This window comes from Lichenostomus cassidix, chromosome 3 (genome assembly GCF_008360975.1).
Source record: "Lichenostomus cassidix isolate B80296 chromosome 3, HeHo_3.0, whole genome shotgun sequence".
NCBI lineage: Eukaryota > Metazoa > Chordata > Aves > Passeriformes > Meliphagidae > Lichenostomus > Lichenostomus cassidix.
The window spans coordinates 107886738-107951450 of NC_139483.1; the positions used below are offsets into that span (position 1 = coordinate 107886738).

Genomic DNA, 64713 nt, shown 5'->3' on the forward strand with positions numbered 1-64713 from the left:
AGTGCCTGAGCAATTTCACAGCAGAGGCAGCGTATGAAGTTGCCTCGGTTCGTGGTCTGCACTCTGGGGTCTGTCTGTGGGAAGCCTGCAGGGGTGTTGCAACCTGCCAGTGCCAATAAACATCACCACAAGACCAGAGGAGCTCAGGGCCTGCAATATGAAAGGCAAAGAGAGGAAAATTAGAAGCAAAAATATGAAGTTAATAAAAATCCTTTATCCAATCAGACTCTAAAGAGAGCACAGCCATGGGCTGGAAGGAGCAGCCGGGTGCTCTGAGCCCTCACTTTGCTTAATTACCTAATAGCTTGCAGAGCCCCTCCAGCTTTATGAGTTGCACATTTATGTGCAGCTGTCCTGCCTAGCAGGAGCCGTGGTAGCTGCTGGGGGGTGTCTCTGCCTGTGCCCCCTGCCTGCATGCAGGGCAATGGGGCTTCGTGGCCCAGATGCTCCACATCTCAAGGTTTGAAATACCTAAATCCCTTTAGGTAAATAATCTTTCTTATAAACTGTATAATTTGCCTGCTAGGGGGAAGAAATTCCCCCTCCCCGCTGTTTGCACAGCAGGTCCTCTGGGCGGTTTATCTGAGCCCCTATTCCCAGGACAGAGAGCTGATGATTTCATGAAGATCAGAAATTGTGCCTGTGGCTTGCTGGGGGCTGGCACAGGCTCTGCTTTCGTTTTCCTGCTGCAAGAAATCTGCTTCCCAGCTCAGCTCCTGTCTCCTGCTGTGAGCAGCTCCCAGAGCACGAGGTGGGTGGAATGCTTGGATGGGGCTCTGAGCAACCTGGCCTAGCTGAAGAAGTCCCTGCTCACTGCAGAGGGGTTGGACTAGGTGACCTTTAAAAGTTCCTTCAAACCCAAACCATTCTCTGATCATATGCTGGAAAATCTTTCAGCATTGATGGATGCACTTTGCAGGACTGGAGGGCAAGGACAAGATAGGAATACAAATTCCCAGCATGAGGGCAGCATCCTGGACCCTGATAAATAACAGGTTTGGGCACAGTAAATGTTTTTTTTAGTTCCAGGTCAGGCTGATGCAGGTCTAGTGAAGTTTTTCTCCAGGTTGGACTGCTGAGGTGTGTTGTCTTCCCCTGTGTTGTGGGATCCCTGCTGCCTCCTGGGCATTTTGTCCTCAGGCTCCATCCCAGCAACCCAGCTTTGCCAGAGCAATTCCCCTGTGTCCCTACCCAGTGACTGAGCTGCAGGCACAGGTATTTCAATATAGATATTCCTGTGCTGAAGAAGGACTATTTGATACCTGCTGTCTCAGCATGCCCCTGGAAAAAGCAGAGGATGGAGACCTCTCTGATCAACAAGAAATTCTTTGCAAGGTGCCCAGCATTTGAGCTTTGATTAACACCTCACTTAGCAGGGCAAAACGTAAAAGAACCACATGCAGCAGTGCTTGTCCAGAAGTCATTACTTCTGGGCTTTGTTCTCAGCCCTTTTCTGGGGGAGGATATGCACCCAGGTAGCCATGGAAAAGCCTGATGACATTTTCAGAGCTCTTAAACCCAGAGGCCAGAAGTTCTGGTTGACATGCAGGGATGAACACTGACCATCTAAAAGGAGCTGGGACTTACTCTTGCAGCTGAGCACCATTAACCCCACCTGGTCATTAATCCCCAGGAAATTGAATCATATCACAGAACTGGAGGATAAATGGGCTGAGGGGACCTTGTGGGATCATCTTATCTGACCCTCTGCCATGTGAAAACGTCAGAGAGCCTTTGTTCCAACACCTTTTGGTGTTGTAAGCTAAAAATGAGGAATGAGAGGGAAAGGAGGAGAAAATATAAAGTGCTCAACAAAAGCTGCAGTGAAATTCACTCAGTGCTTGCCCTTTTGTTGTTCCCTCTCTGCTGGCAGTCAGGTGCAGGGATAAAACATATGTGAGTCCATGAAAATGCTCCCAGAGCTGAAGCCTCTCTGCTCTGGAGCCAGGCTGGGAGAGCTGGGGGTGTTCACCTGGAGAAGAAAGGCTCTCAGAAGATCTTAGAGCCCCTTCAGTGCCTAAATGGGCTACAAGAGACCCGGAAAGGGAATTTTATCAATGGCATGGAGTGACAGGACAAGGGGGAAATGTTTCAAACTAAATGAGAAAATATTCAGATTAGATATTAGGTAGAAATTTTTCCCTGTGAGGGTATGGATGCCCTGGCAGAGGTTTCCCAGAGAACCTGCAGATGCTCCATCCCTGGAAGTGTTCAAGGCCAGGTTGGGTGGGGCTTGGAGCAACCTGGTCTATGGAAAGTAGTGGAAAGGTATGGAAGTAAATGATCTTTCAGAGATCTTTCAGGTCCCTTCCAACCCAAACCATTAATGATTGATTCTATGACAACTGAAGAGGGAATATTTCTTATGGCACAAATCATCTTAGTGAAAGACTTGTATTGAACATCTGATTTATGCATTAGGAAGGTCCTTCTGCTCTCTTGTTCTACTTGAAAGAAATACAGCAAAAACTCAAATCATTACTGTGCCTTCAGCAGGCGTGTGAAAAAAGTTCACACAGAAGTGTCTTCTTGTGCATTTTGCAGCTCCATTTTCCAAATTTGGGCTCATTGAGAAATCATTTTATCACATGTGGAAAATATAAGTTAAACAAACATCTTTCTCATACTCATTGATATTTCTGAAATAGAAACTCTAAAGCTTCCATTAAATCCAAGTCAATTTTAAAAGGAACATAGGTAAATGAAAATGTTCAAGATTCAGAAGGAAATTTCATATCACCTGAGAATAAAATACAATAAAATAAAAATCTCTTTCTGTAAATATTGAAGAAACAGATAAAAACTCATTTCTCCCAAACTGTTCTGTAGGAAACTTGATGTCATGGGAAGAAAAGACTATCCATGGCTTTTTGTGTTGCAGAAGAGGAAGATGGTAGATACTTGCTTAGTTGAATACATGAAAATATATGAATAATTTCTTCATAGAAAGAATTTTTATGAAGTCCAAATGTATAATCTCAGTCTGCAACTGATAAAGGGTGTGTAAATCTGGATTTTCATACCCAAAGTTCATATTTTGATTCTTATTCCCTTTTTCCAAAATATCTCAAAGCCCCACACTGGGCACTTCTGAAAACCTGCCTGTTGTCTGAGTGACCTCCCCTCAGCAACTGAGCTCCTCTGAAAATATAACTCCAGCTGGGAGAGTTGACCATGTCTGTAAATCTGGAACAAGTTCTCAAAGGGAATCAGATGTCAAGTTTGGAAAACATTAGTAGGGATTTAAATATCAGGATAGAAGCAAATAATTATATATATAACCTGTTCCAGTGGCTCGTCATCCTCTGAGTAAAGAATTTCTTCCTAAAATCGAATCTAACTCTGCCTTCTGTCAGTTTGCAGCCATTCCTGCTTGTCCTGTCCTTCCACCCCTTGTCCCAAGTCCCTCTCCAGCTCTCCTGGAGCCCCTTTAGGCACTAGAAGAGGCTCTAAGGTCTCCCTGGAGCCTTCTCTTCTCCAGGCTGAACAATCCCAGCTCTCCCAGCCTGGCTCCAAAGGAGAGGAGCTCCATCCCTCTGAGCAGCTTAGTGACATGTCCTTCTGGATCTGGGGACCCCAGACCTGGTTGCAGCACTGCAGGTGGGGTTAAGAGGACATGGTTTAGTGGTGGACTTGGCAGTTTTGGGTTAACAGTTGAATTTGATGATCTTAAGGGTCTTTTCCCAGTCTAAATAATTCCATGATTCTATAAATTGACTTTTAATCTTAAGCCATCCCATTATCCTGTTTTTAAGGTTTTATTTCAGGCAATCCAGCAGCAGGTATTATTTTTGCTCCCTGCTCAGAGTAAGCAAAACTTGCAGAGTGAGTTTGGTGTGAGCTTGGTGGTTACACAGCCTGAAACCAGCTTTAATACCAGCTCTGACACTTGTGGCTCCAGCAGAGATGCACGGATGAACAACAAGTGAATATTTGCTCCTCAGCCCCTAAACCCATCCTGCCTGCGCGTGATGCAGTGAGTGCAGGTCTGGCTGCTTTATGAGCTCATCACTTGTGAGGATTTCTGGAGACAGGGGGGATTTGTGAGCCCCAGACACTTCTCAGTGGCTGCAGAGGCTTTGCCCATCTGCTGCACAGTGTTCACTTACGTGGAGTCAGAGGGGTTTGCTGCCAACTCCCAGCAGACACATCAAACCCACGTAAAATGAGGTTAGCATCTGCAGTCCGGATGGAATTCCCTGACGTTACCCCTTAAAAGTTTCAGGTGGAGGATAAAGAAAAATCTTGTAACCCGAAACCTTCTGATGTCCAAATTGTTATGTTACATAGGAAATCTCCTTCTTTCTTACAGCCCCTGGTGGACTTTCACTGATGAGTGAGTGGGCCATCTGTTTAATTTCACGATTGACGTGTGTCGTGCAGTTACAAACACTTTCCTCCCCGCGCTGTCCAGCTGCCCTTATCTCAAGTGTAGCTGATTTTGGTCCAAAAACCACAGCAGGGTGTGTAATTAATAAGGGTAATGTTGTGATATGATAAGTGCTGCAGTCTAGTGTGTGGTTGAGCCCATTGTTAACCCCAGAGCTGTTAATTTCAGGGCAAAGTTTTAAGCTGATTTAGATGGGAGATAAGCAAATTCATCTATATTACAGCAATAACACTACTAAACACTTATCCAGCTGCAGATCTTAAAGCAATTTATAAACATTAATGAATTAAACTCCGTGTTCAACGAGGCTGCAAATGAGCTTATAGTGCTATAGCCCCATTGCTAAAAACAAAATCCAGAAGAGTGGGAGAGAAATCACTGCTTTACCAGCACAAACTGAGAGAAACCACCCCCAGTTTTTATTAGAAGTTGTAAAAAGCCTATTTGGGGTCTGTGCTCTTCTTTGGACACCTGGAACAAAACTCCCTTTCACTTTGATGTCCATTCAATGCTAGGTTTCCCCTTACAACTTAATGGTGAAATATCCCTTTACCAAAATGTTGTTCAAAACACACCACTGATAAATGAAGGAGGAGTGGGTGAGTTTTTCCTGTGGTGTTCTGATCTATACTAGAGAAAAATGTCTTTTATGCCCTATTTATCTGTTTCTGTGTCTTCTCTGTCTCTGCTCAAAAACAGCACAAAAAAAAGGTCTTGGTTTTTTAGCAGCTGGTGTCTGTTCCCAGCTCTGTGTAATCAGTTAAAAGGGTCCTCATGTTTTGCAGAGGCTCCAGCTCAGACCCTGGGGATAAATACTCTTTCATTTTAGTTCAAGTCAGGTAGCACTGCAGTGAGCTGGCCAAACTCATCGAGTGAGCCAAAGATGTTTCAGCTGCCCTACAAAAAAGCCCTCATTAATTAATTAAACAGGACTTGCTTCCATAGGTTTTGCAGGATGCAGCAGTGCCCTGCAGGGATTGTCCTGTGGTGGGATGGGAAGTCCTTGATAAGGCAGCTGGAATGGTTGCTATAGGGTTTCACAGCAGGAATATGAACTCGGCTGGATGTGATCCTGATTGCTTGTGCCAGGCATTTGACTGCTCAGTAGAAAGAGTAAATAGGGACTTCAAAGCCTCATGAACCTGCAAATCAAATATATCCACAGCTGGAGAGAGCACAGGGGAGGATGGGAGAAGATGGGCAAGATCAACCAGAGCACAGGTCTGATGAGGAGCAGCTGAGGGAGCTGGGGAGGCTCAGCCTGGAGAAAAGGAGGCTCAGGGAGAACCCTCTTGCTCTCCACAGCTCCCTGACAGGAGGGTGCACCCAGGTGAGGGTCACGCTGCTTCCCCAGGGAACCAGGGACATGATGAAATGGCCTCAAGCTGTGCCAGAGGAGGTTTAGATTGGACATTAGGAAAAGTTTCTTCACTGAAATGTTGTTTAGGCATTGGAACAGGTCACCCAGGAAAGTGGTGGAATCATCATCCCTGGAGGTGTGGATGTGGCACCAGGGGCATGGTTTAATAGTGGGCTTGGCAGTGCTGGGTTGACAGTTGGACTTGATGATCTTAAAGGTTTTTGCAACCCTAATGATCCTATAATTCTGTGATTCTTAGAGAAGAGCTGTGGGCATCCTCCCCTTGACACATGGATAAAGGGTTGGAGGAACATCCAGCCAGATTTCCAATGAGCTCCACAAGCAGCACCAGTGGCATTCACCCTTTAGGTATTCCTAATGAGTGGCCATGTTTTCTGAAGCCTTGGTGACCTGAGGTGGACATCTCTGGCCACCAGTGTCACAGAATGGTGGTTCTCATGCACTCTGCCCACACTTACAAATCAGAGCAGGGTTATGGTCTCCATTTTGACTCAATTATCTTAGAGGTCTTTTCCAACTTTCATGATTCTATGCTCCTGACAAGCTCTGAGGACAGCTCCTGCTGCATAGGGCATCCCTCTGTCATCTGAGATTCCTGTGGGCATCATCTGTGATCTGCAGTTTCGCAGTGAGATTGACAGTTTTGTGTCAGAAAAAAGTGTGAGGTGCTTCCAGCTGCAGGTTTTTAATTGCTGGTGTCACCAAGAGGACTGTCTTCTGGGTCTTTGTAAAGCCTGCTGAGAGATGGGGACCCACAGGGAAGAGGAAAGCTGTGTTTATCTGGCTGGCATTCCCTGATGTATGAGCTGGGATCATCGTAAGCGCTTTGCTCACAGACAGAAAATAATCACTAACAGGAACTTTTCCCCTTCAGCTCATCTGAAAAAAAAAAAAAAGAAAAAGAAAAAAAGAAAAAGAAAAAGTGTGCCAAGAAAACTCCTATCCAGGGCCTCCTAGACACTTTCCCAGTGCCAAAGGATGATCTTTGAACATCTGTTACAGCTCTGCACATGAAAGGCTCACAGGCACATTCGTTTGCATGTCCAGCCATCCTATCTCCAAGGGGATGTGCTCATCGCTGCCGGAGCTATCTGCAGGATGTGATTGCTCATGCTGCACCCAGGTACTTGGCAGGGGAGGCAGCTGACAATGTTCTTGGCGTCACACCTGCCCCGTGTGATCAGCCACGGGTGGGATTTCCTCATCACTGTCTCCCTCTGCCCGGGATGAGAGGGGCTGTGAGCTCACAGCTGGAGCTGGCCAAACCCAGCAGCTCAGGAGGGAGGATTTTGTCTCTCCTTTCAAGGCAGAGCTGTGAAAAGACTTGCACTCAGTGGGTGTTTCCTCTACTGATAGATTGAAGGTGCTCAATGAGCTTGAAGGATGGTCTTTGCTTCAGATTCTGACATTTTTTAGGTAAAATGTCCTTCATCCCTGGGAGGGGGTGGAGGTGACTTGCAGGAAGCAACACACCACCCTGGCCCTACCAAATACAGCTGGAGCTTTCCTGGTGGATTCAGAGCAGCCTCAAAATCACCAGGGCACTGTCAGGAGCTGGATCCTGCTGTTCTCAGCTCCTGTGGGTTTGCTTTGACTACGAAACCCACCTTCACCAGAGCAGCATCCTCACCTCCCTGACTGCCAGCAGGATACCAGTTGAGATTGCTGTGAGTTTTACAACCATGCTTTTATACCAAATTGGCTAGGAATCACCCCAGAAGGGTGAGTTGTCTAGAATGCTCCTTGTTATTTGGCCAGTCAGAACTGCTCACAATGCTCCCCAGGGCAGCTCTGCCAGGTGAATCAGGCAGGCTCCTGACTCTTTTGTCATTTGTTTCTGCTTCTGTCTCTTATCTCTTCTACATGTTTATTTCAAAGAAAGTGTTTGGGCTATTCTTAGGATCAGATTCAGTTCAGACCCCTTTATCTTAGAGTCACAGAATCATTAAGGTCAGAAAAGTCCTCTAAGACTATCAAGTCCAACAATTACCCCAGTACTGCCCAGTTCCCCACTAAACCATGGCCCAAGTGCCATATCCACACGTGTTTTGAACAATTCCAGGGATGGTGATTTCACCACTTCTCAGGGCAGCCTGTGTGAGTGCCTCACCACTCTTTCAGTAAAGAAATTTTTCATAATATCCAATCTAAACCTCCCCTGGCACAGCTTGAGGTAATTTCCTCTTTTCCTATCACTTGTTACCTGCAAGAAGAGAATGATCTAGCAATGTGTCCATCTTACACTTGAATTTGAGAATTTTTACATGGTGTAAGCAAGGCAGAGAACAACACCTAGTTTCACAGAGGGCATGAGGCAAATGCCACACCAGTGACAGCTTTTGGTCACCAGTGGAAGGGACTGGGGTTACATCTCACTGCTGGGAGATAAACCAACATTTTTTCCTTGGCCAAATGCTGATCTGTGTGGCTGTGGGACTGCCTCCTTCAGAACAAGGAGACACAGAAATGGGGCAAAACTCCACCCTAAATCTTACCAGAGCATCAATCCCTCTCTCTCTTTTTCTCAGTCTCACCCCATTTAATTCAACTCTTACTTTCCAATTTGCAACAGTGTGTTATTTTTGTCTCTGCAGACACAAATCCAAATCCTGATCTCATTAATGCTAGTGGCAAAACTTCCAATAACTTCAACTGCACCAGGACTTGGCTCACTGTGAAGAAAATGTTGTTCTGAAGGCAATATGTACTGCCACAAGGCTTCAGACATCCATAAATCCATCAGGCCAATGAGTATTTCCATCTGCCATCCAGCATTTGGAGTCGTGTGTGTTAACAATATGAGCTAGAGAGTGAAAGTTACCAGCAAATGCATTTCTTCAACCATTTCTCCCTCCCTTATTGATGAGGTTTTTGCATTTACTGGCAGAAGGATAAAGAACAGCTTCCAGAGCACAGTAGTTTCTCTGTAGGTTGGCTCTTGGATGTCAGTGTGATGGACACCTTGAAAATGTTGTAGTAAGACCTAAAAAGGTTGGTTTGGTTCTAGGAAAGCTGAGCTTATTTCCCACCTCTGCCACCAACCTCCTGTGTGTCCCAGGGCAAACCATTTGCTCTCACTGTGCCTCAGTCCCTACACTACAACATTTCTAATTGTTAACCTTTGACTATGCAAAATTACAGGCAAGGCTGTAATACACATTATAATAACATTATAATAATAATACACATAATAATAATAATAATAGTAATAATAATGAAAATATGGTAAATACACTGCATCAAATCTCAGCCACCCACATCTGGCCAGCTGCATTCTGGTAGGACTCTCACAGTTGAGCAGAACACACAGGAACCCTTTAGCTGGGGAAAAAAACAAACCTTTCCCTTTCCTGGTGAGTAATTTTAAGGACTAGACTGGTAGCAAAGCCAGAGTGCAACCTGGAGGCAATTTTGCTGGCATTCTGAAATGGGTTTTATTTAAGTCCATAAATGCTTTTGAAAAGTCTGTTTTAACAGAGGCCAGAGTGCCCTGGGGTGATTCTCTTTAAAGAGCTTTGTTTAGTTAATAGTGATTTGTAAATGCTGTCTGTCGGAAGCATTGCTGCCACTATCTTGGAAAAGTCACTGCTGGGAAACACAGGTATTTTGTGTTTGTTGAGGTACTTTGAGTGTTCTCCTTTCCAAAAATGCCCTGAGCCTGTGTGGCCACAGTGAAACAAAGCTCTGCTCAATGGCCAAGGTCTCAGGCTTGATTCCACATCCATTTCTTTGGTGGCATATAGGATGTCACCACGGGGAGCAGATGGCATTGCCCTGGGATTTGGGGAGGTGAACATCTTGGGGAACTCACCAGGTCATTTCTGAGCAAGGACAATCCCTGGAAGATCCTGATACAACTGCAGCTGGATGTGCTATTGTGGGAATAAAGGACTCACCTCACCTAAGAGGGAGGCCCTGCTGGGATAGTGAATAGTTGTCATGGGGATGCCCTGAACTGTGGGCCAAAGCCACAGATCCTGCCATTTATTGCCAGAGAAAGGAAAAGATCAGTTATTTCAATCTCTATATTTGTATTTAGTGGGAAGTAGGACTTCTAAGCGACCTTGGGAAATACTCAGAATTGCACTTTCTGCTGCTACCTCTCCAAGCATAGACTGCATGAAAACATGATCTTTCCTGCTAAATACTTCCAGGAAATATTTCCTGCTAAAATCCCATGGTTTTGTTTCTCTGTAATCACTGTTTCAAGCCTCTGGGTCTTTTCAGAGGGCCCAGCTCCATCTTGTAAGGATCAGCAGCACTATTTCCACCCCTCAAATCTACTCCAGCAGCTTCAGTTTGGATAAAATTACAGCAGCCATCAATCCAGTTCTCGTACTCCAGAGCTGACACTGATCACCACAGAGGGGAAGGAAGCAATTTTCTTCACACTTTATTACTGTACAGCCCCATCCTCACAGATCCCAGTGCTGCTCTTTGATTTGCATCCTTGTGCAAAGGATGCAAAACCATCCAGTGATGGAAACGCTGATGGAAAACCAGGCTGGACAGACTGCGCTGCCCAGGCAGGATTCACTTGACCTAACTGTGGCTGCCTGCAAGCCAAGCTGATACCAGATATCTTTTTTCTGGTTATGGAGGGAGTGAGAGAGGGTTAGGGGATGATTCATCCCATGCTAAGAGATGTCTGAGGCAGCCAGGATGAATCACCCTTTGGAAGCTCCAGCTCTGCGATGGGCATAGGTGGAGTCCATAGGATTCACCCCTGTGAGGCTCCAAATTTCTCGATGGCTGTAGTGGAGAGAGGTGCTCCTCACCTCCCCTGGCCATGGGTGCTGTATTCCCGACCCTCTGCAGCATTTCTCACTCAGATGAATGAAATTCCAGAAGATTTGGTTTTGCTTAATACAAAATTGCCCTGAACATGCTGCCTTTCAGCAGGTTGATGTGGGACAGTGGAGCAATATGGATGTGTCATGATAATAAAAAAAATTGCTGGTTTGGAAAAGGGAAATATAACAGCTGAAACTCAGCAGAAGGGGCCAGCGAGAAGTCCTGTTCCAAAATGATTGTGCACTGAGATGAGGTGGAAGAGGAGGGGAAGTTTTATTAATTATCGTACTTAAACCTGAGTGCAACAGCAAACATTGCTGCTTTTAAAACTTCCCAGCTGTTCCTTCCTTTGTTCTGGCGACTGCTTGGAAGTCTGAGCAGCGATAAAAGCAAGGGCTCTTAAAGCAGTTTGCAAAGTTGTAGGAGACTTTAAACAGCTGGTATGATAAAACACCCACATTTCCCCTGACAAATGTAAGCTCCACCGGTAGCTTTTAGTGCAGGGATCTGTACCACAGCCATAAAAGTAATCAAATGGTTAAGTGTGGAGGTGAGGTCCCAGGTTTTCCCAGCTCAGTAAAGATATATCCAAGCAGCCATTATCACACAGGTGCACGTATATCATTCAACATCAGACATCAAGGAAAAATAATCGCCTGGAGCGAGAGAGTAAAGTTCAATGAAAGTTTGAGAGCGTTACACACCAGCACTCCTGGAAGGATAATCAGACACACACACACAAAAAAAATTACTCCCATGCTTTTGTTTAGTTGATGAGTTTGGGTTTTCTGGCTGCATCAAATGAGATCTACAAATCCGTCTTCATTAGACTTCTTCTAAAAACAATTGTACATTTCCTGGAAGCTCATTAACAGAGGAGCATTGCCAGGCTCTTATTCATAATGACCCTGATTCAACAAAGTAGTTAAACATGTGCTCTGGGACTGATGATTTATAATAGAAAGTAGAAAAGGAACCCAGATTTTTTCTAAGTTGTAGAAAAAACTAAGCCCAGATTTAATTTGCATTTTTAGTGAAAATTCTGGTCAATTCCTCTTTTCTTTGATCTGATTTATTTTAAAAATTATGTCCAATATCTACCTATTATTCCATCACTCAGCATAAAGTCATGTTGAGCTCAAAATTCTTGATGACTCCACCTTAGCATCTACTGGCTCCTCCTTTTCTCTTCTGAAATGCTTCAAGGATAGAGAATCATGGAATGGTTTGGACTGGGACAGCCCTCAAAGTTCATCTATTCCAACTCCTGCCATGGGCAGGGACATCTTCCACTAGACCAGGTTGTTCCAAGCCCTGTCCAACCTGACTTTAAACAATTCCAAGGATGGGGTAGCCATGGGTTATCTGGGAAACCTGTGCCAGGGACTCATCACCCTCTGAGTAAAGACTTTCTTCTTAACATCTAATCTAAATCTACCCTCCTTCATCCTAAAGTCATGTAGGTAAAGGTCTTTCATGTAGGCTTAAATTTGTCTTTTATTAGCACAAATATCTTTTCCTATTGCAGTTTCCTCACTAGAACAGATTCCCTGCTCCTGGCTGAACTGTGATCCAGCTTTGGTCCTCATTCCAACCACCTCCAAGGCATCAGCATCTACTGCTGCTTTGCCCAATTTATTGCTGCTTCACCATTCCTGTTCCTGTAGGATGATAGACCCAACAGTGATTAATCCCTTACTACATCCTGAGCTCTGTACAAACGTGTAGGCAGAGATTAACATCCCTCTGAGAAGCCTATAACCTGAAGAGATGACATAAATTAGGAGGTGAAGTGATTTGCCAGGAGGAAAAGCTGATTTTTGGATTTGCACCTGACAGCGCCAGGCCTCAGTGCCTGGTCATTAATCCCCCATTCCCCAGGGGAGAATGTGTGTTACCTGCTGGAAGTCCACAGCTGGAAAACCTTCCAGCTACAGCTTTCCTATTGCAGTTCTGCTGGAGACAGATCGCTCCTTGCTCGACACATGGAGTTGTATGAGGTCTCATTACAGAAAATGTTTTATGCTGTCAATCTTCCAAAGCGTCGTCGCTGCCAGCAGGGCACTGACTTCAGAATGGGTGGATTGTGCTTCCAAAAGCTAATTAAAATCATTAGTGGTTCCCTCAGATCAGTTGCCAGAAGCTATCCTTCATGACAGCAACCTCACATTCCCCCTTGTCTGCTTGGGTACATTTAAGAGTTATTCTGAAGTTTATTATCTACCTTTTTAAAAATAATTCATGGTTATTTTATGGTAAGGGGAGACATCTTAAAATGATTATGTATACCCAGATAAGCAATAAAAATCACAGAGGTCAAGAAAAAGAGGGCCTGTTTTGAATGTTACAAGTGTTCTGTATCTGCTGCTGGGTTCAAGGCCAGAACCTTTGCCAAATCCCCCGAAGTCAGATATTTTTGCACTCTGTCCCTGTTACAAACAGAAGCCACAATGCTTCTCAATGGGAAGGGGATGGAAAGATGAAAGGGGAATTTTTAACCAGAAAATAGTCACGAGACGATCTCACCATTTAGGATTTCTTTTTCTTAGCCCTGAATTTCTGTTTTTCTCATCCTCCACCATCCCCAGCTTTGTGTCCTTTGAAAATGGATAGAAACAGGAGTTTCATGCAAGCAAGTCTATGTCTATTTGTGATATGGATGAATACTTTGACCAGGCTTTATACTCCTTACCTGAATACCAGAGAGTAGAGCTGCATTAAGTGCTTGGACTCAGAAGGGTGGTTCAGTTCACTGAATACAAGCTGTGACCCTCAATAAATCAAAATAATACTGCTCTCCTCTGAACCTTTTCTTGTCCTGTCTGCTTCAAGTATATTTTATTTGCCTTCCCCCGTTGGTACAGTGGATTCTCCAGGTGCTGACACAAGGCATTTTGAGATTTGTAAGCCACATTGCACCTGCAAAGTGCTGGGTGACAGCTATGACAGATTCATTTGTTCCAGCTCTGCTGAGAGCTGCTGGCTACAGTCATTTGTATGGACTGGCTTTAAGATGAAGTAGTGTAGATCGAGATTTAGACATTAGGAAGAAATTCTTTGCTGTGAGGGCAGTGAGGCCCTGGCAGAGGTTGCCCAGAGAAGCTGTGGCTGCCCCTGGATCCCTGGAAGTGTTCAAGGCCAGACTGGATGAGGCTTTAAGCAATCTGGTCTAATGGAAGGTGTCCCTGCACATGGATGATCTTTAAGCTCCCTTCCCACCCAAATAATTCTATGATTTTGTCAGGGAAATTTACCATCTAAAATGAAGGATTTGGGGCTACTGTGAGCAGTTCTTTGTGTGCAGATTGTTAGATTGTTTTCAGGGACATGGAAACTCACACTGGCAACATGGTTCTAATAATTAAATTCATTTGGATATTTTATGTAGAGTGTCAGTTTAGCTTTTGAATAATAAATTCCAGTTTTTCTTCTGTTTGCAGCTATTTAACTCTTACTGGAAGAATCATTTCTGTTCTACTTCTGCTTACCACTCACTGATTAGCTCTAGTGCCATGGATTTATCCACCTACATGGTTTTTAAAAAGCACAGCATCACCTGTGAGATGAGGCTGCCCATTGCATCTCTGCTCAGGGCTGCTAGTGATTCCAGCACAGCAAAGAGCAGCTCCATGTGGTTTTCCTCAAAAATGAAGATGGAAAGAATGTTCTTTAGGACTGTCTCCTACAGTGAGCATCTTCCAAGGTGATGAAAGGTCCTCATCCACTTCCTGCCTCTCCCATCTGGAAAGGCTACGAAACAAGAACAACATTCCCTGGCTTTAGCTGTGTTGCTGCTCATTCGGGATTTGCTAAAATTCATTGAAATAGCCATTGAAACCCAAATATGAACAAAGGTTTCTGCAAGCCTGATTCCTGCCATGCAGAAAGGCTGTACCTGTGGCAGCTGAACCACACTACTGAGTGACAGCCACCTCTGCAGCCATTCTGGAGGGAAGCACAATCTAGCCACATTCATCAGTTCCTAGTGAATGAGCACAGTTGCTCTGTGCATCCCTCACCTAATGACAGGCTGCCTTCAAAAGTTTTACAGCTTTTTCTTTGCCTTTTTTTTTGGTAGTAGGAAGCATCCTTCCAGTGAACATAAGACCATTTGATGTTACAATAAACCATTCTGCTGGCTCAAATCAAAGATGAGGCACCGAGGTGTTGTAAAAATCTTTGAGTCAACGAAAGACAGCTGGTTGAATCATTTCCCAGATTTTCATATGACTCATAAATTTGTTACATAGTGAGGAAATTCCCTGAAAGCTTCTTGGCAGGCACCACCAGTCTGACCAGTAGCTAAGAAACACATAACCTTCCAGTTATAGGGAGGGAGCAGTGTGGGGAGGAAACAAAGAACACTCTGCCTTCAGGTTTGAGCCTGGGATCAGCTGAAAGTGCATTTCTGCCACCAAAGCCACAGTCCTTCTGCACAAGGGGACAGGACTTTTAAGTGACAGTTCTGGGTTGTCTCATTGTTATGACAATGTCCAGAAGAGTCTCGTCTCCTCCTGTCTCTCATTCCACCCCACTGCACTCGTGGACAGAAACACACAAGGTCCAGAGTCCACAGGGGTGGCCTGGTGGTGCAGATATACCTGTATCAGTCAAAAATATCAAATTAGACCTTATCCATGTTAAACAAGAGCCATAAATTCACAGAGTGGTTTGGGTCGAAGGGACTTAAAATATCAACTCATTCCAACCCACTTGCATGGGCAGGGAGACATTCCACTAGACCAGGGCTGCTCCAAGCACCATCCAACCTGGTCTGGAACACTTCCAGGGATGTGGCAGCCACAGCTTCTCTGGGCAACCTGTGCCAGGGCCTCACCACCCTCTGAGGGCCAGTGAAGGACTGGGACATGACAGGCAGCCCAAATCCTGTCTTGTTTGGGCATCTAACTAACAAAACAAAATTTGAGATATTTCTGCCACCAAGATTCACATTTCTTTGGGTAGTTAATGGGGAGCACCTTAGAGAGATTCTAAAGGGAAAAACTGTGAGCAGGTGGGTTGGGTACTTGTGTACCCCACAAAACTTTCAAAGGTGTGTTTGGGTGTTTTATTCTCACCATTGAATGTATGTGCACAGAAAGGGCTTCCTTCAAGGGAACCAATTAATTAGACACCTATAGCCTTGACACAGATTAGGCCACAGTGATATGGACCCCAAATTAAGCAGGTTTCTCTCATCCCAAGCTATTGAAGCTCTATGCAGATAATCTCAGATAAAATCATCTGCAGGTAATCTCGTGCAGATAAGCTCAGCTACCATGCAGATAATCTCACAATAATTTTTTTTCATGTCCCTGTGATATGGAGAGAATAAACCCATGACACACTGTTGAAAGCTGGGGTGTAGAATCATTAGAACCTCTACAGAAAAACTCAGCAATGCAGCATTTGATTATTCTGTTGGGTCTCTAACCTCTGCACCTCCTTACCTTCTGAGGAAGCCCCAAGGTTCCTGCAGGGCTTGGTGAGCTCTTGCACAGGGGCTGTGCATGTCTCAGGCTGCAGCACAGAAGCTGAGGTGCTTTGGGGTGTTGGCAGACAGGTCAGCTCAGGGTTTTCCCGGTCACTGGTACCAAACCCACAAACCACAAGAAGTAATCGACTCCAACTTGTTGGGTAGGGTGATGGAAGTGAGACTGTCCTGGTTAGAGAGTGTGAAGATGAAGGGGACCACCTTGCAGAGACTTGGGGACCACCAGAGAGGCGTGGGCTCCTGTTTGGGCATGGGCTTCTGTTTGGGGCACGTCAGTGCCAATATTTTAACCAGAAGCTGTGCGACCTGGCAATTAGCCCCACAGAGTTTGCACACATTTAATTAATTCATCAGGTTATTCAAAGCTGTGGACAATCATGGAAAATCATGGATAAAAGTCCCACTGAAGTCCCAGAGCACGAGCACACAGGGCACATCTAATGGAATGTGGCTCCTGACTCCCCAAATCCCGCCGTGCTTAAAATGGCCAAAGGAAACACAAATGACATTTTGTTTCTTCCCCGTTAAAAACATTTGCAAAACCCTGACCAGCAAGAATGGATTGCATTTCAGGGACTTGTTTATTCATCCGAAGCTCAAAAGATTTAAGAGTTTAAATAAAACATCTGAATGAGGCTCCGTGTATGTGAGGCTCTGAAATGCTCTTTTTAAGAGACAGACGCCTGACGCCTTGGAGGAGCTCCTCGGTGGCAGAGAGGGGTTTAGCGGCTTCAGTCGGCTGCAATTAAAGCTGATCAGGGCTTCAAACTGGTTACCAACACAGAAAATCATGCCCATTTCAGCCCTCCAAAATGCTTCCCCATGTCACATATTTGTCACAGCTTTAGCTTCAAATCGCAGCATGAAAACACAGCCCATCGCCAGGTTAGAGGTAAAAACATTCCTAGGAATTTAGAAACTTTACCAAGCCATTATTCTGACTGCTTTCCAGATTAAGCTTTTTTTTTCCCTCTTTCTTTTGGTTGCTTTAATTTACTAGAGGAAGCACAGGCAAATAGTTTAATCATAACCATCCCTAGGGGCAATTTAGAATCATTTTCTCATTAGTGCCTATAATATGCAGTATAAGTAATGTTCAATCAGATGGTGGCTACAAAGGCCTGAGCAGACAGTGAAATGAAATGCACTCCAAAGCCAGTAATAGCTGAATGAGAATAATCTTGTAGTGTTGTATCTTGCTCCTTTGCTGGTGAGTGAATAGGATTTCCCCCCCCGCCTTTATTCTCTTTCTGGTTTTAAGGGGATGAATCAAACTTTCTCCTAAATAGTAAAATGAAGTTATAGAAGTGGAGAGATTCCAAGACTATTAAGGCCCCAGGGAGTTCAGTCACAGACAGCCAAAGGCAGGAAGTATTTGAAGAGGGAGAAGAAAATAAAAACATGAGGCAGCAGGAAATACGTGCTCCATAAAGATGACTTTAGTGGGAGACATGTGTCACACATCCCTAAGGAGGGTCCAACAGGAGTACCTGAGGGTATTTTGGGAGAGACAGTAGCTTCAAAGGCTTCTTCTTCCCCAAAAGCTTCTCAGCCTGTGATGCAATTACCCCCCTCCCTAATTTCATCATAACATTGTGTGGGTCAGGATTGAAGTCGGATCATGGAAATTACTCCAATTAAAAAACAAGCCGTGAAGATTCAGAAGGGGCAGGAAGTTCTTGCACCATATCTCCTGCCAAAGCTGACACACATGACATTACACCCCAATAAGCTGGAGGGTAGAGAAGCAGAAGTCAAATGTTCATTACTTGGATGGCCACCAGCTCAGTGGTTGTCCTCTTGCTCCTGTTGGGTGGGATGGGCTGCTCAGTGACAGCCACCCCACATAACTGGGATCTCATGGATCATCCTGACCATGATGGGGAGCCCAAAGAGCACTGCCTGTGATTCCAGCAAAATCTAGGAGCTGAGCAAGGTAAATGCTTTCCTCTTCCTAGGGAAAAAAATCAGTAAGACCCTTAGTTGTGCTCCTCTCCGTATTTCTCAGTAGGCTCCTGGCATGCTCAGGGTAGTACCTACTGGCTTTGATGGACCCTGTCTGGGAGAAGGGCAAATTCTGGGATTTCCTGCTTTCCAGTTGGCCCAGGGTGATGACTGGGATTGGATATTGCCTCTTGGAGAGCTAAGTCTCTACATTAAAAAAAAAAAATGTAGTGGCTTCACTGGCCTGTTTTTTATAGGTTGGAAGAGACACTGGTGCTGCTCCCAGCATCCACAGAGATCAAAGGTATGAAATTGGACTCCATAGCAAGGGGTTTTGCAGATCGTTTTTCAGGATCATTCAATGAGGGTTTGAACCTCCCAAGTTTCACTTAATTCTTCATAACTGAATAAAACCAAAAATTTGAAGTGAAACTCAACCCAGAAATCCACGTTCAGCTTGGTTTTGGATGGAAACCAAAGGAAATCATTTAATCCCAACATGGTTTCTACCAGAAGCTCTGCTTTGGTCTGGGTTTGGTTGAAGCTCAGCTTTTGCTTCCCTTTGCTGAACAGTTCATGTAAACTATGGGATAAGAAGAAACAAATTCAGGAAATATTTGTGTATTTTCCTTTAACGGTTCAAAAATATCTCCTGAATTCTATCAAACACATCAGTTTCATGAAACTCCAGAAAACACATCAGTCCAAACTCTCTGTAAATTGGAAAGAGGAGAAATTTGTCACTGTTTATCTTTAACACAAATACAGATACCTCAGCACTGGAAGAACTTGGATATGTAGCCTGCATTTTTTCCCATAGGTGGGGAAAAAAAAGACAACTTCAGAAAAGATTGTTTTATTTGATTTGATAAACAAAAATGAAAGCCTTAATTAATGCCATAAACAAGCTTTTCTATCACTTTTACAAAGTCTGAAGGAAGGAAAAGCATCATATTTACTACCACAAGAGACTTGGTGGATTATTTTCCCCAAGAGCTCAAAAATGATGGTGTTATACAAATGTCCTTCTGGAAAATATACCTTGAGCAATTAAGGACAAGCAATAAAGGACAACATATTGTCTTATCTCATGGATCATGGCAAGGCAAACTCTATTAAATAGAAGATGGCAGGACTGTTCAGAGAGCACATGAATAGTGAGTAATGGATATGGAAAATGGATGTTTCTTATTTTAGTATGTGTTTGTGTAAGTCCCATGAGAGAGTGTCACAAGAGGCAAGTTTAAAAGACAGGCTTGTCTGGTTCATATCCTCTTGACCATGAGAATGTGGAGCTTCATAGGAAGGGACAAGAAACCATAATTTACGCTTATGGGATGAGCAGTTTTATAGTTCAGCCAACAATTAGGGGCAGTCTGAACTCAGAGGATGAATTTCGTGCTCCTTTGGGCTCAGAGATGAATTGGGGTCTGTAGATCTGGATTATTCAAGGCCAGGTTGGACAGGGCTTGGAGCAACCTGGGATAGTGGAAGGTGTCCCTACCCGTGGCAGGGGGTGGGATGAGATGATCTTTCAGCTTCCTTCCACCCCAAACCATTCTGTGATTCTCTGACACTACTGTCAACTGGTATTTCCCCTTAGGCATTCTGGGTGGCAAAAATACATGTTTACAGAGTTTGGGGCATGATTGTTACTCCACAGGGAGCACTGGGCATCTGCAAACTGTGTGCTTGGCAAAATTGTGCCCTGGAGATATTTCGTGGAAATTCCACTTACTGGATTTTTGGTTGTTTCTCCACAAATTCCTTGTTAATATATTCTCCACTAATAAATATTTTCATTGCTCAACCAGCTCTGTAGAAAACAAAAGTACTGTTGGGGAACATTTGATTGCAACATTTCTTTCTACAGAAATAATTATCATCCAATAAAGTTGGAAGGATCTTGGCAAAGTCCTCTACTGGGATTGGATCCTCTTGAAAAGACTCAAATTAATTTTGCCGTTGCCATGATTTGATTAGATCTTGTTTCACATGTGGTTGAACTTCAAAACAGAGATTTATAACTGTGCAGCTAACCTGTGTAACAGCACTTGTTGCTCCTTTTAACTTTATTTAATACACTGAATGCAGTACATAAGCATATTTTAAAGCATGTAAAAAAGCAAACCTAAGGAAAATATTTAAAATACTGACTCACACGCATGATGTTTTTGTGCTTCTCTTCTTACACTGTCTGCATAAGCATAATGTGTTTTGGCCAGGCCATTGTCAGAACAGACAGAGATTAATTACTGCAGCCATTTGTTCTGTTACAGAAAAGATAAAAATAACTCATGAGTCATGACAACAGTGAACACTGTGGAGCCAAATCCTGCATCCTATTTGCCATTTTCTAGCCTCAGCATAGAAGAAGAGATGTGATTTTGAGAAATGACCTGATGCTATCTTTAGTCCCTCTGTGGTGCTGCACAGCCAGGGAAGCCAATGCCTGGCACTGCCTGAAGGACAGCAGATGAGGTCCAGGTGCCCTGCTGAAGGTGGTGGAGACAGGCCACACCTCGAATCCAGGGTCCAGTTTTGGGCCCCTCATGACAAGAGAGACATTGAGGGACTGAACAGAGTCCACAGAGGGGCTTCTGAGCTGGGGGAGGGTCTGGAGCACCAGGAGTGGCTGAGGGAGCTGGTGGGGCTCAGCCTGGAGAAAAGGAGGCTCAGGGGGAACCTTCTGGCTTTGCACAACTCCCTGACAGGAGGGTGGAGCTGGGGGGGTCAGGCTTTGCTCCCATGCAACAAGGACAGGACAAGAGGAAATGAGCTCAAGTTGCACCAAGGGAGATTTAGATTAGACATTTGGAAAAATTTCTTCACAGAAAGGGTGGCCAGACACTGGAACAGGCTGCCCAGGGAAGTGGTGTAGACACCATCCCTGGAAATGTTCAGAAATTGTGTGGATGTGGCACTTCTAGGGACATGGTTTAGTGGTGAACATGATGGTGGTGCTGGGTTGATGGTTGGACTTGATGATCTTAGAGGTCTTTTCCAACCTTAATGATTCTCAGATTTTATAAAATCCACAGGATGTGCTACAATAGGCATGAAATACATAAACATGACATGCATGTGTCACCAGTGTGCTGGAGCCAGGGTCTGTGCTGTGTGCTCACTTTGCACCTTGGATTCATAAGCTTTCCTCAGACATTAGCAGGGGCCAGGGCAAATTTTTGTCATAGATATCATCCTGGGACCACCAATTTAATAAGGTCATGGACATACTCCATGCAAGAGACAGGGATAGGTGTGGCTTAGTCTCCTGGCACAGATCATAGAATCATAGACTCACAGAATATCCTGAGTTGGAAGGAGCTCACAAGGATCATTGCATCCAGCTTTTGTCCCTGCCCAGGACAAACCCAACAATCCCACCCTGTGCCTGAGAGCATTGTCCAAATGCTCCATGAGCTCTGGCAGCCTTGGTGCTGTGACCATTCCCTGGAGAGCTGTTCAGTGCCCAACCACCCTCTGGGTGAAGAACCTTTTCCTAATGCCCAACCTAAACCTTTCCTGACTCAGCTTCAGGCCATCCCTTCTGCTGTCACTGTCAACACAGAGCAGGGATCAGTGTCTGCCCCTCCTCTTCCCCTCACGAGGAAGTTGTAACTGCAATGAGGTCTCCCCTCAGTCTCCTCTCCACCAGGCTGCACAGATGTGCTGCTCCAGACGTGGCCATGCCCTGCACAGAGCTCCCTGTGACCTCAGAGGGACATCAGAGGGACAGCCAGCAAGCAGGGAGCAGCCCTAGGGAGCAGCTCTAGTCCACAGCCAGGCCCGAGGACTGCTCAGATATTTTTCATTTAACAGTGACTGGATATAATAAACAAAGACAAATACAACTGAATCTCCCAAACTCTTCCTTGAAGTGCTCCTGTCTGCCTGGCCTGCAAAGAGGTGAAGAGGAGTCGAGTCACTCATTGCTACAGTGCAAGATTGGGCAGATCGTGGTCCAGGCACTGCTCAGCAGCAGAGAGTCATGATGATGAGTCTCTCCAGCTGTGCCTGTCCCTTCCCTGGATTTTTACTGGGCCAAGTTCTCTGTAGAGGAGCTTGAGCCAGAGGTGGCCAAAGACCAAACACATCATCTGAGCCCCATCATCTCTGGGAGTGTGGTGATGCCAGACAGAAGGCATCTGAGGTCAGCCCTGCATGTGTTACATGAGCAGAGAAGCATCAAGACTCACATTTTATTATTTTTTTTTAATTCTGCTGGCGCACGTCTTGCGTGTCAGGTCGCTCCTTCACACATGCACATGTGTGCACTTCATTACAGCTCCTTGTCTCCCTCCCTTCCTCTGCCTTGCCCTGCCTCACTGCAGTATCCTCCTTCCACCCTGGGGCTTGGAAGCTGCACTCAGCCTCCGCAGGAAAACTGCTTCCAGCTGTGGCTGTGACAGGCTCTCAGCGCTGTGCAGCTGTTCCAAGGCTCCTGCTCCCCAAACCAAGGGGATGGGTGGGGAAAGGCTGATCTGTGCTGCTGACTGCCTTCTGAAGCAGTTGCCTGAGCTGGGTTTGGAGCCCACCCTGTGCCTGAGAGTGTTGTCCAAATGCTCCTTGAGTTCTGTCAGGCTTGGTGCTGTGACCACTTCCCTGGGGAGTCTGTTCAGTGCCCAACCACCCTCTGACTGAGGAACCTTCCTGATATCCAACCTAAACCTCCCCTGACACAACTTCAGGCCATTGCCTCGAGTCCTCTCACTGGTCACCAGTGAAGAAATCAGTGCCTGCCCCTCCTTCTCCTGAGAAAGATGTAAACCACTGTCCTGGTAGGTAGGAAGGTGTCTCCCACCCAGCTGACATCTCTTGACCTCTCCTGGCCACGCCACTGTTTGTGGTCACTTTTTGCTTGGTGCTTCCAAGGACATGTGTCTGCCTGGCTCAAGTTGCTCTATGAACCCTTGTCCTTCTGGCTGATTCAGCAGCTTTTTCAATTACAGTCACAGCCACAGGGGCTTGGCCACACTCCTGCAATGCCTCGTTCCTGCTGGAAGAAGGGGAGGCAGGCAGACGTTTGTGCATTCTCTGGTGATGCACAATCCACGTCCTGTGGTCACCGGGTAACTGTAAAATTAAATCAGATCCTTGCTGTTAACCAAAAGGCATCTGCAACAGGAAGTTAAATACAGAGCTGGAGGGGTTGTTTTGATGCTAACAACACATTACAGGACCTGCTAGGAAATCAAATTCACTGTTCTATCCTCGCCCACATGATTAAGTTCACCCCCAGCTTAATGTGATTTAGGATTAGGTGGGATATTTTATATTGACTGCAGGTTCAAGGACCCCTTTTTTTTTCCCTGGACTTTGGTAACATTGCCATTATTAAGAATGACAGAATAAAATGACCTCAAGTTGCACCAAGGGAGGTTTAAATTAGACATTTGGAAAGATTTCTTCACAGAAAGGGTGGCCAGACACTGGAAAAGGCTGCCCAGGGAAGTGGTGGAGTCAACATCCCTGGAAGTGTTCAGAAATTGTGTGGATGTGGCACTTAGGGACGTGGTTTAGTGGTGAACATGATGGTGGTGCTGGGTTGATGGCTGGACTTGATGATCTTAGAGGTTTTTTCCAACCTTAATGATTCTATGATTCTATAAAATCCACAGGATGTGCTATAACAAGCATGAAACACATAAAATATTTTTTCCCCTGCTCTATAATCCCTCCATGAGGTAGAGAATGGCCAACTACTCCCACCTTCCTATCTAGACACCAGGCAGGAAGCCAGAGCCAAATATTGTCTTCACCAGAATTTGGGGCTTTCCAGGCAACACAGTGATGCCAGGTAGTTGATCTCTGGGACTGGCAAATGTGTGACCAAAGGTCTGGACCTGCTAATCCAGGACAGGGCTGAAGATTTGGCATCTCCCCTGGAAAGGCACTTTGTCATAAGGAAATGACACAGTTGTGACTAAACATCTGCTACAACTGGGACAGCAACTGCTCAGGGTCCTCTAAAGCAATGATTGACCATTTATTGTGTGGGGTGAAACACCTCATGGGTGCTCCTACCAAACTGCTGTTCTTGGTTTTGTCTTGCTTTCCTCTAAACTTGAAACAAGATGACCAGCATTGCCTCTTCTCAACAAAAGCACCAGGAAAATAAGGAACAAAAGTACTTGAGGTCACTGTTGGAGCCAGGATGAGATAAGCATGTAGAAGCAGCAGTTTGAAGGGAGAGAATCCTTGAATAAACCAGCTGGAACACCTCCCAGGGATGTGAGTTTCAGAGTTCAGGACTTTGTAAATATCTGTGTTCTCCACCTATATGGTCTAATGAAAGACCCTACCTCTCCCCAGACCCTTGGAAGTGCTTGGAAGGAGCACAGATCAAGGAGCGATAAGACTTTTCTGTGCTAGAGATTGATTTGTTTGAGTCAGAAATAAGAAAAAAAGTGGGGAATCACTATCTAAGGAATAATTTAACTTCTATTTATAGTTATTTTATTGTCTGCCATGAAGCTTAATTAATGTGGTCAGTAAACTCACTCTTTTTCAAAGACCCAGTTACAGTGATGGTCCTGCCCAAGCCCTAAGATAATTCATGAACAATTATAGATAAGAGGGAGACAGCTTTGAAATCAATGTTTTGCACAAGAGACAGATATTACAGAGATCAATGCAATAATTAGGTTTTTAAAAAAATAAATATATCATACAGTTGAATTACTTCAGGGGTGCCTTTGTGTCTGAGGTTCAACCAGTGGATTCTTTTAATCAGAATTAGTTCTGGAATAGATTTTGCTGGCTGTAGAGCTAAAAACGTAATCCTGGCTGGCTCATTCAGCTTTATTAAGCATCCATGACTATTTTTCAAAAGCGGATCTCTTTCTTCTCCTGACAGAAAGGCTCATCAAATACAGACAGGAGAAGAGAGGAAAGGAAAGGAAATCTCAGCTCCATTGAAGCTGAAGCCAAATCTGCCATCGAATTCACTGGGGCCACAGTCTCACCTAAGCTGCAGAACACACTTAAAAATGCTACTGGCCTGATAATTATACAAAATAGACCCCACATTTCTGTCCTGGGAGAGGACAGGGAGTGGGAGAGGAGGGGAACCTAACACACACATTTGTCTGATCCTATGAGGCATTTACCAGTAGCATGTACTTGGCAAAAGATCTGATGTATGAACTGAATAAATAATAAAATAGTCTGTGTTTCCTTGTGCCGCAATTCGTAAATGCTTTCAGTGCACATAAATGATACTGTAAGACATGCTTGCATTTCCTTTGAGGAATCTTTGAGGAATCCAAATACATCAGCATCACAGCTGTAACTTGGAAAGCTGAAAGTCATCTAATGAGGCAGACCCTGTATAATCTGATATGTGAAAAACCTTTGAGTTGAAAGCAAGACTTTTCTAACCCTGACACTAAGGCATCTCTCAATAAATTACAATAAAACCAGACAACACCCTCCAACAACTGGCAAATAATCAAACCCCCTATGAGTAATCACACCAGCAGCAGAAGTGATGCTGTAAAATGCTGCCCATACCCATTTTTTTACCTTTTCACCTACTGTGTGCATCACAGTCATGCCTGAGGCAGCAGGAATTGGTTAAAGTCACCTCATTTAAATATATAAAAAAGCTAATGAGGCTTGCTGGAGAAGGGATGACTCACCTAAAGGCCAGCATGCAATTGAAAAGGTGAAGCTTCTCTTTTTTTAACCACTGCTACTTCCCTTTGCTTCAGAATTACTAAAGTTCCGATTCAGCAAAGTGCTTAGTGTGGAACTTTTGAAGGGTGAGACGATTGTGTGTATTTAGTGGAGATACAGACCTGCATTTGCTTAAATATGTGTCAAATGTATCTTTTGAAGTCTTTTCCAGGGTCTGATCTCACTCCTAATGTCAGTGAAAATGTTCAAGACCAGCAGAACCAGGTATTTTGTGTTGGTAAGGAAGGGTAGAAGCTGGAGCCCTGGAGAGGCAGAGAGCACAGGTCTGGAATCAGTTACAGGGACACTTTGCCCCTCGATGAGTATCTGGCTATTTTTCAAAGTGAATTTCACTCAGCTAGGAAAATGGGGGAAATGCTATTTGATACTTCACTTTTAAATCCTGCTTCGGAGACAGGTGTTGCTTTGAACCCACATTACGGGAGATAATGCAAACTGGATTCCAGAGATGAATGTGAGGCAGATTAAGTCCAGACCACAATAATCTCTCTTCTCCAGCAGCCTCACTGTCCGGGGATACTGAAGGCAAGCCAAAGTTCACACACTGGTTTATGATACTGTTAGCAAATTTGCAGCCAAAACAAAAGTTCAGACATGGGTTTTGATGCATTTTATTTAGAAATCTATGTTCAGGCCATGATGACAAAAATAATGAATCTCCAGCGTTTTCATCAGGGGCACAGATCCAGCTGAGTCTGTCAGAGGACCTAATTGTGGGTAGTTACCTCATGTCAGCTACTGGCCTTGGAGCACCACAGCCCATGCTTCACAATCACTTCAGGCAGACAGAAGTGGGACATCCTCTGACAGAAGCAATCACAGAATCATTAAGGTCGGAAAAGACCTCTAAGGTCATCAAGTCCAAACATTAACCCAGCACTGCCAAGCCCAACAGTAAACCACGTCTCTAAGCACCACATCGACATGGTTTTTTGAACACTTTCAGGGCTGGTGGCTGCACCACTTCCCTGTGCAGCCATGTTCCAATGCCTGACCACCCTTTCAGTGATTTTTTTCTAATATCCAATCTAAACCTCCCTTGGTGCAATTTGAGGCCATTTCCTCTTCCCCATTACTGGTTACCAGGGAGCAGAGCCTGACCCCCACCTGGCTGCCCCCTCCTGTCAGGGAGTTGTAGGGAGTGAGATCCCCTCTGAACCTTCTTTTTTCCAGGCTGAGCCCCCCAGCTCCTTCAGCAGCTCCTTTGTGCTCCAGACTCTTCCCCAGCTCCATTGCCCCTCTTTGGACACACAATTCTGCCTCACTTCCACCTTCATTTGCACCTCCTCCATGGAAATGTGCCCCAGCTCATGTATGCCCTGTACAGGGGATTGGACAACTGAGCTGGATTAACATATTTTAACCCAAATGTGCTGCCCCAATGCTTGTCCCAGCAAACAAGAGTGCAAAAGCCAAACAAGCAGCAACAGGCAAAGACAAGATGCTCCTGTTGGCACTGGAAGCCTCTTTTTTAAGGCAGCCAGAGAACTCTGGTGTCTTGGCCACTGCTGGCTGCAGTGACTAATTACAGCATTACACAGTGCTTATTTCTCTGGAGATTTGCCATGTTTGGAAGAGCTGGCTCCAGCTCTCTTGGATTTCTCACAGGGAATCTCCTGTGCTTCAAGGAGTCTCCCCCTTACCTTGTGCTCATGATCTCTGTTATCTGCCAGGATGAGACATCCAGCTGTTATGATTTAGTCCCCCTGCCTTTCCCAGGTACCTGAATCGAACTCAATTGAAGTCAACGACAGCCTTATCAACTCCACGGGCTTTGAAGCAGGCTCCAGCCATGGGATTGATCCAATATGTAAATGCCAAATCTGATTCCAGGAAGGGAGGAAAATCATCATCTGAAATTATTTAAAGGGTTGCAGATATATCTTGGCATGCTGCATGGAAATGGAGGAATTTCTTGGGGAGAACGTTAAATAATTCTCAAAATAATTGTTAACACACACAGCACAGCCCTCATCCCACCTCTGTCAGTCAGGTTAGAGTTTACCCACTGTAGAGAAGTATTCATGAGCTTGCATTGTTTATGGTTATAATTGTTCTTGGAAAGAAAGATCAAATCAGTGGCTTCAGAATTTTTAAATGGAAATTTGCTATCAAGGTGTGCTGATCACTCTTGTGTCCACCAAACATCTGCATTCAGCTACAAAGCAATTTAGAAAAAGATTCAGGGAGTGTTGTTCAGCACATAAACTGGGTCTAAACACAAGAAATAGATCTGGCAAGCCCAAACTGCATCATCACCTGTGGCTGGAAGTGCTGACATCTACCAGCACCCAAATTTGGTTGGACAGATTTCCCCCAGTTTAAGATCTCACACCTGAATGGTCTCGGGATGTTCTAGCCAGGCTCTGCTGCTCCATCCACACCCCCTCTGGACTCAGCAGACCCATGAAGAGAGCATCCCATGCAAAGTTTTTGGGGTAATTTCAGCAGATCTAAGACTGGCTGCCTTAGAGGAGGCAGCTCAGGGCAGGTATAAAGCTAAAGCAGGGCACAGCCAAGCTAATAAGTAAGCCATGAGACTTCATTAGTTTCCTTCCATTATTGAGACAGAAACGTCAGGACAAAAACTCTTGACTAAAGACAGGGAAAACTGAACTTAAGTGTTGTGTGAACTAACTGTACTGCAGAAAACACTGAGCAAACCTCCTGCAGGTACTTCTCAAATACAACCACCTCGTACCTGCTGCTTTGCACACTACAAATGCTACCCCGCTGCAATTAATGACTGGTCAATTGCATGCATTTAAAAAAAGAAAAGTCTTTTGTGAATGATCAGTCCTTCTGAATTTGTCATTTAAACTATTTAAGGCAGTGTTTGAATACCTGTCTAGCTCCAAAGCTGTCAAAAACACAGGGCACATCAAAGAGGCTCTGCTGCAGCCTAAAAAGAAAGGAAACAATTGTAGTTGTGGTATTGGTAAACCTACAAGGGTTTCGCTATTAATATCTCCAGCTACCACACAACCACAAGAACTGACATGATGTGCCATGATTTTTCCTTTTGGGTATAAGCATCCAGGCTAAAATACCCCATATGCTACAAGATTGATGCTTAATACTTCGTTCCAGATGTGTTCTGGCTTAGTTAAATATTTAACACATTTCTAGAAGAATGTAGCCTATAATTGCATTAATACTTCAGAAGAATGATGTCCTGGTGAGTAAAGGGAAAGATATTCCAAGGCTGGCTGTGTCCCTACTCCTGTCAGTGATCAGGAGAACTCAGCCAGGTTACATTTAAAAAATCTGATAATCATTGATCTCCATGGATGGTACTGAAAGAGCTACACAGGCACAACCCTGACAGTGTCCCCCAGTAATATTCCCAAGGCCTAAACAAAGTGGCACTGTGATCTGGTAAAATTCCAAACAGCAAAATCCTCATTTAAATTCAAATTTATCCAAGCAAAATTGCTTGATGCATGTTACTGGATATATTTAATTGCTGAATTTTGTGCTGTTAGCAACAGTTTTGCCTGTTAATAAAAATTAATACTTAAAAAATTTAACAGTACATTTTCTGCTGAAATCTACAGTTCCATTAGGCTATGCTGGGTGTCTTCAAAAAACTTACCCCTACCCTGTTCCAGGATAGGGAGATTATGACAGTATGAACATTAGAGCACCTTGATAAAACTGTGAGTGTTTATTCATATGCACAGAGAAGAGCTGGGAACATTGTATTTATTATCTGAACAACTATCCTGCACAGGTAATTCCTATTACTAAATGGTAATGGAAAATAAAGGCAGCAGCAGGGGGAAGGGAAGACAGACAATTTACCAGAAACACAAAGGAGGGCTGGGATATGTGAGGATTCAATTTTAGTTAAAAGACAGACATTATTATTTCATTGTTTTTTAACATTCCAGGTTTATTCAAAAGACATTATTCTGCAGGTCTGTATCTTACAGGTCTTAAGACTGATAAAACACTAGGAATAATGTGATAACCCTAGCAAATGAAGACATGGCTAAAATCATACCAGAGTGATTTTTTTCTTTCAATAAAATTTTGGACATTTCAATCCCGTTTTTAACACTCGCCATAGCTATTCATACCTAGAGCATTTGGAATAGTCCATGGAAGGAACAAAACGTGACAAGATGCAAACAGCAGACTACACTTGATTTCTGCAACTGCTGGCAAAAGCTGCTGGAGAAGTATCTGCACACTTTAAAAATGTTACATCAGTGACAGATGGAATTTTGTGCTCTAATACTTTGCTTGGAAAGTCTCTTTATCCAACATGAAGTCAGCAAATCTCTGCTGGAGCTCCTTTTCTCTCTCCTGCTGTCGCTGCACATCTTCCTTCAGACACTGTAAGGAAAACATCATTAAACACCAGTCAGTTTTCCAACAGTCACACACATACCTTTATCAAAGGCTGTATTTTAGTTACTTCAGAGGAAGAACTCAGAATTGAGACAGGACATTGCTAAAATTACTTATTTTAAATATAAATGTAAAACAGAGCAGTGGATGTAAAGTATCAAGAATCACAGTTATCTTACTTCAAATGTCATGTATCCCACCCTGTTTTTGACAGCAGCTAAGATCAAATGCTTCAAAAGGAGAGATTTCAAATTGGAACCTTGCCATTTACTAAAAACAGGTGCTATTAGTAGCTATCAAGTGATTTAATATGTTTTAACTGTTATCTTTCACTAAATCAATGAATCACTTCTGAGCTTGTAGACACATCTATCAGCATTTCTGAACCATCTTCACAAAATCAGTTTTAAGAACTGATATATTTCATCTTTTTTATAACAAGTGGTTGAGAAGATCTAAGTCTCAATGGAAGCCTCTGTTCAGGAGGAAAAAAACTTTACAAGAAAAATTGTGCTCAGGTGAAAACTTCTTCCTTGGAAAGAAAGGCTGGCACTGGTTCAAACCTAGGACTTAGTCTTGATTAAGGGTTGCCTTGTTAATTAAAAAAAAAGAGAATATCCTGGGGATCCTTAAACTAAGAAAAGTGGCTCCAAGACAGTGATTTCAGGTATACATCAGCGTTTAGTCCATTGACTTTTAAGGAAGGAGATTTTAGAGAGGTTTTACGTTTATCCTAAGTTCTTACAATAATTAAAACCAAAACAAGCCAAATTAAATGAGAGGTGAAACTTCTGCTGATATGCATTGCAGAAGACTTATAAAATAAACCACACAAGGAAATAAAAAACCCCCGAAGTTAAAGAACACACTGCCAGATTAGTCCCAGTCTCTAATATGTGTATTCCAGAATCTTTGATACTGGAGCGAATGGCAGATGAATATGGGAACAGCCAAACATGTAATTTTAAAAGGACATTAAAAACTTGATACCAACTCAGGCTCTGAAGCTCACAGCTCATGCTATGTAAAAACATCTTTTCTACGAGGTGCCTGTGTCTGACCTCGGGTACTGGATTTTGGAATCTCACCTCCAGTCTCCGAGGGATCGCAGCATCTTCGTGTTTCTTCAGCTCCTCAAAGGTCCGGAGCTCCAGGTGGGCCTGTTCAATCTGGTCCCACAAATCATTCAGCTGCTTGATGAGCCCCATTGCTCGAGACTGGTAACCACCAAGAAGGATCTTCAGCTTCTTCTCCATCTTGGCAGCCCTCTTCGCTTCAGTGGTCATGTGGCCTCTGTTGATCTGCCAGAAGGAACCCAAGAGTTGTTTTATTTACCCAGAAATCAAAAGTCAAGGGGAGAAGAAAAAAAAGTAGCAAAAATACATCTGTGGAGTTGTGTTGATCTAATCAAGTTCTTTGATTTCTATTAAAAAAAATCACACTGTCCATTTTAAAACAACCTAGACTTCTGGATTAAAACCTTTACAACAGACGTATTATATTTCTAAAACCATAATCCAGACAAAATCCATAAACAGACAAGTGACACAAATTACAAAATTCTGTCAACTAGGACACAGTGGCAAAAATTGAACATATTCTTATTAAGATGTTATAGATGTTATATAAAAGATTCATAATTAGCAAAGATAACAGAAGCCTTTTTGTATTTTTACACCTGGGGTAAAATTAAATGAGCATTAAAAGCATGAAACAGCCATCAGAAAATTTTTAAAGCCTGGAAGAAGGCATCAAAGAAATCTTTAATGCTGAATCCCAATCACAAATGGCCTGAAGATGAAGATTAGATTACAATAAATATTTGGAAGAAATCCTTCCCTGTGAGGGGTGGGATGCCCTGGCACAGGCTGCCCAGAGAAGCTGTGGCTGCCTCATCCCTGGAAGTGTCCAAGGCCAGGTTGGACAGGGCTTGGAGCAACCTGGGATAGTGGAAGGTGTTCCTGCCAATGGCAGGGGGTGGAAAAAGATGAGCCTCATGGTCCCTTCCAGCCCAGGCCATTCTATGATCCGGCGAAACCGAGGAAGAGCACAGGTCTCCACCACTGGGCATAACTGTGGAGAGGTGCAGCAGCTCACATCTCTGAATATGGACCTAAGATTCCTTGTTGAGGCTTTTTTAGTGCTACTTCCTAAAAAAACCCCTAAAAACTAAACAAACAAATAAACAAAAAAAAAAACCCAAAAAAACCCCAAAAAACCAAAAGAAAACCCAAAACAAAATCTGTTTTTTAGAAAGGATTGTGTGAAAAATGCCAAACTCAACAAAAAAAGGAATCAAGCTTCTCAGATTTTGATTTTTGCCACAGTTAATGATATATTACTGCGGGAGACGAAGAAAAATATTAAGGTTTCTCCAGTGTTAAAATATAAAAGGGGAACTGAACCACAGTGTCTGAGTCATCAACCCTTGCCTCGTTTCTTTAAAAATCAAAATTTTGCTGGCAAACGTTCTCACATATAAAGGAATTACCAATGATCAACCAAAAAGCAGAAGCTTTTCATTGCTAAAATTACCCAATATATAATTTATTACCAATGAAACTGAACTCCTTTGGGAAGGAAGTACTGAAGAGGGATCTGCCCTTCACAGTGGTAACTACAATCAGCCAGACACCTCCAGCCATCACAGTCTTACACGCTAAGCTACTGCAAAGTGCATTTCATCAACCTTCCAGCCCTCCAACTGCACTGAAGTACCCTCTGTTACACAGCTGCAGGTTTCTGTAATGTGCCCTCCTACTCCTTAACAATTTATTCACTCATTTAGAACAGTTTTAGTTGCTGGTGCAGAGATAAACAAAGCGAATGGTCAAGGGAGCAAACTGTTAATGGGTGAGTGAAAGAGAAATTTGGCTTTCTGAGCTGTCTAGTTTGCTCCTGGGGAGACAGATGCAGACTGCTACACTTTTCAAACTCTGTTTGCAATGTAGACTTAAGCTATGCCCAAGGTGCTTTAAGCATACAGAAAGGCGCCTCTTTTTCAATATTTATATAAATCTTGAGAAAATTAAATAAATAGATTAGGGATTTGTGAGGATACTCTCTGATGGAAAAGTATGAAAGCTTTAAATGTCTTCACTGGTAAATAATATGCTATTACTGCAACAACAAATACAGCTGTGCGGTCAATGAACTATTTTCCAATTACTGTTTCTTGGATGAAAAATATGTGTTGAGGGCCACTGACATTTAGAGATCATGGAATAGATGGATGCACAGGCAAACAGAACTTTGTTTGCAACAGAGGCCTAATGTAACAAAGATCAATTGTCCACGTTGCTCCAACATTGCAGACAACATAAAGTATGGCTGGTGTGAAATGAAACTCCCATCACAATGTCACTTTTCAGAGCAGGCTAAAAAAGACCATTTAGAGAAGATCCAGAAGATCCTGTCATCCCAAGTGATTATCTTATTTTTTACTGTGAGGGTGGTGAGGCTCTGGCACAGGTTGCCCAGAGAATCTGTGGCTGCCTCATCCCTGGAAGTGTCCAAGGCCAGGTTGGACATGATTTGGAGCAACCTGGGATAGTGGAAGGTGTTCCTGCCTTCCCTGTGGAAGGGAGTGGGACTGGATGAGCTTTAAGGTCCCTTCCAACCCAAACCCCTCTGTGATTCTATGACCTCTCAACCACCTAATTCTCTAATAAAATGTTCAACACTGGGTACATGCAGTTATCAGCACTCTCCCCACCACACAGAAAAGGGACTGGATCAGGGCACTGTGGTCACAAGCCCTGAACTATCCCCATGTTCCAAGCAGCACCAGCAGCAGTGGCAGTACTGGGTTGGTCTTGCACTTTTCCACTCTTCAGTTGGGATTCACTTTGCTAGGCTTTAGACATCAACATCTGAGCTTGTCACATGAAGCCTTTCTGTCCCAAGGAGAGAAACTGGAAACTCCAGGACATGGCTCATCTGATCCAGGGATCACAAATGGTTTGTTCAGACCCTGTTATCCAAGACCAAGTAGATCAATCCCACTCTAAGTATGTACTGTCTTAAGGTATTAGATTTAATAAAGCATTTTTAAATTTAAAGCTTTTAACAAAGCCAATTCAAGTCTAATTCTTATTATAGTGTCAGACTCTGACTATTTAGGCACTCTTGAAATTTTCAGATAATGAGAATTGGACTTAATATTTCTGAGTTGGTCTGGACACTGGATTCTTACTTTTAACTACTAGAGCTCCTTAGGTTATATGCTGCGACTCAGCCCCTGCTTTGCTACTCAGCTCCTTGTCCATCTTGGATTATCAAAGGCCTCACTGCTGTAAAAAGGAAAAAGTAAGGAAAGGGGGAAAAAGAAAAAAGCCTCCCAAGTATCTAAACCCAGAAATAACAGCCCTTTCTTCCTTCTCTGCTTATAGAGAAATGTGAACACTCACCACCTTTCCCCCTCCCTCCCAACTACAAAATTTTAGGACCTACTATGAAAAGGTCAAAAGGAGGTCTCAGCTTTTGTAACAAATACTATTTATTAAAAATTGCTGACTGCTGCATTAGTGCCAACAACTGCATATAATTTCAGTTCAAGCTTCATAAAATTTTAAGGCTCAGATACCAAGCTAAAAATTCCAAGCAGTTATGAAGAGGTGTGTTTAAACAGTAGTCTGTATTATTTGCTTAAAGCAAAGAAATAGATTTGAGTAAAATCTGACAACCATTTCCCCCTGAACCTAACAGAAAAAAGTAAAGACATTTGAAAGATTTCTCCACGTATTTATTTTGTACTGTTCCTTGGCCAGCTTTGGTTCTGCTGAGTTTTATACCAGCTACAGCAAAATGAGAACAGCATGTACAGACATGGGGTAAGATGATATATGATGTTAAGGCAAGTGTGAGAGCCTCATCCCATCCCAAATCTCTGATGTAAAAGCCTTCCCTCATGACTAGTAGAGTGGTGCTCAGTTTTCAATACTGCACTAGAGAATAAAGGAAGAGAAACCAAAACAAGCAGCAGACAAAAGAGACAAAAGAGCAACAGACATAACCAGAGGTTTATAAAACATGATCTACAAAAGGGAGACTGACTGGAAAACCAGGGTTTTTTTGGTTTGTTTTTCCTCTGCCTAACAAAAATAGAGAAAAAAAAGGAAGACAAAACACCCTGCTTCAAATATCACAAAGTTCATTGTGAAAAATTCATCTGTTCTTATGGCCACTGAGAAAGGAAGAAGGGTTTAAATTTGGGAAGGAAATTTTAGACGGGAGGTTAGTTGTAAGGTTTAACTAAGGACAACAAAGGACAGGGAAAGACTCCTTAAGAGAATAAACATCCACTGGGAAAGATTTAAGAAAAACTGACCCTGAGGAAGGAAGAGCTCAAGTGCCTTAAAAAACTGCATTTTCAGAGTTCTCATCTCACCAGGTCTACTGAGGACACCCCTCCTCAGTTCTAAGGGCTTTTTCCCTGTACTGACTGGTTTGTTTTCCTTCCCTTAAATGAGGAGCTTCTGGTAATTCCTGAACGGCATTAAGATCTCTTGTCTTTTAATTGATCTTCCTAATCATGCCAGATGGATTAAACAAACATGGAAGAAAAACTGCTGCATGTTCGGAGCAGAGCCACAGTCAAAAGTAAACCAACCTGTTCTGTGACCTTGGAGAATCAACATCACAAAGCTGCTTCGCTTGTGCAGAGAAATCCTCTGCCAGCTTCAGCTACGCCGGCTGAGCAGGGTACTCTTGGAACATACATAGGACTACTCTAACCGTTGCTGTAACTTCCTTCCTCACCTCAGAGCCACACGTGGCCCTCCCATATTCAGTTCTGCTGGCAGGAGATGGATTAACTTAATTGGTTTGTGAGCTTGGCTCGTGTTGGCTCAGCTGCAGTGGTTGGAGCGAGAGCGCGCTCTGCTCAGCAGCAGCTCGTGCTCCAGGCCAGGCATTTCCAACCACCCCAGGGACAACCAGGACCCCAGCTCGACAGAATCCTCTGGGCATGCTGGGCTCATCTGCCTTTACAAGCTTATGGTGCACTCAACAACTGCACATTTAGAAAAAAAGGAGTAACTTCTCTACTTAAAAATACTTTCTCAGTTCCAAGCTCTTGGACAGAATTATCCATTTTTTGGCTTGAAACACTGTTTTATCTGTCTGGAGTTTGACCAGGCAAAACGCTGTAAAGCCCTTCCTTAGTTACCCCCAAGTTAGTAAAAGATAAGTCAACTCTGCTGGAAACTGAGGCTTGGAGTTAGTACCAAACAAAATTGCACGTCCAGCGTAGAACAATACAACTTTAATCTATTAAACAATATTACCTCAGCTCATTGACTGAAACCACTCCACGGGCTTGACACAACTTCACATTTCTACTGTTACACTGAAGATCACAGAATCAGGGAATGGTTTGGGCTGGGCTGGAAGGAACCTGAAAGATCATCTCATTCCACCCCTCCAGCCATGGGCAGGGACACCTTCCACTAGACCAGGCTGCTCCAAGCCCTGTCCAAGCTGGCCTTGAACACCTCACCTCCAGCAAGGCGCTTTATTTAATGTACGAGGGAGAATGAGGATCATGAAGAAAAGGTGCTGATGAGCATCAGAGCAGTCAAAGAGGGACTGAGCCTGTAGCTGTTAACATATCAAAAACCACAAAGTTTTTTATGGAAAGATCCACTTACAAAAGATCCTCAATTTAAGGCACTACTGATAAGCAACTACAACTTCACAACTGAAACAAGTCCAAATGTTCAGAGCTTGCATGGTAGTGTAAAGCTGCCTTTTCCCAATTTAATAAGAGAGCCCAAGATAAACTCCTATATTGTACTTTGCCATGTAGATCATATACCATTATGACTTACTGGTATCTGCAGAACACTGTTCTCTCTACTCACAGCCAAATCCAATGACCCAAGAACATGGTCCACCAGAAGTATGTTCCAGAAATTATAATCATTTGTCTTCAAACATCAGGAGTTGGTGTGACTGTTGTAAAGGCAGTACAGGGTATGTGACAAGCAAGTGTTCCTACAGGAGTTCACAGCAGCCAACTTCCTAGAACTAGAATGATCTAGAAAGTTACTGTGTAAGTCAGCAGTCACTGCTGATCTACAGCTCTGAAGTCCACTTTGAAGATTTTTATTTGAAAACTGCTTCCAAGACCAGCAGTTTTATGAGTGATACAAAAATATGCTCTCTACAAAGAAAGGAGGCTGTACTGAGGTGGATGTCAGTCTCTTCTCTCAGGTAACACGCGACAGGATGAGAGGAAACGGCTTCAAATTGCATCAGGGGTAGTTTAGAGGGGATATTAGGAAAAATTTCGTCATGGAAAGAGGTGCCAAGCATTGGAACAGACAGCACATGGAAGTGGTGATGTCACCATCCCTGTAAGTGCTCAAAAAATAGGTGGATATGGCACTTGAGGACATGGTTTAGAGGTGGACAAGGTGGTGGTATCACGTTGATAGCCGGATTTGGTGATCTTAGAGGTCTTTTCCAACCTTAATGATTCTATGGCTCCATCTCAACCACAGCAGAAACGTGTCTAGAAGAACGCAGTTTGTGATGAAAAACTAACAAACTTTTTTGGAAACTCTCTACCACTCACTGGGAAAGAAAAACCTTGCATTAAGATCACAGACAGCAACAACTATCCATGACCAAGAGCTTTGATTAACCATAAGCAAACACAGGTTACTGCTGTGTCTGATGAGGTCACAGGGCAGCCAGCACAGTGTAATTACCTCCAAAAACTACCCCTGCACACCCAGAGTGCCTGCACTGGCCTCTTCCACAGGCTGACAGTGTTGTGGAAGCTCAGGCAATAAACGAGCTGGCAAAGAGCCTCGTTCCCTCAATCCCAGCAGAACCCCCATGGTGATCCTGCAGCAGTCAATTCTGAACACTGGTGGTGTGCAAAGGCCTCTTGCAATGAGAGCTTTGTCAATGCTGAGCTTTATTTCTAAGCATGCTCAGTTACCAGATTCTGAACAATTTGACAGTGATGACCCCTGATAACCCTCTGCTGTGATCCTCTGGTGCCAACTACATTCCCAACATACCTTATTAAAAAAAGCATATTCTACAAAAGCAACACAAAATTAGCACAAAATAAAGTATGTGACCATAAAAGCAATGCTACTCAGGATTTTCACCATATTTTAGTTTTGTAATTTCTCTATTCCCAGACCTATAAAATCTCTTATTTTCTCCAGGTGCTTTCTTAGTATCAGCACACCTGAAAATGCAAAAGAAAATGCAAACTTTAGAAGCACATAAACTAGAGAGAAATTAAAATACAGTCTCCAATAAACTGATACACCCTGCAGCAGAGTGTACCATGTAACCTATAAAACTCCAGCTAAGCAAGTTGTTTTTAATCTGAATTAATTCAGAGGACTTGGGCTGCAATCAAAAGCAAAAATCAACACTTTGGTAAATCACCACCTTGATGTATCTTGGATTCTGCAAAGAACAGATAATTTACTATATTTTGCATATACAGTGCATCTTGAACTTTTCCCCTGTAGGCTTCCAATAGCATTTATAATTTAGTAATCAACTGAAACGATAATGTTAACTACCACAATTTTAATAAAAGTATTTGTATTCTGTGAGCCAACTTTATTAACTATCTTCAAAGGAAAAGTAAAGATGGCAGGAAGTTTCTATGTTGTAAACTACAAAGGGAAGCAACTAGTTAGTTAAACAGATGCCTTTACTATCTCATTTCATCTTATAATGTTCCTAGTTTAACATATGTTAGTAGGAATGCTTTTCTTTATAAATATATTGTTTGGAAGAGAAGGGAGCAAAAGGTATTGCAGAGAACTGAAGCAATTACTGAACACAACTGCAAGCATCAGAAAACTCCAATTTATGGAGTGTAGCCTAGCCTTGGAAAAATATTCTGGATTTCTAGAAGCTACTGGAAAGATCAGAGAATTCCACAAATCTAAGGTGTACCACAGACACGTACTGAGGTCACATGGATTCACTAGCACGGACCTGAAATTCCCCATCTGCAATGCAAGAAAGTTCACATACTAATCTTGTAACACTCTTAAACCACATTAAGTAACACAAAGAGTCCAAAACCCTCAAAACAAAGAAATGAGAAGTATTACACAGCAGTACACTCCAACTACTGCTGAGCTGTGCATTGCTGATGATGCCTGGACAGGATACCCAGCCAAACAGAAGCTCTCCACAATGGCTCCACTTTGCCTCAAGTTCATCATTAACAGCACAAATCTGTTTGTGATATCAGCATCCATTTCAGAAAGATAAATGTCATGTCAACATACACAAGGCTGCCACAACTAAACCACTCAGGCAGCGAGAACAGGACAATTAGAGGAAGATGACTGTGTGTCCACACCATCAATCCAGCCAGCAATCTCCAAGCAACGAAGACAGACCCAGAAATAGCTTGATCTTTCTGCACAAGCTCTGAAGGGTGTCAGCAATCCCATATGGAACTATTACACAGTGACTTCCCCACGTGCAGCTGTGCTAAATATCACTACACTCTCGTGTTTTCTTCCCTCATGATCTTAGTGCACTATTAAGAGGAAGACGAAGCCCCCAGAACTGACCAACATCAGTTACTGTTGCTGGCAAACTCTATTTACAATTTCTACTCTTCTCTCAAAGAAAGTTAAGAGTACAAGCAAGTGTCTTGGGGTACTGAAAGCTGAGCTAATATCCCTGCTTTTCATTAAGCTTGTCTGATATGTCCCATTAAAATATCTATTTCAACTGATATTGCTTTCAGACAATTTTTCTTGGAAAAACATTAAAATGAAGGTGGGTTTTGTCATCGCTGAGAATGGGTTAGGCAAAAAAAATTCTGTGCTTTTTTATTGCATATTCATTTGTTCATTAAACTGCTATGCTTTTTATTTATTGTTGAAAAAACTATTCAGCAGGTGACCTATGCTTATAAAACCTGTGTATGTATATCTTGCTTTTAGGAAGGGCCTTTTAGGGTCAGGCCACAGAGCTGCACTAAACTGCATTTTGCACACACTTGGGAGAGATTTTCAGGTCAAATTGAACTTTGCATAGAGTCCACCTGCACTCAACAACAGTGAGTTGTGAGAGGCAGTGCAGTGCTCACTGCACCTGCAGCCACAGGGCTCTGCTGGCCCCAGTGCCTGACTGGACTGGGGGATGGTATTTTGCACCACAGGAAAATGGGAGAGCAAGATTGTGTGTGGAAGTGCACCAAGCCATCAGCCTCGTCCAGCAGCACTCTGAGCTCCCAGGGGATGTAGCTGCATTAGCCAGAGTCTCATGACTGTAGCAAGTGATCACAGACACAGAATAGGTCAGGCTGGAAGAAGCACAGTGGCTCATCTGGTCCCTCCTTCCTGCTCAAGCAGGGTCATCCCAGACAACATGGCACGGGATTGTATCCAGACAGTTCTGGAGTATCTCCAGTGAGGGAGACTCCATATCCTCTCTGGACAATCTGTTCAGTGCTTGGTCACCGCACAGGAAAGAAGTTCTTCCTTTTGTTCACATGGAACTTCCTGGGCATCAGTTCATGCCTGCTCCTCTGGTGCCATTGCTGGGCCCCACAGAGCAGAGTCTGGGCCCTGCTCTGAGCCCTCCCTGCAGACAGGGACAGACAGGGATGGGCTCTCCTCTCGGCTTGGGCTCCTCTTGAGGTTGAACAGCCCCAGCCCCCATAGCCTTTCCTCATCAGGGAGATGCTCCAGTCCCTTCATTGCCGTTGTCACCCTCCACTGGACCCACCCCAGGAGCTCCACATCTCTCTTGTCCGTACGAGCCCAGAACTGACACAGCACTCCAGATGTGCTGAGCAGAAGGCCAGGATCACCTTCCTCAGCCTGACGGGACACAGCTAACTGGATTTTGTTAAGTGTCTTTCACTGAGTCCCAAACAATAACCCTATTTTTTTTTTTTTTTTTGCAAGACTGCTGATTCACATTTTGCTTCCTGAGTGACTGTCTTGTGACTGCAGATCAAAGACCACTTAGAAGAAACATATATGAGTTTGATGAAAGATAAACTTGACCTTACTTTGCTTCAGTATCCTTAATAAGCATTCCACCACCAACTCATTCATTCAAGTACTGGGAAGAGAAGGACAGAAATCAACAGCACAAGAAAGCCCACACAGAAGTAACCAATTTAGACTGCAGAAACAGTGCACAGGATAAAGGCACAGGGCCACACACCAAACAATTAAGAGAAAACAAAATATTCAAGAGCTACTCATTAAGCAAGTACCATCCACCCTGTGCAGTAAATGAGTCTGTGGAAAAACTAAGCTGCAATCATGAAATTAAAGACTGTCTCAAAAAGCATATGCATAGGCAAATTAAGGCTGTTCGTGCATTCCCTAACTTGGACTGTTTGACTTTGCAACTTTAATAATGCCCTTCTAATGTCGTTTTGGGCCTAAGATATTTAAATTTCAAAAGCATTTGTACACAAATTAGGTGCAGCCCTCTGACTGCTGGCGTGCTGCCCACCCAGCCCTGCTGCCATGCACGGCCAGGCTGCTGCTGAGCTCACACACAAGTTTGGGAAAGCAGAGAGGAGAGCCTGTCAGGCAGCGCTGGGCAGGGCAATGGTGCTCTCTGCTGGGTGAGCAGCAGCACGACAGGGGCTCTGGAGTTCATACTCAACCCTTACTTACTACCAGGCTACGTGCAGGTGAACTGCTCCTGGCCCACTAGCTAGGCTCGCAACTGCGGAATCTGTACCTGGACAATGCTCTTCACAGACAGACTTTACAAAACACACACTGAGGTTGTATTTCATGTGTATGAATCAAGTGAAAATTCAGTCTTTCTGGCCTCTCTGGTGTTATTTCTGGGGTAGCAGCTGTTTAGGGAGGCTTACTTCTAGCAACAGTAGCTATGTTGATGTTAAATACAGAAGAACTTTTTTTGTAGTTTCCTTTTACCATGGAAAAAAATAATCTGATGCCTGTATACTTTAGAGAAACTTTTAGACTAAAATAGTATTTTAGAAAACATTTAATGACTTACTGCAAGTCAGAACAAACATGTTCTGAAGGAAGAAAACCTTTCAGACCAGCTTATATGTTATCATGAACATTGTCTATTTTTGGGTTTTTGTATGGAGCATTTGGGTGAAAATCTAGAGAGGGGACTGGGCAAGGGAAATCAGCGTCAGAGAGTCTGATAAAGTGAAATGGGATCACAAGTATCCCTCTCTTTTTTGGAGGGAATCTCTGGAACTGGAAAAACATGCCAGCCTGGCAAGAATTCAGGACTATCTAAACCTCCATGTATGCAATAGTCTGTCAGAAGCCAAATCTTAAGCTGTAAAGAGAACTTGAGAAGAGCTTTGGGACAGAGATGATTTTTTTAGCATCCTTTTCTGAAGCATCACCTCATACTGGCCACAATCAAGGACAAAGTGCAAAATGAGAAAGATCAGGTATCTGATCCACTCACAGCAGAGATTAGGGAAAGAACAGAAAATCCACATGTAATTAAGAGACAGCAGAACCTGACCTTCTCTCCACTTGAGAATAAAGTGGATGAGCTGTGTCACAGCTAATAGTGCACAGAGAAATTGTGTGTGGGAATACTCTGTGAGGGGATATTTTAAGAAGAGGAAGTTGAGAGGTGATTTAAGCAGCTCAAGAACAGCTATGAACTCCCTAGCAGAACTCCTCAACAACCTTTTCAAATGAATCCCTTCAAAAGACCTGATTGAACTCCTACAGAGAAAAAAACAAAAAAACCCAAACAACAAAACACAAGGCAACTCAAAATAAATGAGGTGCAAAAGGCAGAAAAAAGTGACACTGACCTCGAGTCTCTTTTCAAGTGACTCTATCCTGTCCTTTTTGCTGGCCAAGTTAGCTCTTGTGTAGCGGCTCTGTCCAGGCAGGTACAACACTTGGCTGTAACATTCTTCCCACACCTGGTTATAAGCTTCACTTGACAGCTCTCCATGCCCCATTCCTTGCTTTACCACCTCCATCTCTTGTGCCAGCAGATCCTGGGCCTGTTGGAAAAGATGAGAGAAATTGCAATTACAATACACAGGATACAAGGAAATTCCTCTTCTTTTCAAACTTTCAGTGTGCAATTAATGGGGGCAGCTTTTCTTTTCATACTCAAAGCTCACCATCAGGTTAAGCTAACTATGAAATCGAACACAGATGCTGTGGATTATAAATGAAACCCAGGCTAGAAGGCTCCTCACAGCACAACTATCCCTCATTTTATATAATTTAGCCAAACCTGACATCACTCTGCCGTGGCTAATGAAAGCTGTGGCACAGCGAGATACTTCATCTTGCTATAGAAGAACAGAGATAAAAGCAGAGACCTTGAGGGGAAGGAGAACTGTACAGACAGAAGCAGCTGTTCTATGAAATAAAAATCACTTTTCATTTCCTTTTGCTTGTCCTTCTCCACACAACCTGGAAAGTCAAGTCTAAACATTCCCGGGTGAGCTGCATAAGCTCTGCTGCAGGAAATACAACCCTGACTGTAACTAACACGTTCTGTGGCTGAAAAGAACTGGTGAGATACGAGAACTCTGCTGCTTCCAGTTTAATTTACAAAGTTTACAAAGAACTGAAAAGATTCTTCTTGTTCTCACAACTCTTAGTATTTCTGACAAAGAGCCTGGCCCTCAAAACTACACAGGCACCCAGGTCCTTTCAATTTTATTTATGACTAAAAAAACTAAAATATCTTAGCCAATCTGGACTTCATTGGTTATAAGAGCACATCTGTGTCCTCTCTTTCAACAGGATTTACAGGTGCAGCATGAATTTCCCTATCAGCAGTATGTATCTTACTGCAAGCACATGTTTTGTAACAGCACACTGACCAGGTAGAAATTCAGGTATCACCAGATTAGATGATTCCACAGTTACTGTGGAAAGAATAATTAATTACTTGTCCTTGATGGTCAAGACAGATAAAATAGCAGTAATTCAACCACACCTGACAAAGTTAGATCTTACAAGTTTCGATTAGCCTCTATCAGTACACTGTGAGGAACTATTTGGGGCTATTTAGTTGTGGCATGAAAAGGGTTCCCCAGCTCCAAGAGCTCAGCACACTGTGCCCAGCTAATCCTTCCACTGCTAATCCTTCCCAAAAGAGAACTACACATCAGGAAAAGAAAGGAATATTTTATGAAAGACTTTTAGGAGGAAGACGTTCTAAAAACAAATGAACTAAAGCAAAATAAACAAACCCCAGATGAAATCACAGAGATAGGAAAATTCCCTGGTTTGAACTGGGTTTTAGACAAAGAGGGAATATTGTGCTGAATGGTAGAGAGCAAGCAGGAGCAGGGATGCAAAATAAATTCTGCCCATCAGTTAGGAGACAAAATTTCCAGGGACTCTGAGGAAAGTTTCCAGACAAAAGCTACTGGACCGCATAATAGTCTCTAAGGGAAGTGAGAGCAAACCTGATTCTTGCTGCACTTCAAAACAACCAGAGAAAGCACTCAAAGAACATTCCTAAGGGAACAATCTGACACTGGCAGGGCACAGAAATTCATGATCTCACTGTATTTTCCATCTTTAACTTCTCCTGATAAGAAATCTTCAAGTATAATTTTTCATTTAACAGCAAATTGGAAGTACATACTATTCAGTGCTTCTCTCTTTAGGCTCTCAATTCATTGGTCAGATATGGTCAAGGACATGGATTTATAATCTGATTGTATCTCTTTAGAGTCACCTTAAAGGAATATGGGATTTAGGTGTAGAGATACCACATGTATTGTCAGAGGACAAGTCTAGAGAGACAGACAACTTGGTGACACAAGATTTTGTCCTTTTCATTCATTTTCATTCCTGTAGGCATTTGGTCAAAGGTTACTGGCACAGCTTCACAGGTGAAGCTCTCGGAAAGAGCTAAACCACAGAGTTGCCTATCTGTCACTTGGCAGCAAAAGGCAACATCTGTAGCTGCTTAAATAAATGAACACCCTGAACTAGAACCCTGGTCCAGGGCTGCTGTTTAACTTGGGATTACAATGCAAAACAGGACACAGTGCCCAGACCGCCCACTCACAGCAGCCAGGAACAAACCAATCTGCCTGTTCAGCACTTCTGGACCAGGTATGGCTCTAAGATCAGCTGCCACAGCCCAGCAGGCTCTGCACCAGCCCAGCTCTCCTGCATCAAGCTTGACAAGCATAATTAAACAACGTGATTTGCTGCTCCAAGGTACAAACCGACTACCACTGTTCTATTTAGTCTGCACTGCTTGAAGAAAATGCTTCATAATTCTGGTTTAATGAAATACAGAGGCAGCAGAAGATGGGTATCACACCTAGTTACAGCCTCAATGTTTTAACACAAATTTACAGAAACAAAGAAGTAGAATTTGGTTACTGTTGGGGAATTATTGCTCTTACCCTTATTTAAAATGATAAGCAACCACAACACATTCAAATTAGTACGTAACTGACAATATCTATGGGCAAATAGAGCATCCTCACCATTCTGATGAGTGCCCAGATTGATGTCAGCTCACAGAAAGGAGAATGTGCACTTAAATAATCCTTACTTAACTTATCCTTACCTAATGCTTGGCAGTGCTGGGTTAATGATCAAACCTTATTATCTTAGTCTTTTCCAACATCAACAACTCTATGATTACAGCCCTTCACACAATCCTTTGGAGATCTCCCAACTGAATTCTGTGCAGGCTTGGATCCACCTTTTTTCTCCCAAAATTACAGAACCATGGCATAAGGAGACTTAAAGTCTCCGTAGGCCACACAATTCTCACCTTCTTAAGATCCTCTTTGGAGAATTTTTCATAAGGATTTTGTTCCAAGTAAGCCATGTGCTCTGCATTGTTGCTTCCAAATCCTGGGCCTTTCCCTTTCTTACCAGTAAACTGCTCTCCAAATGGATGGTGTAAAAGATCAAAATGAAGCATAGTAATCATCTCTTTCTTTATGAGTTCTTCACTTTTCTGCAAGTCTGTTAGAGGTGGTTCCACATTTAATGGTCTCAGTATTGTTTCATTAACCTGCCCAGGAATAAAAAAAATTGGTGAGTATCATATACACCAAAGATTACATTAAATACATGTATCTCCACCCAAGTATGAATTTTATGGATCAGCTAAACTCCACAGAGCAGGTGACAAAATCCCTAGTGGTGTGACACATGCAGCAATCTTAGCATTTGTGCAGATGAAATACCTCCTGACAACTTTGCTAGGGAAGTTTCCTGTAACACTGAAATCAGCATACTCAAATAAAGATTTTACTTTCTCATGATCTCCTTAGACTGTATTTCCTCCTATAATGGTTAAAGCCTTTATTTTTAATTTTTTTTTCTTTAACAATGACTTTTGTTTCCACTTACTTCTGAGGGCCGTGGTAGATTCTTCTGCACAGCTTTGTGCATTCTCTTCAGTTCCTTGGCACGCTCTGCTTCTCGGAGAGCCTAAACAAACAAGCCAAGTGTTACTCCAGCCACTGTAACACAATCAGATGCTGCCTAGAAATGCATCTCATATAAAAACTAATTGATTATCGCAGTAAAGATTCCTTCAAGTATAAAGACTTCATGTTACTAAGCCAGAGCTAAATAATGTGATGACAACATAATTTACTGCCTCTAAAGTGAATGGGAAGACCACAGCAGACCAAGAGAAGAGAGACCTTCAAAAGTCATTTCCAGCCATCAAGTGCTTCTTCAGTCTCAACTCCAGCAGATTTCATTCTTTACATATTTCTCCACATCACATGTGACAACTGCTGTAATTCTCCAGACTTTAAATCCACCAGGAAAAGAAAGACTCTTAAATTAGAAGCCATGACTCCATTTGTCATCTTCAACAACCTTAAGTACATATTTCACTAAAACAATACTTGTGAAACTCCAAAAACATGAGAGTTCTCTTTATGATAAACTTTTAAGCAATAAATAACATGAAAAACCACCATTGTTAGGAACTTCAGGAACAATGATCAAGATCCTCCATGTCTAATCCCAGCATGTCACATCTTCACTTGAAAGGCAGGATGCTCTTCTCTTGTATGATGGTACAACTCAAATTCTTTCCTCTATTCTAAACACACACATTTCTTGTATTTATTCAGACTTTTTATGAGGGTATGTATGCACAAGACATACATATACATGTATATAACATGTTCCTCTCCAAATGGAACACCCTAAGAATCAAATTCTGGGAAATGTTTATCCCATTTAAGGATATCAAAGCATAGGATTTTTGAAAGTATTTTGCTCACTTGTCAAAGCACAGCCATTGGCAAAAACTTTTCTGGACTCACAAGCCCCATTTATTTTTACAAAAAACATTTATATTTATATTTATATAAGGTATTTAACAAAAAGATATTTACAACACAAAATTTAGAATAAGCAATAAATAGGAAAGGGACTGTTAGAAAGATTTAAAGTGTCTCTGGTTACTGGTCAGTACAGCCATTTAACTGGCAGAATTTAAGCTTGTACTTTATCCAGCCTTCCTTGGTTCTGAACCAAAACAAAACAACAGGGACCCATTCACTGCTTGGCTGTCTGGACAATCCTCTGGTACCAGCCAAAGGTACCAATTCCCTGCATGGCAGATTTTTATCTCTGTGCTACCAGCTTGCCTGCATTTGTATATACCTCTCTAACCTTTCACAAACAGCAACTTTTAACCTTGAGAGAATATCCTGAAACTGAAAAAAAGCACAATTCTTACATGCTTAAAATCAAGCATGTGCCACAGTAGAAAAAAGCTTTTAATTAAATTTTTGTCTTCTGGGGGAAAAACACAGGAGGAAGGACACAGACACTCTTAGGGACTTCATGGCAGAAAATGATGTGATACATAACATTAACAAATTAGGAAAATTATTTGGAGAAAAAACCAGTTTGGCCTCTGTGTGTGTATACTGTGACAGCAGCAAAGAAAACAGGTACATTTTACTTTGTTATCCTGTAGAAGAAGCTGTACCACTTCAATTAAACAGGTGTGAAATGATGGGAACCATACAAGGAATGCATTTTATTTTAAACAAAAGGCACCATCCACACTTCACACACTGACCTGCTTGCGGGCTTCTATGTCAGCCGCATCTTCTACAAAGGTTTCATCTGCTTCATGTTCTTCAAGTTCCTTTTCTGCATTTTCAGGTAGAACAATCTCAAAGTCGTTCTTGGGAGCAGGGAGGGCCATGAGCCCCAGGCGCAGGTGCTCCCGAGACTCCCTCTCCTGTTGGAATAGCAGTAAAATGTGATGCTTCTGGGCTGGTGCTCTGAGTGCAGTGCAATATCCTGAGTGCAACAAAACCAAACTCCATTCATCTGCATTAACGAACAGGAACAACACACTCATCATCACCTGGCCACCTTAGCCTGCTGCAAAGCCAGAAACCAGCTGAGTCCACCAGAAAAACGAAGCCTCAGTTTTCCTTCTAGCAGCAAAAACCTTTTTTACTATAAAAAGGCTAAGACTGAACCAAAGTATAAGTATATAAAATAAACCTTCTCCTTCAAGCTAAGAGGAGTTCTGGAATTTTGAACTTGAAGAGTTATTTTTCTCAGAAGAACATGCCAAAAGCTTGGGAGTGGATACCCTTAGCTAGCCAAAAAGAAAACTGTCAATAGCTCAGGTGGGAGATATTCAAAGCCACAGCAGAGACTGCAGAAGCAGCCACATAAAAGGAGTTCCCAAGGTGCTACCTATTAGGTACATGCCCTTTTATACCATGTCTAATTGGCAGGGTCCATCTGGCTGAATCTCCAAGAATGGAAACATCTGCTGCCAAAGGTGATGAAAGAGGCTGAATGGGACTCAGATTTCTGGACATCTCAAATGCAAGTGCTCCTAATGGCAAGAATTAAAATCCTTTAGCTCAGTGTTGTCAACACGACTGACTGATGAAAAGGGCCTGTAGGTAAATCAGGAAGCCAAGATGATGAGGGATTTGAGGATTGTGTAGGATTGCACAAAAAATGAATCTTTGCTCGAGATGCATTTCATGTTCAGCTTCAAAGATAGAAATAGGATGGAAATTTAACTATGTCTTTTCTGACAAACAGTTTTTAGAATATGTTTACTAAGCACACTGAAAGCCATTCTAAGGGGCAAGACTCCTGCTCTTTTAAATAAAGTGTATTTTACTGTGTGATGAGGACAGACCTGTAGGCAGGTGGAAGAAATAACATCTGTTTTTATTATAAAATAAAATTATTTTCAGCAGATGAGAATTAAAACCCCTGAAAATTAAGAGAGAATTGATTTCCACTTCTTAAGTACTACTTACCATTTGTTTAGCATAGGATGGGTCACTGTAATCTGCCATTCCCTCTTCTGGGTTGATGTTCAGTTTATCCCGCAGTGGAGTTCTCCCAGGAGTTGTGCCAAGTGCAGGTTTGGGAGTCAGTCCTCCTCGAGGAGTTAAGCCCTCTGATCCCTGAGAGGGTGTTCTAGAGAAGAGTGGTTAGTCATTTGTTTTTTACTAAATAGCTTTACTGAATAAAGTGTGAATGCTAGCAAAAGGCTCATAAACACAGTCTATACATTTAATCTAGAGTTTTTTCTTGGGAGGCAGTGAAACTGTAAAGTGCAATTACAAGAATCCTAAAAATAATTTGTTTAAACCTGCCAAGGTGTAACCAAAGTCCTGTCAAGCTGAAATCTAGGCACATCATTATGTTAAAAGAAGTTTCAGGAACTACACCAACACAAACTCCCACTGCTGCTTTTGGGAGAAGAGATTCTCCAGTCACCAGACATTATTCTGGGACACAGTAATCAGGATTGAACTGCAAGCTCTGATTTCCCTATGACCTGGGCAAATCATTCCCTCTGAAATCATCTGGCCCAATAGCTGAGTGAATCATCCTGAAGACGCCTCTTTGCTTTCACTGACTACTGAAGATGTAATTACATTATAATAATTTCTTCTAAGCACCGATGGTTAGGCAAGATGAATTCAGTCTTAGATTTTGTGGGCTCCAGTGGCTTCTCCTCTACACTGGGAAGGAATATTGCTCTCTATCCCAGTGACCTACTATGTGAATGAGGTGCCACTTCATGGATTGATTAATTTTTCCCTCTGCTGAAGGACTTGGATTTTATCACTGATAGAGCATTTCTGCAAGCAAGCCAAATTGATGCACAGGCATTGTATTTATATGTGCAAATTTGAACTTCAGAAGAGAAAAAATACCACAAACAAAAATTCCAAACAAAAAATTACAGTATCTCTACTTTTTAAAATATAAAATAACCCAAATTAACAGCCAGATCACTCCAGGCCAAATACTACATTCATTTTGCACCACACTGACACCAACAGATCTTCAAAAAAAGCACTCATTGCTGTAGCTGCTCTTTTAATTAAAAGAGAAGGGCCTTTACACACAGCTTCTAAACAAAATAAAGCTGCTTTAGAAAAGCTGCCATAAAGGTCCTTTTTATTTCATTCACTTTTCCTACTAACATGATACAAGTAAAATTAGAACCTAAGTGGAAAAACCTAATACGCAAAATGTACCAATTGTAACATGTTTTAGCTATATGGTATTTGGCATTTGTGGGATATGTATTTGTTCACTGTAAGAGTTAAACCAGCAATTCCGTACTATTTAGATTGGCAATATAAGAAATATTTTACTTTGGATATATATGGCTTATAAAATATTTACTCCAGCTTTTCAAAAATTCAGTGTGGGTTTGGCTAAGGGACCTCCCACATCTTTGACTCGGAGGTAATACTTTGGAAAGGCCAGGATCCACATACAGAATGACACTCCAGCTTACTATTTATACTCCTGCATTACTCCAGAATAATTTATATTGCTCCAGACCACAGAAGGCCACATTTTGGATCAAAACTCCAGTGAGCCACACACTGTATGAATACAGACGAAGAGGACGTGGCTGAGCTTCCTAAAGACACATAGGAGAAATCTGTACAATAAGGGCTTGAAATAAAAGTGAGTTAAAATTTGTTTTGAAGCTCTAATCATGAGATACTACTTTATACATCAAAATCTGCTCTGTCCACCCACCTCCAAACAGACACATGCCCACCCAAGCACCCATCAGAAAAGGAGTCCATTTACCTGAAAGGTGTGGAAAGCACAGTATTTGGAGTCTGAACAACCTGTTTCTGTGGTGTTACCCCTGAGAAATCACTTTCATGCAAGGGAGTATTAAGACCTCCTTTCAGTGGGGTATCCACATTTGTGAGAGCCATCAGATTCTGGGCCTCCTGTGTAACAGACAACACAAGTAGTGCTTCACCAAGACATTCACAGTCAGGTTTAAGACATTCAGTAGCAGCAAGAACAGCTGAAGAGTTATTTGAATATCAGTTTGTGGAAAATATTTAAAATTTCTTAGCTTTAACACCCATACACTGTTATTTATAAACCCTTCTGCTCCACTGAGAGGGATTTGAATTTTCATTTCCAGTAAAATATGTTATGAACTGGAGTGGCAGAAATGAGTGGGCTATTTATTGTTTCAGCCTCCTTCAGTTTGCTAGACTCCATAAATCTGCAACATTTGTTAGTGACTGAACACTCAATCCTGAAGATCCTGGTTTTAAAGGGGAAAAGCACACTTGTACTCTGAAATCCAAATTCAATGAAGTTTATCCAAACTGCACTTCAAAGATAATGCTCCAAAAGAGATGGTCACTATTCAGATTTTTGGTCCATGACTCAATTTGGGCTTTTATGAATAGCCTGCTTTTTTATTTCATTTTCCCGTATTACAATGAAGAATTAAGTCTCTCTGAAAAACTTAATTTTCCATACTACTAATTTCCATACTACTATTTCCATACTACTATTTCCATTCCACTAATTTCCATACTACTGCAAATAGCAAATACATTCCCAGAAGATCACTAATCCATCTAGATAACTCTGTATATGCATAATACTGTGACATTTCTAATGTCAGAGTACTCCATTTGAAGGTGAACGTGACAATTCCTGCAAACACTGCACAGACCTAGGTCATGATCTGCAGAGCCAGGAACTTTCTCTTTTCTCCTGTCATGGAACTGCTGAAATTCAGCTCATTGTCAACTCAGAGGGTTTGTTTGGGTTTTGGGGTTTTTTTGGTGTTTGGTTTTCTGATTGTTTTTGTTTGTTTGTTTGTTTTGCAGTCTTGTTTTGTCTTACACACTAGCTGCACTAGTTTAATTTATCTAATTCCACACACTCAACAGAGTATTACTCAACATTACCAGTTTTGGAAAAAATCCAGGCAATCACAGGTTGCAAAGGCAGGTTTTGGCTAACCTCAGTTTTAAGCCAATAAAGTGCTAGGAAAATACTCTTCCATTGTTGCAGTTAATTACTACTTGTTAATTGAAATTAACAAGTAAAATTAAAAGCTGGACAACATAAAATATACTGTTTTAAGGAGATGAACTGTTTTAAGGAGATGAACTCCTGTATCTGTACCACTGAGAGATGCCCAAGAGAAGGGGAAATTATGCAAGACACCAGGAGAATGGTTAAAATCTTCACCCAATATATGATTACAAGAATCAGAATGTTTTGAAACACAATGACAATTGCTAGAAGTGGATCTGCTTCTGTGCCCTTCAGTATGTCCTGGAGATTGGGTGTCATTTCAAATTGCAATATTGCACACAATCTAAGGAGTGTTTCTCTGGTATTTACACCTTCTACTCAACTGACCCCTGCTCCAAAACTAAAAACTCATTCTGTATATTTATACTGTACCTGCAGGATCCTGTCCTGGGCTGCTGGAGTTTTGGGAGTCCTTAGCGCTATGCTGTTGTTGGTTACATTATATTCAGAGAGAAGAGTGCTGGAAGCTGAGTTTGTGATTCCAGATTCCTCAGCAGTCTGCCGTGCAATCTCACTTGCCTGGCCAACTTTTACAACTTCTTCAAGTTCTGTATCAGATATCTTTAAAAGAGAAAATCCCAAGGCGTTATAAGATAGAACACAGCCACAAGATCCACTCAATAGAACAGAAAGCACTGTTTGACATTAGCCTTATAAGTTGCTTGTTATCAATGAACACCTCACCTGAGGCGCTGGAAGCACCAGTTTACTCCTTTTTTTGGTAAATTCTGACACTCCACTGGTCTGCAGAATAGCTGAGGGCAAGTCTGACTCTTTTTTCCGTTTCATATGTTGCTTGTCCTTTTTGCGCTCTCTTCCCTCTCTCTCACTGTTACAGGAAACAGAATCATTTCAGAACACACAGAGAAGCTACAAAGCAAAGCAAACAAGCCAAGAGCAAAAAGGCTGTTATCAAAAGCTGGATATGTTGAAATAAAACACTGAAGGAAGACTGAAATGCCTTGTGGGTGACTAGATGTGATCTGCAGATGTTGCAGTAGAACCTACTACAGGGCAATGTAATGCTTCTGAATTATGGAATTAGCCAACAGATTCGGCTTTTAGGCTGAATGGCTACAACCAACAGGGTCACTGGATCAATAAAAAAATGTCACGCCAAGAATGTAGACAGCAAAAATAAGGGAACGTGAACAGTCCCTTTTTCTACAGCAGCTACTAAGGGAAGATGAACTTTTTCTGTGGGAAGTGGGATCCAATTTCTCTTCAGTCTTTAATAAAAACGTATTTTCTTCAAACAGCAATGGAGGCAGTCAATGAAATCATAAGCATCAGTTTGAAGCTCCTGCCTGACCCTCTGAATGAAGAGCCATGCAGAAAGATCAGTTAACACACAAGTTAATAAACCAAACTGTACATGGCATTGGACTGACTTGCTCAGTAAAAAGCAGTTTTGGCAGCAGCAGGAAATCCAACTGTACAATTAATATGTACCCAAGATTGGCATTTAACATCTCAACTGCCTGTTCAGGGATTTTTTGGGGGGATGGGGAGAAATTAAGCATTTAAGGACATAAACTTAGGAAAAATTCTATCAAAAGTAATACTACAAGTAAAACCTACTCCTGTAATCAATCTTAATAAGATTATTACTTAGAGAAACTACTGTAAATACACAAGCAAATGAACTGCTACAAGTAAACAAACCTAACATTTTGACTTAAAGAGCAAGAGCATGCATGAGGAACTTTATTCTGATAGAAGGTGAACTAGAGAAAAAGAAAAGGGTAATCATAGATAAAAGATGAACTAGATCTTTTGGAAAGATAAAAATACAGAATACTAAAAAGGCTGAGGCCACTTGCATTTGTGTCAGTCCTATGGAAAATACATGTCCCACCCACATTATATTTCCAGGACTTAACACACACACATATGGGTTGCTTTTCTTTAAGTACACTGTTTCCTCCTTATTGCAACACACACTTACGATCTTAATTCTCCATCCAGGTCTTGCTGACGTAGTCTCCTGAAATCTGCATCCAGGGACTGGTAATTTTCCTCTGATGTATCATAAAAACCAGGGGCAGGCTTCTTTTCAAATGGAATTTCTGCATTGTAATCCACACCTCTCTTCTTTTTTCTTTTCTTCTGGATCTCGATTCCAGCAGCGCGAAGTTCTCGTCTTTTCTGGAGAGCAGCAAGACGTCTGAAGAAAAAGTATCATCACATGATTTAAAGGGCAGAGTAAAGAAAATCAGGTCCACGATATAAAACTGAACAAAAAGTTTACCGAGCTTCTTCCAGCTGCTTCTCTCTGGCTTTCCTCTTGGCCTTCTTTCCCTGGGTATTTGCCAGACGTGCTCGAGCCTCAGACAGCATTTCAAGCTCATCTACAATAGTACAGATAAACAGAGCTATGAATTTGCACTCAAAAGATGGGAGTAAGGAAAAGGGTGACATTAAGATCAGAAACCATCTTTAAAAGCTGAATCAATCAATCACAGGCATTCCGTGTCATCACTAATCTCCACGTTGTCCCAATGTATTTACTGAATCACTGGCCAAATGAAATAAAGACTTTTAGGAAAAAAGCCTAATGTTGAAAATAATTCAATTAGTACGAACAGCAAATAAAAATATTTACCTAAAGATGCAAACTGACCACATTAATAGAAGTAAAATTTCATTTACATCTTTATCTGAGAGTATTATCTTGAGAACTTGTTAACTGCATTTACATCCAGAGCCAAGAGCGCTGTATTTGTGAACCTGTGACTGTTCAAAATCACTCCTGGTCCATTCATGGAATTTTAACAATGTTCATTTTTCAGTTCATAACATCACTTTTTGCAATGGGGAAAAAAAAGGCAGTCCTTCTGTGCTTCAGCATGGATTCATCTGAGAGGTGTGAGCTGATGGAAAATGATGAAGACACAGCACTTAGAATGCAAACAAGCAGAGCAGTCGTCAAAGCAAAGAGCAGTCAGCCACGGTAAGAGATGAAGATGACAGATAAGGAGGTAAAAAACACACCAAGAAAAGGAAAACTGACTAGCCAGATACAGAAATAAGAGAAAATCTGTAAGGAAACTAATGACCAGGGGGTGGTGGAAAAAAAGAAGAAAACCAAGGTAAAGCAGCTGTGTAAACAGAAAAATCAAATCAATCAGATTTCTGTCGAAAATCGTAAATAAACTCCTAACTCACCTTCATCCATGTCAATGGGATCTGGCCTGGCAGGTTTGGTTTCTGGATTTGGATCAATTTCTCCAGGTTTCAATTTCCGAGGATCATCAGCAGTTTCTTCCTCGTTGTCTCTCTGAGCAGCCTTGTCCCTAAAAACACACTGTAGGTGTCACCACCAGCTCTTTGTTTTCCCCCAGACTCATAATAACCATCTTTTAAATGTCTCCAAAGACTGATCATAAAAAGCAACCTTCTACTCTGTACAATAAATTTGTTATACAATTCACAAGCATGGTACTGTTCCCTGATCTTAAACAAGACAAGAGAAAGAAACCAACACAGTATTACATTACAACAATAAAGTATTATATAAAATACAATACTGATACAACTAGTAGTAAAGAAAATCTCCTCAGGTAATCTTTAACAATAAAAACGAGAACTCAAGCAGCAGTGTGACAAAATAAAAAAATCAAGTTTTCCATTATGTTTTTCTACTCAACCAGGAAAGCTTTTCCCTTAAGAAAGCTCACAAGAAAAAGCAGCACATCTCTTCTTGTGGCCTAAAGAAATTCTCTGTAGCACACAGCGATGGCACCTGCACATTCAGCTATTTCAACCAGTGTTTTATGTCTCTTTTCTCTCTCACACACCCAGTCCTGCTGATCAGCCAGTCGAAAAATGCCCAAAGAGCCTAATAAAAGTACAGATCTTGACAGCCCCTTAGCCAGAATGACCAGGAGCAAGAAAAGATATACCTATCACTATTCAAGCCACTCCCCAGATTCCAGGAGCTTCTTTCAAGCTAAACATTGTGACTGAAAACAATCCTTAAAGATTTGCTTACAAAAGGACTCAGTCAACTTGAAACCACAATAATTTACCACCATGGGAGAAGGGAATGACAGGTTGCTAAAACAAACTCCACAGATTTCCCTGGTATTCCTGGCTAGATTTTCCTCTAGGCAAGCAGAAACTCACAGCAGAAATTCATAGTGTTCCAAGCACTGTGCAGCAGTTCTCCCAATGATGGGGGCAATGGTTCTCCACTGGGTTGGCATCAGCTTGGCCAGGTGCAAGAGTTTCTCCTCCTCCTCCCGAGACCACTCTGTCTTTTTGATGCTTGGGTCCAGCCATTCGTACCTGTAATAAGTGAAAAATTATGGATGAGAGATCCAAGTTATCCATTGATTTGTCTTCCAGAGTGTTATGACATTGCATTTGAGTTTTAAAATATACTACGAGTGCAACACTTTTTATATAGATACTGCCTGTTCTTCCTTTCTCCAGCTCTATTCTGGCAAAGTGAAGAGTCACAGAATTAATCTAGATAAAAAAAAGTAAAAATTACAACAATCAAAGATACCAGAAATGGTAGAGTTGTTTGGTCTGGAGCCTTCAGCAATTATTTTACTAATCCTCAACTATCCCAGTACTGTTACCTCCAGAGGAAATATTCTACTAAATATGTGCAGTTCAGGATTCCAGAAACTAAGTCTGATTCTCAACATACATTCATACTGCATTAATATTTGCATCAGTTTAAAGCTTCTGTTTTTCATAAAAAACTTAATTTCACAGTGCAATTTCTAAACATTTACTCTCAAGATAAACTCCCATTATGAGAAATTAGAAAATTATATGCAAAGGAGATTAATATTTTACAGTTTTACTTCCTTGGCATTATCCACCATTTAAAAGATGTTTAAATACAGGGAAAAAATAATGTACATAATTTAAAGTGCTCCTGTATTTGCTAACACTACAGTTACTGGCAAGCATGACCTGGCTACTTTTGTTCAGCTACTTTCAAGCAATAAGAACTTAAAACTTCCATGATAAAACCAAACAATGTTAAAACCTTTGTTACTCTGTGGACATAAATTAGTCTGTGGTTAAAGTTTTTCCTGAATTTCCACTAATTGTGAACCTCAGATTCCCAGACACAGCACCTCTCACTTACCATCTGGCTTTGCACTGCTTTGCTGATTTCCTATGCAATAATGAAGCAATACGAGACCACTGGTTTTTGCCATATTTCATAACAGCTGCTTTCAGAATTTCATCCTTAAAAAAAAACATAAACAGATACCCTTATGGATCACAAAAATTGCTAAACAGAAAGTCTGAGCTCAAGCAAAGAAGAACATAGTGAATTTCATGGGCTGACCCAGTGAAAATACCACAGCATTGCTACTTCTTTTCCACTTTTATTCTCAAGACAAATGAGGATTTGTATTCCAAAGGCTAATGAAATCAATAAAGATTAAATGAAAAGACACATGATTATTGTTCCAAACCTCATATATCCAACAGAACTTCCCAAATTACTTCTTCAATGCTCTCTAATGCACTAGTATTTAAAGGCGCTGTAAGTCTCCCTTGAAGGACAGCAATAAAGAGGTATGGAAGTGTTTGTCTGGTAATGACATCACAACTGGAAAAAAACGTAGAATTGGCAGATACCTCAGGCTGCCTTGTTTTAAATAATACCATAAAATCATCTCTTTTCATACTTTAATGCAATTGGAATAAAAATGAATAGATTCATCTTGGGAGCCAGGCTGTTCACACACAACAAAGTGCACATTGAGATTTGATCAAAAACTGAAGTCCTATCAATTGTCTGTCAATCCATCCATCAATCCCTTTCTCCCTTCCTCTGAGATAAATGGGTTATTTCTGTTTTTTTCAGAGAAAGTGGTATTTCAAATGCATTAAACATATTCTTGCCCTGTCAACCACAGATGTCCCTCTCCTGTACCCAGTGAGTGTTCAGTGAGTCTGACTCTGTCTCACACACACGCCTCTCAGAATGCAGCAGCTTTAACTGTGTGCTCATGATCAACTCTGCTACAATTGTAGCCTGCTACAGGCTACAACTCATGTAATTACTGTTCTGAGATAAATAATAAAACCTTGCTTATGTGGGTTAACTTACTTGGTGCTATATGGCACACAGGAGCCATACTGGTGACATCAATAAGCTTTTTTTGCAAGTAACTGGTCATTTTAAGAATGGCCTTCTATCACCTGGTTCCACTTTCTCTGTTTTTAATGTTGTACACATAATCAAAATGTTAACCAAAAAAAAAAAACCCAAAACCTACTTTACCTCTAATAAAACTGACATCCTTGATTTCTCATGTTGTTATTTTCGTTTTCATGACCATGTGTGGTACTGACAACTTGTGACAGCAAAATTGGAGGGGATTGCTTGCTTTTGGAACAACAATTTCTGTGTACAGCAGTCTTGGGGCTGCAGATGAACAGCCCACACACGTTGACAAGACATGAAACAGACTGAAGTTGCACCAGAGGTTTAGATTAGTTATCATGAAAAATTTTTTCAAGAAAAGGGTTGTAAAGCATTGGTACAGACTACCCAGGGCAGCAGTGGAATCACCATTCCTGCAAGTGTCAAAAAACCCATGTGGATATGACAGTTAAAGACATGGTTAAATGGTGAACGTGGTGGTGGTGGTTGGACTTGGTGATCCTAAATCTTTTCCAACCCTAAAATTTCTACGACTCTGCCTTTGCCATTTCCACATTTGGAAAGATCTTCAAGTGTAAGAGATTCCTGCTGCATCTTTCCCCTAGATCACAGGAAACCTGCTTATGCAGTACAAGTCACACTCCAGCCTGTGAGAGGGACATCTCTTAGCACAGCACAGCCCACGCTTTCCCTCCAGCAGCAGTGGGAATGGTTTCTCCGGGGAAAGAGGACACAACACACACATGGCTGAGCTTCCCAACCTGCAGTCTGAGGGAAAACAACACCAACGTGACCTTTGCCCACTGAGGCAGCAGGACGGAGCAAGGCACAGGCTGCTGGGGAGTGCAGCCCAACAAAGAGCCAAGGAATCACAGAATTAAGTAGGTTGGAAAAGGCCTCTCAGATCGTTGAGTTTAACCTATGTCTGATTACCACTATGTCAATGAGACCATGGCAGTCAGTGTCACATCCAGTCTTTCTTTAAACACTTCCAGGGATGGTGACTCCACCACCTCCCTGGGCAGCCCGTTCCAATATGTAATCACCCTTTTCTGTGAAAAAATTCTTCCTAATGTCCAACCTAAACCTCGCCTGGTGCAGTTTGAGGCCATTTCCTCTCGTCCTGTCCCCTGTTCCCAGGGAGCAGAGCCTGACCCCCACCTGGCTGCTGCAGGGAGTTGTGGAGAGCGAGAAGGTTCCTCATGAGCCAACCTTTCTCCAGGCTGAGTCTCCCCAGCTCCCTCAGCTGCTCCACATCAGACTTGTGCTTCACACCCTTCCCCAGCTGTGTTGCCCTTTCCTGCAGTGGCTCCTGCAGACCCCAAACACCCGGAAGCGCCGGCACAGGAGCTCCAGCAGACCCAAACCTGCCCCGGGACACCCCAAAATCTGAGCCCCGCGCAGGCGCACCACGACCCTTCCCCCCCCCCCCCGCGCCTGCGCACCAGCGAGCCCCCCCTCCCCGGGCCCTGAGGGGGACCAGAGCTCAAACCCCGCCGAGTCCTACCTCCGTGTTCCGCCATACGCCGCCTTTAATCATAATCCGCGGCATCTTGGCGGCAAAGGGAAGCGGGGACCAACCCCGGGAGCGAGAGAGCGGAGAGGGAACGGGAGCGCCGCTCGCCTCAGCGGGGCCGGCCGAGACCGCGCGTGGGCGCCCTCAACGCCGGCGAATGCCGAGGGCCAGGGGAGCGGGGCCGGCTGCTGTGTCAGAAAAGCGGGAAGCGGGTCCGGCTGTTTTCCCAGAGAACGGGGACCGGCGGCTTTTCCACGGGCAGTGAGGCCGCTGCGCCTCCAGGGAAGCGGGTCCGGCCGCTCCGCGCATGCGCAGCACCTCGTGCGTCCTGAGGCGGCGCTCCGCGCTAGCGCCACCTAGCGCTCGGAGGAGCGCACGGCGAGGGGGAGAGGAGGAACTGCGCTTTCATTAAACCCCTTCAAATCTCCCCGAGGGACGCAAATAAGGGAGGGAAAGGGACAGCGGAAGGAAGTTACATCTCCCCCATGTTGCGTTCACAGCGTGTTTTGTTAATTTCAGGGAAAAAAACCTGTGCGTTTATAAACGGAATAAATTCTTTGCTGTGAGGGTGGTGAGGCCTTGGCACAGGGTGTGCAGAGAAGCTGGGGCTGCCCCATCCTTGGAAATGTTCAAGGCCAGGCTGGACAGGGCCTGGAGCACCCTGGTCTATCCGAAGGTGTCCCTACCCACGGCAAAGGGTGGAATGAGATAATTTTTAAGGTCCCAACACAAAACCATTCTGACTCTACAAGAGAGCAACATTCAGAGTGTATTTGCAGATTCACACACAAACGCACACTCTTAAAGGAGGGTGTACAAGGTATCTGGACTTAGGGAATTTAGGTAAGCACTCATGTCAGATGCATTTGCACCTTCTCAGTGGGTGAAGGGCTGAGTATCACAGAGTGGGATCTGGAGGATCAGCCCAGGATCCATCACTGTCATCCAGCTGTCATCCTCCAGGTATGTCCAGCCTGGGAGTTGTGTGGCTCAGAGAGGCTCCACTCAGAGGGAGGTGCTGCTCTCAGCCTGCTGCTGGCCAGGAGAGCTCAGAAAGTCTCAAGCACCATTGCTTAGAGTCACAACAACCTTGGCTTTAGTCACAGCAACTTTCTACCCATGCTGCAATTCACGTCAGCAACTTTCTTTGAAAGTTGAAAACCAAAAATATCTCAGCTGGGTGGTCATTCCAGCAAGAAATTCCCAATGCTGTTGTAAACCAGGGGCTCCTTAGCCAGCATAAGCTCCTGGGAGCAGACAGTGTTTCTGACAAGCTCAAGAGGAGCTTAGCCCAGGTCATCAAGGTCAAGGCCTAATGAGCATTTCTGAGACCACAGTGCAGCTCCAACAGGAGGAGGCACCACCACACCGTACAGCTCTGACTCACTGCTACTCATTTGCTTCACCTGTTTAACTTTTATTCACTTATTTAGCAGATGCACAGCAGGTAAAATGACACCCTTTTGCTCAATTTATTTGTCTAGAGTTACAGTTCCTTGTTTTGTCCAAATTCAAGGTATGTTGATGGAGAAAATTATGCAAACTTTTTTGGTTTAAATAGGAAACTTAATAGTATGATTTAGGAAAGGCTTTGATTTTTGTTTAAAGTATACAGGAATAAAAATATTACACTTTCAGCTACCAAAAAAAATACCAACAGCCCATATCTTATTTGAAACTGAATATGCCTCTGCCTTTAAATTTCACTGACTTGGCAGACTGAGAATACCTCTGAAACCCCAAAAGTCCAGTGCAGTGCATAAGGAACAGAGAGCAATGTCAGGAATCATGAAACTATTTTTATTAGAGGCAGTGACTAGGAATCATTATTTTTACCAAATCACCAAGCTCCAACTGAAAATACTTTCTTGTTCTTACTAACAACTTTAAGAAACTTATATTTACAAACTCTTTCAAAAACTTACTGCAGTTAATTTATCTCCCTAAACCAGGCTCCTTCCATCATCATTGCACACCACACTTTTAAACTGCTCTCTATCAGATTTAGCCTTCCTAGTTTCATCCAAGTTAGAGGCTTACAATTCCTTTGTCATTTTCCTTTCTTTTTTGGGACTGTTTTGAATTTTTCTTCAAATAACAGATCAGAATTATAGAGTAATGCAGGTAAAAGCTCCTCCAAGCTGTTAATATTTCTCAGAAATATTTTCTTTCTTCATACAGGATAACATTCTTCTTTCTCACAACTGGATCAGCTGGCTGCAAGATCTGAATCACTGTGAAGAACTGGATCACTTGAATATCTTTGCTGATCTGGGCTTAAACACATGCATCTATCCATGAGTTTCAATCCATTCTTGGAAAATTGTGTTCCAAATCACAGAATGGCTGCAGGAGTTCTGGAAGACAAGCACCTGCTCAGGCAGGGCCACCCAGAGCTGGTTGTCCAGGATCACATCCAGATGCCTTTTAAATATCTCCAAAGAGCAGCACTCCACTACCTTTCAGGGCAGTCCCTCCCAACCTGTCTCCTACATTACCAAAAAGCCTCCACAACATATTATCTGTATTTCTAAAGAAAGGCACATATCCAGGAGCAGTAAAAGAAGCACTGTCAGTACCACATTTACATTGTCTAAGTTAAACCACAGGTTTATTCTGCTGCTCCATGGTGTTGTCTTTCCTCACACAAAGGGATAACACACTGTTATCAAAACCCCTTACCACATTCAGGAGTTCCTAGCACTGCCTAACTCCAAAACAAACAAAGATTTGTCTAGATTTGAGTATCAGTTGGAAGCAGCATCTATCTGGGTTCACCATACCCTGCATCAACTGCTGCATAGTACAATGGTTCATACACACAGTATTTTAGACTAACAGTAAAGTTCTTAAACAAAATAACAGTTTCAGATACTGCTAAGGTTTTCAATGTAACTAGCATTCACAATTATCAACAGGTGCTCATATTAACAGAAACTATTTGAAAAGTAATTTTAACAAAAACACTAACTACAAACCTGAGAAAAGGTAAGGCATTTCATACTAGATTAACATTGGACATTCACATAAAGATGAAAAGATTCTCAGTATCATAAAATATGTTTCAGTACATTATCATTGATGTCACACTACTCAAAAAATTATCAAAACTCCAGACAAGGTAACTGCTTAATAAACATCTTACACATACAGACATATGGAAAACATTTTCATGTCACAATTACCCAGTGGTGACAAGTGTATTTTGTTTCTCGAATTTTGTGAGATACCATTTTTTTCTCTTAGAAGTATTGCAAAGGCATCTGGGAGGCAATTTTCAGCAGATGGGAGGTAGCATTAAGCCTCCAGACACACTGAGAATTTTGATATGGAAAGTTATTACTATAAAATATAACATGCCCTTCCTTCCCTCCCTTTCAACATTCTTTTAGTTAGAAAAGAGATTTACTTTTCTTATTAAATTTTTACAAGAAAATAAGTGGTGTAGAATAACTGTTTAAACAGATGAATACTGGCCAAATCCTAACTGACCTCTATTGAAACAGTTGCCCAGGGATGAAAAAGTGTCTCCAAGATCTTCAGCACAGCCTGTGCGAGAACTGGTGCTCTCAGAAACACCTGCAGCAAACCAGCACCCCAGCTTTCACCCTCTGGACCAAAATGCTGGATGCATCCATTACCATCGTTCTGAGCACAGCAAAGGAATGTAAAGCCATGAAGAACTTCAGAACAACCTCTCCAGAACCAAGCACCAATTTACCATTCCCAACCTCACATTTCAAGCTCATGCTGCAGCTTATGCTTCTCCAGCAGTTTTTTTGTGGGCAGCACCACGTTACACTTTGAACACTTGTACTTCTTTTTGTGCGTTTTGATATGCTTTTGGAAAGCATGTTTATCCACCGTGGAATATTTGCACCTCCTGCAGTGCAGCCTCAGGTGAGTCAGCAAGTGGCGCTTGAGGTGGCTGGAGGTGCGGAAGGCCAGAGAGCACTGCCCACACTGGAACGGCTTCTCCCCCGTGTGGATCCTCAGGTGGAGCTTCAGATTCCCACTGTGGGTTGTGCAATAGCCACACTCCTCACACTTGTACGTCTTGACAGGCAGCTCTTTGTGCTCATAGAGGCAGCCAGTAGACGAGCCTTCCTCCCCAGCATGTGAAGCCAAGTGCTGTTTCAAGGACAGCCATTTGTTGGTTGAATAGTCACAGCTCGAGCACTTGAAATGTTCCGTGTTTAGATGTGTGAGTCTGTGCCTTTTCAGGTGACTGGAAGTACGGAACTTCTTCTGACAAACAGTGCAGCTGTAGGGCCTCTCACCTGTGTGAGTTCTGATGTGGAGTTCCAGGTTGCTTAGAACGCCCGTGGCATAGCTGCACTCTGCACAGTGATATAATAGTGGCTGACTTTGTGCTCGCAGATCATTTGCTGTGCCCCTCTGAACACCTTGCTGAACTCTAAAGACTTCTGAACCACGCAAGGAGTTGTTTGAGCCTCTGCAGGAATCAAAATCCCTTTCTGGGTGTGTGCCTCCACGTACTTCACGATGCAATTCAAGATTGTCTAAACACCTCTCCACAAAGAGGCAACTGCCAAACTCCTGTCCACTTTTCACATGAAGAAGGCTGTGCTTCTGCAAATGGTTTAATGTTTTAAATGCTTCATTGCACTCATTACACACAAATGGTCTTTCAT

At 42.7% G+C, this 64713-nt stretch overlaps 2 protein-coding genes across 2 annotated transcripts in view; both read right to left on the minus strand.

Annotated features, from left to right (window-relative positions):
- Positions 1–29397: 29397 nt before the first annotated feature.
- On the minus strand, positions 29398–60376 carry CDC5L (cell division cycle 5 like). The gene is made up of 16 exons (XM_085057070.1): positions 60050–60376; positions 57508–57611; positions 56526–56687; positions 55566–55693; positions 54649–54748; positions 54346–54564; positions 53082–53226; positions 52770–52958; positions 51129–51277; positions 49322–49484; positions 48103–48267; positions 46401–46481; positions 45814–46059; positions 42854–43051; positions 31149–31361; positions 29398–30045 (listed from the first exon to the last, which is right to left on the minus strand). Exons 1-16 carry the CDS (start codon positions 60092–60094, stop codon positions 29941–29943), a joined length of 2412 nt encoding a protein of 803 aa, XP_084913196.1. The 5' UTR covers positions 60095–60376; the 3' UTR covers positions 29398–29940.
- Positions 60377–61837: 1461 nt separating this feature from the next.
- LOC146440407 (uncharacterized) overlaps positions 61838–64713 on the minus strand; it is a 6212-nt gene continuing 3336 nt past the window's right edge. The window contains exon 3 of the mRNA XM_085057069.1: positions 61838–64713. This exon is cut by the window's right edge and continues 1707 nt beyond it. Coding sequence (XP_084913195.1) covers positions 63791–64713 — 923 coding nt within the window. The 3' untranslated portion in view covers positions 61838–63790.

Excerpts from the sequence above, each read along its gene's own strand:
- CDC5L (XM_085057070.1), bottom strand. The coding sequence starts at position 60,094 with ATGCCGCGGATTATGATTAAAGGCGGCGTATGGCGGAACACGGAG. Across the intron at positions 56,688-57,507 it reads AAGCAGTGCAAAGCCAGATG|GTACGAATGGCTGGACCCAA; the intron begins GTAAGTGAGAGG and ends CACTTATTACAG. Across the intron at positions 43,052-45,813 it reads CCAAAGAGGATCTTAAGAAG|GCCCAGGATCTGCTGGCACA; the intron begins GTGAGAATTGTG and ends CTTTTCCAACAG.